The sequence below is a fragment of the Peromyscus leucopus genome, chromosome 10, assembly GCF_004664715.2.
Source record: "Peromyscus leucopus breed LL Stock chromosome 10, UCI_PerLeu_2.1, whole genome shotgun sequence".
Lineage (NCBI taxonomy): Eukaryota > Metazoa > Chordata > Mammalia > Rodentia > Cricetidae > Peromyscus > Peromyscus leucopus.
This window is the reverse complement of record NC_051071.1, coordinates 89,382,751-89,454,839: the sequence shown is the minus strand read 5'-3', so window position 1 is coordinate 89,454,839 and position 72,089 is coordinate 89,382,751. Positions and strand designations below refer to the sequence as shown.

At 40.4% G+C, this 72,089-nt stretch overlaps 1 protein-coding gene across 1 annotated transcript; it reads left to right on the top strand.

Moving 5' to 3' along the window:
• The first annotated feature begins 12,759 nt into the window (after positions 1-12,759).
• On the top strand, positions 12,760-63,208 carry LOC114691798 (ATP-binding cassette sub-family G member 3-like). Its single transcript, XM_028867325.2, has 15 exons — positions 12,760-12,977; positions 14,980-15,039; positions 15,758-15,872; positions 16,400-16,552; positions 20,135-20,271; positions 24,781-24,932; positions 25,930-26,031; positions 28,993-29,243; positions 31,943-32,025; positions 43,096-43,185; positions 44,602-44,726; positions 47,227-47,381; positions 52,636-52,725; positions 59,895-59,980; positions 63,000-63,208. Exons 1-15 carry the CDS (start codon positions 12,775-12,777, stop codon positions 63,151-63,153), a joined length of 1,956 nt encoding a protein of 651 aa, XP_028723158.1. The 5' UTR covers positions 12,760-12,774; the 3' UTR covers positions 63,154-63,208.
• Positions 63,209-72,089: the final 8,881 nt, after the last annotated feature.

Sequence of the window (72,089 nt, the reverse complement as noted above, 5' to 3'; positions counted from 1 at the left end):
TCCGAGTAAAGGGCTGGGAAAAGGCTTTCCAAGCAAATGGACCTAAGAAACAAGCTGGTGTAGCTATCCTAATATCTAATAAAATAGACTTCAAACTAAAATCAATCAAAAGAGACCAGGATGGACATTACATATTTATCACGGGAAAAATCCACCAAGATGAAGTCTCGATTCTAAACATTTATGCTCCAAATACAAAAGCAACCACATTCATAAAAGAAACACTACTAAAGTTTAAAACGCACATCAAACCCCACACATTAGTAGTGGGAGATTTTAACACACCACTCTCACCAAAAGACAGATCTACCAGACTGAAACTTACCAAAGAAATAAAGGACCTAACAGATGTTATGACTCAAATGGACCTAATAGATATCTACAGAATATTCCATCCTAACACAAAAGAATATACCTTCTTCTCAGCACCCCATGGAACCTTCTCAAAAATTGACCACATGCTTGGACACAAAACAAATCTCAACAGATACAAAAAAATTGGAATAACCTCCTGTATCTTATCAGACCACCATGACTTAAAGTTAGACCTCAATAACAACAAAAATTATAGAAAACCCACAAACTCATGGAAATTGAATAATGCCCACCTGAAACATCAATGAGTCAAGGAAGAAATAAAGAAAGAAATTAAAGAGTTCCTAGAATTCAATGAAAATGAAAGTACAATATACCCAAACTTATGGGATACTATGAAAGCAGTGCTAAGAGGAAAATTCATAGCTCTAAAGGCATACATAAAGAAGATGGAGCAATCCCATACCAATGAATTGACAGCACAACTGAAAGTTCTAGAACAAAAAGAAACAAACTCACCCAGGAGAAATAGACACCAGGAAATAATCAAATTGAGGGCTGAAATCAATGAAATAGAAAACAAGAGAACAATACAAAAAATCAATGAAACAAAGAGTTGGTTCTTTGAAAAAATCAACAAGATAGACAAACCCCTAGCCAAAATAACCAAAAGGCAAAGAGAGAACACCCAAATTCACAAAATCAGAAATGAAAAGGGAGACATAACAACAGACAACGAGGAAATCCAGAGAATCATCAGATCATACTTCAAAAACCTGTACTCCACAAAAATGGAAAACCAGGAAGAAATGGACAATTTTCTGGATAAATACCACATACCAAAATTAAATCAAGACCAGATAAACCATTTAAATAGACCAATAACCCCTAAAGAAATAGAAACAGTCATCAAATGTCTCCAAACCAAAAAAAGCCCAGGACCAGATCGTTTCAGTGCAGAATTCTACCAGACTTTCAAAGAAGAACTAATACCAATCCTCTTCAAAGTGTTCCACACAATAGAAACAGAAGGAACACTACCAAACTCTTTTTATGAGGCTACAATTACCCTGATACCCAAACCACACAAAGATGCAACAAAGAAAGAGAACTACAGACCAATCTCCCTCATGAACATTGATGCAAAAATACTCAACAAAATATTGGCAAACTGAATCCAAGAATACATCAAAACAATCATCCATCACGACCAAGTAGGATTCATCCCAGGGATGCAAGGATGGTTCAACATACGAAAACCAGTCAATGTAATACACCATATAAACAAACTGAAAGATTACAAATAGATCCATATCTGTCACCATGCACAAAACTCAAGTCCAAGTGGATCAAAGACCTAAACATAAATCCAGTTACACTAAACTTAATAGAAAAGAAAATAGGAAGCACTCTTGAACGCATTGGCACCGGAGACCATTTCCTAAATAAAACACCAACAGCACAGACCCTGAGCACAACAATTAAAAAATGGAACCTCTCGAAACTGAGAAGCTTTTGCAGGGCAAAAGACACAGTCAATAAGACAAACAGACAGCCAACAGATTGGGAAAAGATCTTCACCAACCCCACATCTGACAGAGGATTGATCTCCACAATATATAAAGAACTCAAGAAACTAGACATCAAAGTACTGAACAGTCCAATTAAAAAATGGGCTAAAGAGCTAAACAGAGAATTCACAAAACAAGAACTACAAATGGCTGAAAGACATTTAAAGAAATTCTCAACATCCTTAATCATCAGAGAAATGCAAATCAAAACGACTCTGAGATACCACCTTATACCTGCTAGAATGGCTATGATCAAAAACACCAATGACAACCAATGTTGGAGAGGATGTGGAGCAAAGGGAACACTCCTTCACTGTTTGTGGGAATGTAAATTTGTACAACCACTATGGAAATCAGTATGGCGGTTTCTCAGAAAATTAGGAATCGAACTAACTCAAGATCCAGCCATCCCACTATTGGGCATATACCCAAGGAATGCTGATTCATACCATAAAGATACATGCTCAGCTATGTTCATAGCAGCACTATTTGTAATAACTAGAACCTGGAAACAACCCAGATCCCCATCAACGGAAGAATGGATGAAAAAAATGTGGTACATATACACAATGGAGTACTACTCAGCAGAGAAAAACAATGAAAGCATGAAATTTGCAGGCAAATGGATGGAACTAGAAAAAACTCATCCTGAGTGAGGTAACCCAAACCCAGAAAGACAGTTATGGTATGTACTCACTCATAGGTGGATTCTAGATATAAAATAAAGAACAATCAGACCACAACCCATAGAACAATAGAGGCTATATATATAACATGGAGGTCCCTAGGACGACTGTGGCTTATAATAAATTTCAGTTTTACTCAATTATTGAAAAAAAATAGCCAAATGAATGGAAACACATGAACTATGAATCAAAGGCTGAAGGGCCCCCAGCTGGATCAGGCCTTTTGAATAGGTGAGACAGTTGATTGGCTTGATCAGTTTGGGAGTCAACTAGGCAGTGGGACCAAGTCCTGTGCTCATTGCATGAGTTGGCTGTTTGAAACCTGGAGCTTATGCAGGGACACTTGGCTCAGTCTGGGAGGAAGGGACTGGACCTCCCTGAACTGCGTCTACCAGGTTGATCGCAGTCCTTGGGGGAGGACTTGTCCTGGAGGAGGTGAGAATGGAGGGTAGGCTGGGGGTAAGGGGAGGGGGTGGGAGGGGGGAGAATAGGGGAACCCATGGCTGATTTGTAGAACTGAATGGTATTGTAAAATAAAATATATATAAAATTAAAAAAAAAAAAAACATTTAGCAAGAAGCCTGCCATGGCCATATAGTTTGTAAGTAATATAAGCATCTGAGTGATTATTTTATACGTGGGTTGTGGGACTGTGGGGCTTGGTGGGACCTGGAGAGAAGCCCCTCAGCAACATCCCTATATCCAATGACAAATGGACTAAGAAAGAAATCAAGGAGATAATATTAACCACTGCAGCCTCAAAAGCAATGAAATACCTTGCAAGAAACCAAACCAAAGAAATAAATGATACCCACAATATAAACTTCAAAACACTGCCAAAGGAATCAAGGAAGATCCCAGAAGAAAGGCCTCTCTTGCACACAGCATGGAAAAATGCCTGTTGTGAAAATGGCTGTTCTACAAAGAAACAAACAAAAACAAAAAAGTTAACAATGTAATCTCCATTAGAATTTCATCATTATTCACACAAATTGAAGAAACATGCTAAAATTATTATATCAAAGCATAAAGACCCAGGGACTCCAAAGCAGCTGTGAGCAAGAAGAACTAATTCTGGAGACAGCATCATGCTATACTTCAAGATATACAACAGAGCCATAGTATTAAAAACAGTACAGTACTGGCACAGATATAGATATACAAATCAATGGAAAAGAATTGGGGACCAGGATATACTCACTTATAAGTTAGTTCTATTTTCAGTCCCTGAGAAATTTCCTCCCTGATTCCAACAGCACCTGTATTGGTTTACACTGCCACCAACAGAGAGGAAGGGCTTCCCCTCCCCCACATCCCCACCATCATTTGTTGCCATTTGTCTTCTCAATGATATCCATTTTGATTGGAGTGAGATAGACATCAAATCATTTAATTTACAAATCCCCAATGGGTAAGGATTTGAGCACTTTAAAAAATTACTATTCATTGGGTTTTGTTTCTTTTTTTCTTTTCTTACTTTTGTGTGTGTGTGTTTCTTCCATTGAGAAGTCTCTTATTTCCATAGCCTATTTATCATTTGGTTTCTTGTTGTTTTCAGGTTTTTCTGTATTCTGGCTATTATTTCTCTGTCAAGGGTGTAGCTGGTGAGGATTTTCTCCCCCCACATAATTCAAAGGACTCTGTTTCCCCTTACAGAGATACTTGCCCCCCTATGTTCATTGCTGCTCTAGACACTAGAGGAAATGGAAATTGTCTAGATGTCCAGTGATAAGATGGCAGGGGTGATGAACTTAATGGAAATGTAGCACTGAAATAATCCATGTGAGGAAGATACAGACCACCAGACTAATGTAGACAATTAGGTCTATAAAGTCCTTTAGTTTTGGCCATTGACCAAGAATGTGTTCATGACTCAAAGTCTCCTGGTGCAGGAGGTCAGAGGTACAGCATTTTAAAGGCAGCACCTACAATTTCATTGATGTTGAATGAGAGGGAAAATACACTTGCATCATTTGTTTTGACAGAACATGGATATTTCAGATACAACATGACAATTAATTTTGACTTATACCTTCTTTGGCTATTTTAGTTTAAGTTCATATATCACTAATTATTTTGGTTAATAAACAAGGACCATTGTGATCATGGGAATCCCAAATGTGTTTCCAAGGTAGTCATCACTGTTGGTGGTAGAGGGCTGAGAAGAGTCTGAGGAGACCAAAATGGACTCAGGACAAGATGGCTTTGCCTTTTGACAATTTAGTACAAGTGTGCGAGAGATAGAATTGTATTCATTGTAAAGAAAATGAAATTTGCTGGAAAATTGATGGAACTAGAAAATATTATGTAGAGTGAGGTAATCCAGGCCTGGAAAAAAAATTTCATTCACAAAAGTTGGTCTTACTTTGAAATTTTTAGATTTCTATGTTTAACTTGGATGCCTGTAGAAGCCAGGATGTGTGAAGAGGGTCATTACTAGGGAGGATACTAAAATGTGTGTTATATGAAAATAGAGAGGGAACTCTGGCATAGGAAAGTTTATTTGGGGGTAAGGGAGGAGGAAGGAGGTGGCAGGGGAGGAGGGAAGTTTATCTGAAACTGGATCTGTGTGAAAAAGTCATGTGGAAATCTACAATTTTGCAAGCCAATTAAACAAAACTAATTTTAAAACTGAGTTTGAAGGGTGGTGACCTGTATGAGTGGATAATGATGCTTCCACAGTAATGTGTTTTTAAACAAAATTCTCACAACTCCTTATGAGTTGGTGCAGGTTACTCCAGGTGCCACAGAAGTGTAGAGCAGGTGTCCCAGATCCACTTGGGTTTAGAGTAAGGCCAGGTTAGGATTAAGGGGTGAAGAGAACCAACTATAAAGCTGATTACACAGTTATCAAATCCTCGGAGTTGGGGATGTGACTCTGGCACACCTGGGGCAGGCCTGGAGCCCTGGGTTAGGTACCAGCACTACTACACAATAGAAGTAAAAACTAACTAGAAGTAGACAACAACCACACAGAAGGAAGAACACGGTGACCTTTGGAAAGGGTGGCCATGATGGAGCTTGAGGGAAGCCCTGTGGTCCTCTGTCTTTCCTGTGTGTCTCACTGCTGCTCTCTCCCCTCCTCTCCCCCTCCTCTGTCCTTCTCCATTCCTCCTTCTTCTCTTTTATTTCTGCTCTTTTGTGCTGTGGGATGGTCTGTATGTCAAATCTGTTGTTCTGATTGGTCAATAAATAAGACACTGATTGTCCTGTGGATAGGCATGAAGTATAGGCGGGACTAACAGAGAGGAGAAAAGAAAGAACAGGAAGGCAAAAGAGAGTCACTGCCAGCCACCACCATGACAAGCAGCATGTGAAGATGCTGGTAAGCCACAAGCTATGTGGCAAGGTATAGATTTATAGAAATGGATTAATTTAAGCTATAAGAACAGTTAGCAAGAAGCCTGCCACGGCCATACAGTTTGTAAGCAATATAAGTCTCTGTGTTTACTTGGTTGGGTCTGAGCGGCTGTGGGACTGGTGGGTGAGAGAGATTTGTCCTGACTGTGGGCAAGACAGGAAAACTCTAGCTACACTTTTGTTTTCAAGGTAGAGGGCAGAAGCAGTTTCACTCTGTAGCCCAGGCTGGCCAGCACCCTCTATGTAGCACAGGCTGTCCTTCAACTTGCAAACCTTGGGCCTCAGTCTGAGTCCTGAGGTTATAGGTGTGTGCTCCTATTCCTCCTTCTGAAGTACTCAGGATGTTCTATAAAAAAATCTGAGTTTCACAAATACAAATATGTCACATTGTAAATATACATCAAGCTGTCTAGTCAGATTTTCTATAATTGTGTATGTATGTGCATGTGTGGGGGTATGTGGGTGTGCATTCCTGTGGAGGTCAACAATAGTGTTATCCTCACTCTCACACTGAACCTGAGGAATGAACCAGGGATTTCTGATTTAGCCAGGATGACTGGTCAGCAAGCCCCAGGGATCCCCCTGGCTCCTCCTCCCACTACCAGGCTTTTCACCTGAGGCTGGGGATTTGAACTCAGGTCCTCATGCTTGGAGAGTCAGACTACTGCCCAGCCTGCACTTTCTCTGTGTATCTTGCACTCTGATAAAAGTTAACTTTATTAACAACTTTATTCTTTAACAATTGAGAACTTCATAAATCTGATGTATTTTAATCATACTCAGCCTCACTTACCTTCTACTGCTACCTTACAACAGAATTCCCTCCAAACTCCCCCTCCCAACAACTTCTTTCCCATCCTCTCTTTCTCTTCCTCTTTCTCTCTCTCCCTCCCCACCCCTCCCTCCCTCCCCCGCTCCTTCCCTCCCTCCCCATTCCTCTCCCTCCCTCCCTTCTTTAATGACCCACCGAGTCCAGTCAGTGCTGCCCATGTACACATGGAGTAGAATCATCCCCTGGATAGTCAACACACCAAGGACCACACTCCTGAAGAAAACCGACATTCCCTCTCCTGGCAGTCATCAACTGTCCATAGCTCCTCAGCTGGAGGGGGAGGCTCATGTGACCCTCCCCCCTTCATGCTGGAATGTTACAGAGACTATTAGAGTATGAACCTGTCTTGTTTTCAACATTGAACTTTGTGAATTTGGAAGTGTCCTGTACTGCACACACTGCACCATCTGACTGCAGGGTCACAGTCTACACTTAGTCCCCCCCCCTCCCCTCTTCCTGTTCTTTAGGGATGGAGTGTGATATTTAGCTCAGGCACCCAAACCCCAAATCCTCCTGCCTCAACCTCTCGGTTATAGGGATTACAATCGTGAACAGTGAACTATTTCTCAATTGGTCTCTTCAGATATAGAATGAAACTATAAATCAATTTATATTGACAACCTGGGCGCTTAACAAGCCATATCCTCCACTGTCTTGAATTCCGCGTTTGTCCCTTTCTGTGTTAAGCATATATTCGCCTCCTGTTTATTATCCCCACTGCCAATCTTTTAAAAAGGAAAAGAAGAAAGAAAGAGAGAGAGAAAGAGAGATCGAGAGAAGGGGAAGGAGGGGAGGAGGGAGGGAAAGGAAGGGAGAGAGAGAGAGAGAGAGAGAGAGAGAGAGAGAGAGAGAGAGAGAGAGAGATTGATTCAGACAGACAGTCAGACAGACACCTTTGCTTTCCTTTTTTTTCTCTTTCCGGGGGCTAGCTCCCCAGCATCCAGCACTGATGTGGACTTGACCCAGGGATCAGTGCAGACTGCCCAGCTCTCCTGTTCTTGCCAGATCCAGGCTTCCCAACAACATGGAACACAAGAATCCTGATAAATCACCAGGTGGCACTTCCTCTACTTCTCTCTTCAGGCGCCGCCCAGGCTCACCTTCCAGCCCTGAAGTGCAGGAAGAGGCTGAGGACAAGCTGAGCAGCAGCCTGAGTGGCTCTTCTTCCCCTGCATCTGACAGCAGTGAGTGTGGGCGAGCTGGAAGGGCTTTATTGTAGTACAGTTGGCATCATACACCTCATCGACTTACAGTGAGGAATTCTCTGGCTATAGTCAGAGGTGTGCAAGCTTATTTTCACAATCTGCCCTGCTTATTTAATGCAGAGATGCTTTACCATAGCTTCTCTCGGTCTTTTCAGTGTGTGTGTGTGTGTGTGTGTGTGTGTGTGTGTGTGTGTGTGTGTGTGTGTATTACACTGTGTGTGGAGATCACAGGATAACTTTTGAGTCAGTTCTTTTCTTCCAACTTATGAGGTGATCTCTCCTGTACTTTCTTCCATGCTGCGTCCTCCGGGTTAGCTGGCCCTTCAGCTTCCAGGTGATTCCCCTGTGTTGGGATTCCAAAGGCATGCCACTGTGTTCCCCTTTTCATGGTGTTCTTGGATTGAACCCAGATCTCCAGTCTGTGCAGCCAGCACATTTACCTGCAGAGACATCTTGCTGGACTCGGGGTGGTTTTGGAGTCATTTTCTTAGATGTGGGTCAGAGGACCAAATTCAGAGCCTTCCATATGCGAGACAAGTGCTCTGTCAGCCCTCGGGATTTTCATTATAAACACATTTCATCCACTAATAGGGTAATTTGACTTCTTCCTTTCCTGATTATATCTCTCTTTTTCTTCTCTTGTCTTATTTATCCAAGGATCCAAGCTCTGTATTAAATAATAGTTGAGGGAATGGTCACCCTTGGCTCTATCCTATATTTAAAGGAAGTAATTTGAGTTATTCCCTGTACAGTATAATGCTGTTGGTAGGAGTATCACAGTACACTGTATTGTGTGCAGATGTGAGCTTTCTCTTCCTGGTTTGTTCAGGGCTGTAAACGAGATTGAATTTATTTTATTGTAGACTTCTTCCATGTCATTCTTATCATTGATCATGTTATGTGCTGAATTTCTTTATTAATTTGCATATGTTGAATCATGTTTGCATAAAACACATACTGTTCAATCACCATGTATTCTGTTGTTTCTCTTGCAGTTGAATTTTATTCTAATTTCACTATGATCTGATTAAATACAAAAATTACCCCTTGATTTTTTAAATTTGTGAATGAGTGTTCCAATTATTAATATGCAGTCATCTTTATTTTTCCTGACTTTGGCTTGATATCTGCTTTGTCAGGTAGGAGCATAGTTTTTGGAGTCTGTTTGCTTAAATGCCATTTTCCATCCTTGCACTTTCAGTCTCCATATGCATTGCCAGCTGGTTGAGTTTCCTGCTGCAATAAACAGTTGGTTTTTGTTTCCTGCTTTTCAATTCAGCCTGCCAGGTGCATCTTTTACTCCAGAATTGAGACCATTTTTAGTTAGGTTAGTGTTAAAATGTTTGTACTGAATGAAATCCTATAATTTGTTGGGCTTCTCTTCATCTGGTTTTCTGTTTTGTCTTCAATTGCTGTGTGTTCTTTTCTTCCTCTCTCATCTTAGAAGTTTGCTGACTCACTGGCAGTTTGCTTTCTACTGATGTGATAAAACATCATAACCAAAGGCTACTCGGGGAGGAAAAGGTTTATTTGGCTTAAACTTCCACATCACAGTCACCACTGCAAGAAGCCAGGTGGCAACTTAGACAGGAACTGAATCAGAGACCATGGAGGAACACGGCTTACTAGTTACTCCGCACAGATTGCTCAGCCTGCTTTTTTAAACATCCCAGGACCCCAAAGTAGTCTAGACTCTCCCACATCAATCATCAATCAAGAAAATGCCCCACAGACTTGCCAATCTGATGGAGGCAATTCCTCAGCTGAGTATTCTTCTTCCCAGATGTCTCTACCATGTGTCAAGTTGACAAAGCTAACCAGCACATTTACTGAGTCAGCACTGCTGATTCCTGAGAACTACAGGAGTTATTTTCTCCTGAGCTCTTGTGACTGTAGCTTTCTGTCTTCTTCCTTTGTGTTTTTATTTTCCTGTGAGTGTCTTCCTCACTGCAGCCTCAGTGGTCAGCATTGCTTTAGTTATGTTCGTCCTGAAGGTCTTTACAAAGGACAAATTTGCTGTAGTCACATTGGTTGTCAGGTCTTTTCTTTAAATGCTCAAAATACGTAAGTCCACGTTCTGAACTCCTTACACCTGGAGTCAACTCTGTGATATGGAGCAATCTGAACCTTGAACCATCATATCTTTAACTGACACTGTACCTTGAACCAACTGAATATTTATTGGCCACCCTGTTCCAAAATAGCTCTCTCTGCTACACATGTATCAACTATGCTTTTCCTTCCACAACTCTGCTTTAAACCTTGCACCTTTCTTGGTGATACCATTTGTTGTTGTGTTCAATGCATTCTGTGATCTGAGAGGCAATATTGGTCATTAGGATTGGAAGGAACCAGTTTACACTTGCCAAAAGCCACACACCTCAGGAAAAGCAAAAGTGCCTGAGAAATGAAAGGCAGAAAAGTTGATGCAGCTTGTGAATGCATTGTTCTTCAATAATTCTGACATGTGGATAACATGAGTGTATCCATGCATGTGTTTCACCTGGCATCTCCATGACAATTATAGTAGGGAAATTGGCTCAAACCAGTTGCCAAGGCATACACGTAATGTACTCACTCCTTAAGGAGCCAACATGGAGTCTGCCAGAGGGCCTAGCAACAGTTGCTGTCAGAGTTCCTGATCATGCCCAGCCAATAAGGGATGACCAGACAGAATGGGTGCTGGGAGGAGGGTATATAAGGCCTTCCCTTTAATGAATAAAGGAGTTCATTATTTGCCTTCAACTGACCTGATGTCTGTGCCATTGACAACACACCTTCTCACCCCCTCCCCCGAGGAAGGTTTATAATCCATCAACAGAAGGTGATTGATTCAATGATTTATCCCAGTACTGCTCTGCCATGCAGGGGGAGACAGGGTCAGGTGGAATACCCGAGCTGGATTTCGGCTCATGAGAGTGATCGGTTCCTCCTGACAGCCTGTTGTCACCAGGGCAGCCTGTTTGACCTTGGAGTTGCTGCCCTGGCCTCACACAGGCTGCACATGCACTGACCTGTCCTCTCAGGCCCAGGCCAGTGATTCTCTATGTTCTGGTTGTCTTCTGCATGTTCCTCCTCACAGGAGATCTTGTTCAGGTCCTTCAGACCCTGTTGTCAAGTCCTACAGACTTCTTATGCTCTCATGTAGCTCTCTGTCTTTCCAGCATGGAGCTTATTTTTTCCTATGATAATTCTCATTCAGAATGGATTTCATTTCAATAACAGTCATGTATTTCTCCTGTTCTCCTTCTTAATCTATCAGTGTTTAAGTGGTTGCTAAATGTATTTATTCAAATCCTAATTATGATGGTTTTAAAAATAGATTTTGTGTCTTGTGATAAGAAATCTGTAATTCCTTTTTTTCTATCTTTGAATGTAGCAATCAATTGTCATATTATTAATGATTGCTAATTGAAGTCTTGATTACTTGTGAACCTCTTTCTATGTTCTCACTTTAGGGATATATAATCATGTTTATTGACATGTCTAGAAATTTGCATTTGAAATTTGGGATAATATTTTTTTTGAACAGGGGAAACTTAACATTCTTCCAGTAATGTCTGAGTAGAGCACACTGATGTGACAGAGGCTTGGACCCATAGTTTGGTTTGTCTGAATTCCCAAAGCCTCAGCCCTCTGTACCTCAAGGCACAGGGTTTAGAGCATGCCATTGTTCTGAGGATCCAGGTTTGCCTGGTGACAGATTGCTAATAGTTTCCCCAGGAATAACAGGGCATCTGGCAGATGTGTTCAGCAGGTTTTGTTTTCCTGCCTTTCCTGGAGTCGCCCTGTACTTTTGAGGGTTTAGGTGCTCATGGCAGGAGGGAAGGCAGGAGGGGGCTGGGTTGGCTCCAGTGCTGCTGTCCCTCAGCCCTGGCTGCTCTGGTTGGTGTCATCAGAGCTCTTCACACAGCTGCTCCCACCTTGTCTGCTTTAAGGTGGCTCCTGGAGGAGCCTTGCCTGAGCGGCTGGTCCTTCACAGGCAGGAGCTCACCACCAAGATGTCAGCTCTTAGAAAGGAAAGCCAGCTGTGTTGAAGATGGTATTTTAAACTGTTTCACAAGCTCAGTTCACTAAAGGTCTTACTTTAAAGTAGACATTAATAACTTGTGAAAAGAGACATTTTTATTTAATTTGTATTGTTTTTCCTTGAAAGTCTTAAGCTGCTTAGCTACTGATTTGGTGTCCCTGGTCATTATTTTTTTAAAGTCTAAGTCTTGCTGGAATTTTGACATTCCCATTCCATCAATGATGATGTCATTGTCACCAGTTCATCTTCTCGGCGTCTGAAGATGCCTAATGACCAGAGGTACAGTCTGAGTCAGGAAAAAGTCAAAAATTTCTCCTGATCGTGTGCAAGGCCAATTTATTATTTTGTTATACTCCATAATCAGACACACACACACACACACACACACACACACACACACGACATGTGGTAATGATGGTCATGGATCTGCCTCTGAATTTATATTGTATCACAATATGCTTTTGAAGTAAGACAAATCTGTCCCCTCGTCTGTCTCCTTCTTCCATTATGAATTATGAATAAAATTTATACTCTACTTGTTAGGTCTCATTTGTTTCTTAGAAATTGGGTGTCTAAGGGAGCCTATATATTCAGTTCTGTGTGCTTCTCATTGGGTCCTAGGTAGTCACAGTGATATGTTCATCAGGAAGGAATCAGCCTATGACTGCGCAGTTTAAACAATCCTGAAGTGTGCTGTGCTGTGTAATAATGTTGTTTGTGTGGACCATCAATTCACTATTGCTGTTCCTTCCACAGGAAGGAAGAACCTCTTGAGATGTCTTCTAATAATGACCCTGTTACAATCCCGATGATAGAAAGAAATCCCAGTGACCTTCCTGGAATGGACACCAGTGACCAAAGCACATTGACTGGAGAGGCTGTGTTGAGTTTTCATAACATCAGCTATCGAGAGACAGTGCAGAGTGGTTTTTCATTTCATAAAAAAACAGAGGAGAAAGAAAGACTATCTAATGTCAAGTATGTGCATGAACTAAAGAGACCACAACATTGAACTACTTTTTCAACATATTATCTATTATCATAAGCTGTGTGTGTATGTGTGTGTGTTTGTGTGTGTTCAGTGTATATATCTGTTTATGTGTGTGTATGTGTTCACATGTGCAGATGTGAGGACACTATGACACACCCGTGGCACAAGGCCATCACAGGACAACCTTGAGCACTGGTCTTTACCTTCTACCATGTTGCAGACAGAGTCTCTCACTGTTCATTGATGGATGTGCCAGGCTAGCAGCCTGCAAGAGTCCTGGGATTCTCCTATCTCTGTCTCCATCTCTCCATAGAGCATGGAGTTATAGGTCCCCACAACTGCACCCAAGGTCATGTGAATTCTGGATGTTTAACTTAGGTCCTCCCTCTCACACAGCAAATGATTCACCCATTGAACCATCCCCCAGCCTCACCTTGTCATATATACAGATACATTCATGATCACAGTGAAATAAATGAGATGGAGACTAAAAGAACAGCTTAATGAATTAATGGCACCAAAAGTTGGTTCTTTGTAAACACAAACAAGCTTGACAATCCCTTAGACATATTACACACCAAAAACATCCTAAGAAATTATTTTAATTCAATAAAATTAGGGATGAAAACATATCATCAAAGACACACTATTAAAATCAAAGTATGAGGAGGAAATGTTGAAAATATAATACATATATTTTTTTGAATTTTGAATGTATAAAAGAATTATATATGTGTCTATATCCACATTCCCTCCCTAACTGAACTGAGAGTTTCTGACAGGCTGTCTGGGTCAGTTACAAGTGATGAGATGGAAGCAATGAGGAAGTCTCAACAGCAGAAAGTCCAGGTCCTCGTGTATTTGCTCAAAATTCATTACAAGCTAAAAGAGCTAAAACCAACATTCCACACATTGTTCCATAACATATAGAAGGCATGCTTCTGACCAAATTCTGAGGACAGAGCACACACACCAAGATTTCCCCGCTCAGTCTGTATAGACTCTTCCTCCCAACCCCAACCATGGCCTCTGTTCTTGGGCACCGGTCATTTCTGCTCCTCCACCAGAACTTCCATCATTTTCTTACTAAGAGGTGAATGGGCAGGGCAAAGGATTGACACGTTGTCTGGATATGAAATAAGAAATAGGAACATACCTGAGTTTTTCTATAAGAATATGCCTTTTTAATTTGAATATTCACTACTGTGAATCGATCAGTTTTCTGACATACCTTGTGTTTGTGCTGCACCTATACATCAATGAAGAATGTCCTCTACTTGAGGGATGTCTCCCAATTCTAAACTGAGCATATGCTAATCTCTTTATCAGGGAAGAAAATCTTCATTTTGTGGGTATGTATTTAGCTTTTCTATTTTGCTTAAAATGGTGTTTTGTTTTGCTTTAATTTATTCTGAGTGTTAAACTTGGCAAAATTCTCCTGTCCTCTTGAGTGCTTCTTTCTAATCTTTGGATTTCCTCTTAAGAAGCATTGGTTTTAGTTTGATTCTATTTTAATAATAATGACACTGCTGCTGTTATCCCATGAATAACATGGTTTCTTGTGGTTTCTTGTGACAAGCTTTAGGAGGCAGCAAGCAGGGCTATGTGAAGACGCTGATCATCAAACATTACCCAGAAGCTGTTGTATACTTGACACATAAATCCCATATGTGTAACAGAGTCTTCATGAGAACCAGCTGCTTGCTTCAAGGAGCACTGAACTTAGTGCACTGTGTTTCAAAAACAAAACAAGTCCTTAAATAGTAAACAAAGGGGTTTTGTGATGTCTGAGACAATTTTCTGATGAGTCCCCACTAGCTACTGACATCTTTTGAAATTAGGTTTCTATTAATATTTCAATCTTATGGGTTTGTACTTATATTCTGTATAAAATTTCATCAAACTTCAACAGCATGTTCACTGTAGACACTAAATGAATATAACTTCTTTTAACTAGACAAATTAACCAGTATGATTTCGCATTTACAGTGGAATCATGAGACCTGGCCTCAATGCTATCATGGGACCTGATGATGGGAGTAGATCTTGGTGAGTATAACAGAAAGCACATGCGAGCCCTTTGTATCCAGTTTCTGTGCTAGAAAAATCACATTTATAGGAATTATTTAAATATAGTGCAAATATATTTGTGAGTATATATGTGTATTGTGTATATATGTGTGAGTCTGTAAGTATTGTGTGAGTATATATGTGTGAGTCTGGTCCCATGCACTGTGGATAACGTGCAGGAGGGTACATTCAATTTTCTATCAAGAACAGAAAGTCTTACTAGGTCCACTTTACTGACAGGAAATGATACAGTGGTTGTATATGGTATTGGGTCATATTATTATCTAATAATAATGTGTGGGAGATAGTATTAAAATTAGAAAGATGGAGCAAAGTTTTCTGGGAACAAGAAATCATCACTAGGCCTAATTCTCAAAATCCAGCAGCACATTATGAGTTTGAGTCCCCAAGGTCAGATTGCAGGGAGGGACGGTCATGTGGATCACATCTTGCATTCATAATTCTGGGCTGTGTTAGAGCACACAATGAGCAGAAAGCAGTGTGTGTGTGTGTGTGTGTGTGTGTGAGAGAGAGAGAGAGAGAGAGAGAGAGAGAGAGAGAGAGAGAGAGAGAGAGAGAGAGAGAGAGATTTCAGTTAAACTTGTGATATGAAGAATTTTTATTCTGAGTTGCTAAAAGGCAATAGTTTTTACTGAAGAGACAAAGTAAACTACACAATATATATTACTGATTGTAGGTTATTGGATGTCTTAGCTGCAAGGAAAGATCCACGTGGATTATCAGGAGATATTTTGATAAACGGAAAACCTCAACCTGCTAATTTCAAATGTACTTCTGGTTATGTACTACGAGTAAGTGTTGGTGGGTTTGTAATTTTAGATTTCCCCTGCCTCTGTATGGGTAAATGCTCAATTTGAAGATTTGTGTGTTTCCAGTTAATTATATGATAGAATAGAGGCCCAACTTTCTCTACACCAGATTTTCCTAATGACTCATTAGCCTGAGACTGGTGTTATTAATTAGGAAGAAGGGGAGAGATTGGAGTCTGGCAGTTGTGGCTCAGTATTAGTAACTGCAGCTGTGATTTAATTCTACAAAGACTGCAGTGGTCGGATTTGCCGTTCCTTCATCTTTTACCACTGCATAGAAAATGCCTTCTGCAAATAATTGCAGGTAGCAGTCACCTAAATCCCTGTGCTCTACTTAGAAGGCATGAGGGGGTGAAAATGATTGCATCAGGTGCTGTACTTTGTACTGGAAGCTTATTTTTCAGTAGAGTATTGAAATATGTATCATTTATATGAGGATTACGTCACATTTGTTGGAATGATTGTCTTAGTGATAACTGTATTTAATTTAAATACTATTTAACCTTAAGAAAGATGTGGTGATGCGCACATTGACTGTGAGAGAAAATATAGAGTTCTCAGCAGCTCTTCGACTCCCAATGACTGTAACGAGAGATGAAAGAAGGCAGCGAATTGATGAGGTCCTTGAACTTCTGCATCTGGATAAGGATTCAAATGTCCAGGTAATGTGAAGAAACAACTTGAAAGACTTAGAGCCAAGAAGAGAGCAAGACAGAGACATAGACAGAGACAGAAGGACAGAGAGACAGCCCTGTGTGGACAACGTGACCCTCTGTCATCAGTTTCCTGTAATGTGTGTGGTCCAGGTGGCTGCTCTCTGTATTAATGAGTAAGTGACTGGTTACATGATGTAAAGTGGAGATTGAGCTGGGAAGCTTTCTCAGCAATGGTTAAACCTCTGATGGAGTGTGATCCAGAAGGGAAAAGTGTTCCTCACATGGCCATTTCCAAGTTTCCTCACATGAGCCTCCTCCTCCTCAGCCTTAAACTTTTGACTCATGGAGAATCTGACAAGTGCTTTCTTCTGTTTATTGTCTCTTCCCCGAGGACTTGTCCCTTTGTTGTTTCAGAATGTTTTCTGGACTGACATATGTCATGGGATTGAGGACTCTGGCTCTGTGTTTCACTCTGCATTTATTTCCTCCAGGGTTGTACTTGGTGTCTCTAGCATTTTCTTCTACTTGTTCAGTGCTTGTTATTTTCTGTAGCCTTTCTGTGTTTTTATCCCATCCTGTTTGTGGTGGCTAGTGTTAACTGTCATCTTGACACAGTCTGGAGCCACCTGGAATCATCTAGAAGAGAGTCTCAATGAGGAATTGTAGTCAGTTGGCTTGTGGGCATTTCTATAGGTGACTGTAGATTAAGTTTTTAGATGTGGAAAGACTCAGCCCACTCAGACAGCACCATTCTTTGGGTTTGGGTCCTGGGTGTCATGAGAATGGGGAAAGTGAGTTGAACACTGACAGGCCTGAATGCATTCATCCTCTCTGTGCTCTTGACTGGATGTAACCAGCTGCATCGGCTTCCTGCCTGGACTTCCCTGCAATGGTTGACTGTACTTTCAGATTTTATGCTGAAATAAAACCTTTCATTCATTGTTTACTTTTTGCAAGATCATTTTATCTTAGTATCTAGATGGAAACCTAGGATAGCCTTTTGCCCCTGCTCCCTCCTTCCTTATCTTCTGTTAATATTTATTACCAGCACATGTATTAGGTTTTAATGATATAAACTTGAGCAAGAGAAACAGAGAATGGACCTGGTGACTCCTATGAGGATTTGTGCAGGATCGGGAGGGGTAACAGATAAGTGGTGAACTTCGCAGCTAACCATGTCGTAGCTAACTAGTTTCTATTAACATATTTTAAGAGACTATTATGTAATACTTCATTCCTGAATACTTCATTATTCTTAATCTTTAACAATTAAGGATACATGCTTATCTTAACAATTCCATCAAATCAAATGAAATCCATCAAATCAAAATGAATAAAATCTTTATATCCTCAGCCTGTCAGGTCTCTAACCATTTTCAATCCCCAAATGTTTTTTATTATTACATTGTTTATAGAGTCTGATTAGGTATTTTATTTATTATATGCTTAGAGATTATACTATCAAGATTACTTTCCTCTTCTTGTGTCCTCCAAACCATCCTGTCTCTCACAATGACATCAACTCATTGAGAAGATTATACATAGATGTCTGCTGAGCAGACATTGGTGGTATGGATGGAAATGGGCTCCCCAGAATATGATTCTCATGGATTAACTTCTGTGGTGACTCCTCCTTAGAGGCAGTGAGAAACAGAGAGGTACAGACTGTTGATTCCCACAATGCTTCTCTACAGTCGTTTATGAGATATTTGTCTTGTTGGGAAGAATAATAGGAAAGCTCCATTTACTATGCTTTCATTTTTCCTGAGTGATGGAATTTTTGTTTGCTTTGGGTCTGTTCATTACATGGTTTTATATTTACAATAAAGTTCTTTCTTTTGTTCTATTTTTAACATTAATCACTCATCGCCCTAGGTTGTTTACATTTTTGGGGACAACATACAAAGATGTTTATTAACTTCTTGAAGTCATGAAATGTACTGGATTGCAAGAACTTTAACATAATTTTTTAATGATAGATTCCAAAAAAAGGTGTATGTGTGCATGCGCGTGCGTGCATGCGTGTGTGTGTGTGTGTGTGTGTCTGCCTGAATGCGATAGCACGCACATGGAGGTCATAGGATACTTTTGTCTCTCCTCCACCTGTTGATAGTTAGGGTCTGTCTTGTTCTACTCATGCCCTACACATGTGCCTGATGCTCCTGATCCACCTCCCATCTCACTGTAATTACATCTTGATGGAGTTACAGAGGCATTCCACCAATTATAGCTTTTTATGTGAGTTCCAGGGATTGAACCCAGGCTTCAGGCTTGTGTGGCAAGTGCTTTTCCCTCCAACCTTTCATAAGATTTTGATCTAAGAAATGTAGAAGCAAGAGGTGGTTTCTGTAAAAGTTTGACTGTCGTATAGCCCGCACTATAGTACACTGCTGATACCAGCCATCTGGGCCCATGAGTGTTTACAACAGCATGCTCACTAAAGCTGTTCCTCACTGCGGCATTTTAAAAGAACGTTAGGGAGTATCTTACTCCTGAGTACTTAATTACTTTTTATCCATAAATGTAAGAACATATGCTGGGCGGTGGTGGCGCACACCTTTAATCCCAGCACTTGGGAGGCAGAGGCAGGCGGATCTCTGTGAGTTCGAGGCCAGCCTGGGCTACCAAGTAAGTTCCAGGAAAGGCGCAAAACTACACAGAGAAACCCTGTCTCAAAAAAAAGAACAACAACAACAAAAAAAACATTTGCTTACCTAGAAACTCTGTTCTTAACTATCAAAATGAATAATTCCTTTATATCCTCAGTCTTGTCATGATCACACTCATCCACATTATCCAAACATCCTTTGTTGTATGTTGTCAGTAGGGTTTGATCATGGTTTTGGTTATCATATTTGGGGAGAATTGTTCCCTATTTCTGTGTCCCCATGAATATTACTATTCCCTCTCACCTTACACAATGACATGGACTGATACAAAGACTGCCAGCTTGACCTGTAGACTATACTACCCTTTGGATTTACCTACAAGGATGAGTCATGAATTCTGTGGTGCTGTACAGTGTAAATAATGTCAATTTGCAGTCTTAAGGAAGTTAAAAAGGTCATAAAATGGCAATGTGGAATTTATGATAAAAAGCAGTGTGTGCACGTGTGTGCCTGTGTGTTGTGTTGTGTAATTTGTGTATTCATGTGTGTGTGTGTGTGTGTGTGTGTGTGTGTGTTGTGTAGAAAGCTTGAGTTGTGTGTGAATGTGTGTGTTTTAGGAGGGTGTTAAATGACTACTAAATTACTAGAGATTCTTCATCTTCTTCTGTCCTGTCTTCATTGTTCCTTAGACAGAGATCTCACTGTGCCAGGCTTGGAGTGTGATAACTCATTATCCTAGAACATGTGACTTGATAAAGAACAAACAGTAACTGTCATTAGCATGGGCTTCATTTCAAGTCTGACCTGAGCCTCTTTCTACTCACTTGGAAAAGAGAAATGTCCTTCTTCTCCCAGGTGCCAATACTCTGCTCCTGGGGATAATGATATAACAAAATCTTTTATTGCTAGAAAAGGCAAGTTCAACAATGACAATGACTGTGGTTGTTCTTGTTGATAATGATGATTGTTGGTGCTCTAGCCTAGATCTAAGGAGCTCAGGAAAAGGACCAGTATAGCAATGGAGCTGGTCACCAAGCATCCCATTCTGTTCTTGAATGACCCCACCACTGGCTTAGACTTGGTAACTACAGTAGATATCATCTTGGTTATGAAAAGGTAAGTGTCAAAGGAACATTAAGTTATATTCACTTAATACCTGGTCACTTGTGTGTATTTTTGGTGCAGAATATTCAGAAGTAAGCAAAAGAATTTATTCCTTGTTTATTGGAGGGAAACTTCAGTTAACAAGGAATACACATCAAGAACAATGAGACAAGAGCATAGGGAAAGATGGCTGTGGTGAAGGTGGAGCACTGCTTTACATAAATGTCCCCATGACCCTCAAGCAAGTGTCAAGTGAGCTGAGGATGAGTGAGTGAGATCTGAACAGAGGGCTGTACAGAGGGAAAATGCATTTGTTCTGAAGCAAAGCATGTTTTCTGTGTCTGGAACATTAAATAGACCAATTTGACTAGACCCAGTGGCCTGAGGAGATGAAAAGTTGCTAGTGCACTGCTAAAATCACAACAGACTGGGTGACTTAATAGAAGTTAAATTTATTACAGTTCTAATTTCTGGAAGCCAGATATTAAAGTATCCACAGGCTGTGTCTCCTGATGCCTCGGTCACTGAATAGTGGATGGTATCTCCTCTCTCTTCATGTATTTATGCCTTGATCTCTTAAATGGATACCAGTTATATTAGGACACACTAGTAAGTTCATTTAAACTTAAATTATGTTTTTAAAGACTCTGTTTTTAATTATAGCCACATTCTAAGTTCTTAGATGTGAGTCTTCAACAAATGAGTCTTTGGAAGAACACAATTCAGTCTTCCACATCCACAATTGAGATGAGGCAGAATGGTTGGGTTGGATGTAGATTACCTGGACCACCTGGGTTTCTATGGCAGGGGATGTGAGAAGGCTTCTGAGTTTAGAGCAGAGCAAGCACCATAGAGAAGGTTGTGCAGTTGCATTATGGGGATGCAAAGATGTCAGCAGGAGGTTCAGCTGTGGGGGTTCCTTAGTTAGGAAATGGTATGTTATGGAGTGCTTTGAAGATAGAATAAATAGCATTATCTCTGGGATTAGCCCTGGATGTGGTGGCTGAGGGAATGATTCCTAAGGTCTGGGTCCTGAACCTGGGGAAGAATGAACTAAAAGAAGTGATGTTTCCTTCTCTCAAGAAAGATGTCTGTGGCTGAAACATTTATAGAAAAAAATATAAGAGTTAGGTTTTTTCATTTTAAAAATTAGTAAGCGTTTCACACTGACTGAATAACCCCAAGAACCGTACAAGGACTGTCCCATTCCCACGACCTGGGCTCCTGGCTATTGAACTCTACTGCACTCTATGTCTGTCCTTCCTTCCCCTTGTTCTTTGTTTTGTTCTGACATCATGGTCCATCACCCTAAACACTCCTGCCCGTCCCTCCAAGAACCACATCATCCACCATTGCACCTCCCCAGTGAGGAAGTCAACACCTGGGTCCTTGTCACCTTCTAGTCTGTAGACTCCTCAGGTGTCACACCCTCCCTGTCTGTCCCTCTCCTGTCTGCTTCAGGACACTCTAAGATCAAGTTCTTGTCATTTTCATGATGGAACGCTTCTCTCTGTCCCTGTGTCTCACGCTATGGCTAGTCTTAGTGCATTGCATGGGGCCATCCTAAGTGTGGTTTTCCTCCCAGTGTTCTGCAGCAGACCAGGCCCTGATATGCTGTGTTCTCCTTGGTCTCCAACACTCCTGGATGTGCATCCTCCATCGTAGGAATATTTCAATTATTTTGCATTTATTTATTTATTTGTTTGTATATTTTTGTGTGTGTATAGCATGCATGTAGAGGTCAGAGGAAACCTCAGGAGACTTGACTTTCTCCTTCCACCAAGTGGATTCTGGGAATTAAACTCTTTAGACTTGGCATCAAGTGTCTTTACCCATTGATCCATCTCCCTTTTCTGTCTTGAATCTTGATCATCTAATCATGCTGGTGGTTGCTGGGTTATATCATATGCAATTACAATTTTTTCCTTTTATGATTATGAATAGTCTGACATGGAACAGTTGGCTGTTTGTCATTATTCTGCTCCTTATCTCATCTCTACCAACCAGCTGTCCTGTGAATTAGTAACTTCTCTTGTTTTAACCACTTCACCAGCTGACATGACACTGTGTGGAAAGGTTTCTCTCCCCAGTTCCTATGTTGTACAATGGGGTATAATATGTTATTTTTCATTATTGTAAGTATTAAATCAATCCCTCTTTGGCTAGAGGAAGCCCTTTCATTGGGAGGTTATTTATGTTTTAATTTATTTTTTTAGAAATTTATACAATATATATTAGTCTTATTCCTTCTTTTGACAAAGATTCATATATTTAAAATAAAAAATTTTAATTAAATTATTTGACAAGAGCTGTAGAGATGAATTAACAGTTCAGAGCACTTGCTGCTCTTCCAGAGGACTCAGGTTAAATTCCCAGCATCCACATGGCAGCTTACAACTATCTGTAACTACAATTTTGGGGGATCTAATGCAGGCTTCTCACCTCCACATGCATCAAGGACACATGGTACACACACTTAAGGCAAGACACCCTGAACAATAAGCAAATGTCTTTTAGAAAATTGCCGACAAGGATATATATATTTTTAAAATAAAATTATACTTTCATGTAACAAGAAAACCCACCTTCTGTTTCTGTAGGTGTGAATCTGTATGTGTGGTTCTGTAGGTGTGACTCCGTAGGTGTGATCCTGTAGGTGTGACTCTCTAGATGTGATTCTGTAGGTGTGATTGAGGTGCTGCCCAGGATTCCCAACTAAATGCTGTGGGAGGAGATGCTGAGGCCACAGATCCTAGACCTTACTCTGAGGAAGGCTCTTGTCATGTCTACTCTGAGTCCTTGCAAGCTCTCTACTACCCTCCACCTGATGTTCCAGCTTATGACAGAGGGGATTTCCTGAGTCTAAGCTGCTCTTCTTACAATCTCTTTTAAAGTTTTAATTCCACACCAGTTATTTATCTTTCTGGGTGTCCTTTCTTTTTTTATCTACCTCTCTCTCTTCCTCCCAGTCTCTTCTTCTCCCTACTTCCTTCCTTTCTCAAACACATTCAGGCACACACAATCCTTGCTGTGTAGCCATGAGCTCTCATAGTTTCCTGGACAGATATTTTAGTTCACACTGTGTACAGCTGGTTCTTTCTCTTCTTAGCTGGTGGTACTCTGTTTTACCAGCAGATGGGTTGCAAGTCTATTTAGCTTACAAGAAACCTTGTCCACTTCTGTCCAACCTGTATTGATATTACTATCTGGCCTGGCTATCTTTGAGGCAGTCTATCTTTGGATAGAGTTACACCTCATAGTATATGCTTATGAGATGTTTTTCTTGAATTTTCATAGTTTTTCATTTTCTCTGTAGTCCAGGCTGATACCCTCCTTCCCCTTCTCTCCTTTCCCTCCTTTCTCCCTCCCTTCCTCCATCCCTTCCTTCCTTCCCTTCTTCCTTCCTTCCTTCTTTCCTTCTTTCCAACCCCTGTCTTTCATTCTTTCTGTTTGTCTTTTTGAAACAGGGTCTCATGTACCCTAGGTGGGCCTTGAACTCCTGATCCTCCCAAATGCTGGGATATTACAGATATACCACCATACCCAGCTTTTAGGAAAATATTTTCATAGCAGGTTTAAACACCTTTTTTTTGGTCATTGTTTCCCCTAACAGAAGATATAACTCCCTGAAATGGTCATTCAGCTTATTTTTTCCTATCATGGAATTAAACCAATGATCAAATCCCAGGTTTGCCCTTCTCTGTGATCCCTTGGCTTGGTGCTTGGCCTTTTTTTCCATCTTTTTTTAATTAATTAATTAATGTTTTATTTTATTTTACAATACCATTCAGTTCTACATATCAGCCACGGGTTCCCCTATTCTCCCCCCTCCCACCCCCTCCCCTTACCCCCAGCCAACCCCCTATTCCCACCTCCTCCAGGGAAAATCCTTCCCCGAGGACTGTGATCAACCTGATAGACTCAGTCCAGGCAGGTGGTGCTTGGCTTTTTAAGTCTTATGAACAGGAAGGGGGAATTGTATTAGACATGCCTTATGCCGATATTGTGAAAATTGAGATGAGGTTCTTGCTGAAGGGTTTAGCAGGGAGAACAAGTGGTTATAATGTGAATCACATTATCAGAACAATGAAAACTAATTCCTGAAGAGGCAGAAAGTGTAAATAATGGAAGAGAATTGTGCATACAATCATAGTTGTAATATGTGCTTTGTCATGGATTCTCAAGCTTGAGTGAACATGCCCATCACCTGGGCTGCCTGTTCATGATATGGATTCCTTGCAATGACTCCCAGATATTCTGATTCAGTTGAGAAGACTGTGCACGGATCTACATACTGACACTATAGTGAACCCTGAACTACTAATGTCCCACACTTTACAAGTCCTAGTCTTTTAAGTAAAAGCTTAGAGCAGATGCATAATACAAGTTAGAAGAGGTGTTTTTAAGAAACATTCAAGCTGAAATTGGAAAGAAGAATATAACTTCAGAAATAAAATATTTGTTGAGAATTTCAAGGTTCTGCTGTCCAGTGACTTATGATTTTTCCCTCTTTAAACTTAGGATGTCTATGAGGGGACGGACAATCATCTTCTCCATTAATCAGCCCCAGTACACCATCTTCAGATTTTTTGATAGCCTCACCTTAGTGGCCTCAGGAAAAGTCCTGTATCACGGCCCTGCACAAGAGGCGCTGGAGTACTTCACATCCGCAGGTATGGCTGGCTTTTGCTGTGAGATCTCCTTCATTCAGGGGATCTGAGAACAAGGGTTCTCAGGAATGCTCCTTGACCCTCATGCAGACTTATTGTGTGTGGGTTTCTCCATTTTAAATACCTTTGGTTAGTTTGGTGACAGGATCTGTTAGCTGTGCAGCACAGGTTGTTGTTCAGGTCTCTTTTCTTTCTGCTGTCCTGTGTCACGCCTGGGTTACAGTATTTTTCCTGAGCTTCTTGTCCTGTTTCCCAGTTGTGGTGACTCTCTTAATTAACATGCCGGCCTCAGGCCCAGTTATCTGTCACTGGAACAGCTTTGGGAAGGCCAGCATCATCCTGTTCTTGCTCAGGTAGCAGATGGTGGTTTTTAGTTTTTCCCTAGTGTCATTTCTTGTGGGGAGCTGTGGAGATGTTGCTTAACTTAGCAATAACTTTACTTTTCAGGTTTAGGTAGTGCTTTTTGGCTAGAGTGGCTCAAGTCTGGCTTCTATGGACTCATGTTTGCCTGCCTTTTTTTCATAGTCAGGTTGGATGATGACATATTTTGTAATGGTTCATGCTGTCAGTTTCATCTTATAGAAATATGAATATAGTTGTGGATGATTCTCCAAATATATGTTTAAATATTTGCTGTCCATCACTCTTTGGTTTTGATTAATCTTTGTCATTTAAAAATGTGTAAACATTTGTGAGTCTTTAGGGTCCAATAAAAATGTAGGCCAAATTCAAATGATTGTTTCACAGGAAGAGTTTATATAAGTATGTATAACATACACATAAACATACACATATATTCATAAAATTGTATATATGTATATAATATATATTAGACTGGGAAACAGATATAATTGAAATATTATGAGTTTATATATAAGGGAAAAGGATAAGTTAATGGGGGAGGGGCAAGAAGAAGAAGTTTTAGATTCTGTCTCCCCTCCCCATCCCACTCTCTGAAAGAGGGTCCTCAGGTTTGTGTTCTTGGCCAACTTCTTTGTAGGTTACGAATATGATTCCCACAACAACCCTGAGTTCTTCTTCCTGGACATCATTAATGGAGGTTTCCTTGCTATACTAGACACAGAGGAATACAGCCATGATGGTATGTGAGTCTTCTAGAGTCAGATTTTTGCTTAACTGATTTCATTAAAACACAATAGTGTGATTCATTAGAATCTATCTTTTTAGCTTTTTATGTTTACTTAGTGTCCTAAATTTAATAAATAGAGTCTTTTGTCTGTTAGTGCTTGGTGTTTTTTTTTTAATTTAATTTATAAAAGACAATTTATACGCTATTGTCAGTTGTAAAGGAAATTTCTGTTGTACTTACTGTTTGTCATATTATTCTTGTTATTATTTTAGATGTGGTTTGCTTATGTAGCCAGACTGGCCTTATATGTGTGCTCTTTCTACCTCACCTCCCAAGTGTAGGTATTACAGGTACATTGGCTAGTTTTATGTTAATTTGACAGAAGCTAAAGTCCTAAGAGGAAGTAACCTCTGTTAAGGAAATGCTTCCATGAGATTGGGCTGCAGACAAGCCTGTAGGCCATTTTCTTAATTAGTGATTGATGGAGGAGGGTCCAGTCCATTGTGTAGGGCCATCCCTGGCCTGGTGGTCCTGGGTTCTATAAGAAAACTGTCAGAACAAGCCAGTAGGCAGCACACCTCCATTGTCTCTGCCTCAGCTCCTGCCTCCAGGTTCTTGTCCTGTTTGAGTTCCTGTCCTGACTTTCTTTGTTGATGGACAACAATGTGGAAGTGTAAGCCTAATACCCTTCCCCCAACTTGGTTTTTGGTCATGGTATTTCATCACAGCAATAGAAACCCTCACTAAGATGAAGAGATATGTTACCATGCCTGGCTTTGTTTACAACATTTTTAAAACATGATACTTGGCAGTTTACACATTTGCATATACATTCACGTGTGGCTCCACTATCAGCTCAGAGTATTAAAAGGAATGCCTCAGAGTAGCAAGGAATAGGAAACTTTTTTATCTGAGGGTATTTAGGAATAAGTTTTAATCTTCCTATGACTGGTGAAATAAGGAAACACACATGCTTACTGGTGGTAACTTTCTCTTTTACTTCTTAAAAAATGGTCTCTGACTCTTTCTGTCTCCACACAAATACATTCCAAATTGTTACATTCTCCATAAAGGAAAGTTCCATTCCACACTGTTACATCCCTCACTCAGTGCGCGCACGCGCGCGTACGGGCGCGCACACACACACACACACACACACACACACACACACTCATTCTTCCTGCTGCACAACTCTTTTCACAGCAATTCTCTCCATAGCTTTTTACTTTTCTCTGGCCATTCAGCTGCATCCCTCATTCAGCACATACCCACACTTTCTCACTCTCACTCACTCACTCACTCACTCACTCACTCCTCTTCATCTTTATTCTTCTACGTCTTTAGTCTATATCTTTATTCTACTACATCTCTGTTCTACTATATCTCTATTCTACTACATCTCTATTCTATTACTCATTACAAATTCCCAAGTGCATATGCATATATCACATCCATTCATTAGCAACTTGTTAGTAAAAACTACAAACTCTCAGGGACAAGCATTCTGTTAAGAGTCATACTTGGCAAAGACTTGGCCAACTTAATTGGTGTCTGACAACAGCTGTAGGTTGTAAAAAGTTCTGGCTATCTTTTAAAGGGATAGCTACAAGGAATACAAGAGAAGAAATTAAACCAATGAGAGATTTAAGGAAAAGGCAAAGAATACATGTACTATTTTATGTCATTAATAATATCAAGACATAATTAATCAGTTAACAGCCTTTTTCTGTTAATCACCTGAATCCCAGGACCTATACATAATTAGTCTACTGAACCTAGAATCTTGCATTAAAAACTGATGTAGAAATAAATACAAAGTGTTAATTGTTCTTTGAATCAGAGTGGGGAGGAGCTGGTGGAGGAAGCTTAGGGCAACATAGGTGCTGTTGATCTCTTGAAGGACTAAGATATACCAAGGCCAGACACCTGCACTATCACTTCTGGATCACTGTAATTCTTCTGAAGGGTTTTGATCCAAAAAGGCCAGGCACCTGAAATTCCGGTCTGTGAAAGACACACAAGGACACTTCCTTTGGCCAATTGCCTTGTCAGTGGCTAAGGTTGGAGAACAAGACCTCTAAGTGTCTACAGTCCACATGGAACAATAGATCTAATTATGAAGCATATTTTAGTATGTTTCTATTCATCAAAATTATACACTTAAATAAGAAGTCATCTTCCTGACCACCCACAAATATGTGTGCCCATAAGACTGAGATGTAATCATGTGATTAAATGTACACATTACATGGAAATGATGGTAATGGGGAGATACCATAGCTGTTATTGCACAAGTGAAATTACAGACGAAAGCAACAGTATTCAGAGTCAGTGACCTGCAAGCCTTGCTGGACAGGGTACCCCATAGAGAATCACCCCTGTGGTGGGTTGACATCTGAATTATCAATTGCCATGAACTACAATTGGTCATGGCCTGCAATAGTTGCTGACAGTGGCTCCTAACAAGAAAGCAGAGACCAGACTTTTATGTTAAGAAGTATAGATCTATAAGGGAAGGAAGACTTTGTTAAGACTTGGGGTCCAGATGGGAAGAGGTCATTCAGTTTGCTGTATCCATGGGATAATGATAGTAGTCAGGTCAGTTAGGGACGCTCTTCTAATCTGTAAAGGAATTATACAGTAGTAATTTTATTATTCTCAAAATGTGGTGGGCTGAAGATGTACGTCACCTGGTACAGTCCTTGCCTCAGATGCACCAAGCCTTGAGTTTGGTTCCCAGCACCACATACCTGTGTGTTAAGTGCATGCCTGTCATTGTAGCACCTGAGAGAGACACAGGAGGAACTAGAGAAGCTTGGTTCTTGACTTTATAGCAACTTTGAGGCCAGTCTAGGGTACATGAAACTGTCTCAAAGAAAAACTGATACATAATTTGTTATTCATGCAAAATGACTCAGAAAAATCAGTTACATTATTGTCTGTTTCTTGTCTTTATCCATTTTTATCCCAAAGCCAACAAATATACAGAGCTTTCTGAGAGACATCACCAAGTCACAGAAAAATTAGCCAACATGTATGTCCAGTCCTCCTTATACAGAGAAATGAGAACTGAACTTGATCCACTCTTGAGGGAACAGAGGACAGGGAGGAACTCAACCTTGGAGCAGATCACATGTGTTACCCCTTTCTGGAATCAGCTCGGGTGGATTATCTATCGTTCATTCAAAAATTTCCAGGATTTTACATGGATCACTATAATTCGGGTAATCTGATGAATTATTTTAATTGTGTTGTGAAAAACTCAAATAGAAACAATTTGTTTCTGAGTCAGTCTAATTCTGGTCACATTTATCTTCTACTCCCATGTATTTTTCATCTCCACTTGGCATATATAAATATTTAATAAAGCAAGTGGAACACAGTTAACTTTTTACTTACAGAAAAATTTTAGTGGTTGTTTTATTTAGAGGAACTATAATGACTAATCCCAGTAGGAAATTTAATTCAGGGAAGACAACAAGAAATTCAGCACACCTGGGAGTTCCTCACACCTGTCTACTTTAATTCACCAGTGCATCCTACAAGTTCAAAGTCCAGGAATGAGTAAGGGAGTCAAAGGCTTCTGTCCTGCTGTAACTTTTCATGTGGATGGATGGATGGTACCTGAATAAACAGATAAAATTGTAGCATGTCAGATGAAAGAATGGACTTTGGAGAAAGTTTAAGTAGGAAGGGTGGAGGTGACTGGGGAGGGAAAGGGGGTTGATCTGTAGTTGAATTCATCGGATGGGGAAACAGGGCCATTGATCCCCTCTGAGGGAGCCTGTGCATGCACTGCCTGAGAGATGAGCCCATTGCAGAGTGCTGTTCCTTATTGGAGTCCAGTGTGAAAGCAGAAGCCACTCAGAGCGCAGTTCACACACAGATAGTGACTGGACTGAACAGTGCTCTTCCCTGTCAGCTGACTGGGAACTGGGAGGAAGTGAGGTTCCACTTTTCTTTAAACTGGCTCTGTAACAAGGATCATCATGCCTTAAGATTTTCTGTTATTTTAACATAAATGTCACACAGAAATGTGGTTCTTCCAGCTCACTGGGCCATCATTTATTTATCTTTTATTTCATGATGTTGAGGATTCTGCTGTGTTAGTGTTTGATCCTGGAGTCTCAGCCATGAGAGGACAATCACTCTACCATGGACCTACATCTCTGTCCCTGCCCAACCAGAACTGCTGGTAGTGTGTTGTTATTTTGTTCTCAGGAATTTAGTTTCTGTTGAACACTGAAAGTTCCTGTTGTTGGCTGCAATAAATGCCACTTGCTTCTTAACATATGTGCTACCAGTTTCATATTTCAATGTTGCTTCCTTCCTTGTGTTTATGTGAATATTCTTACCACTTGAGTTGTACTGTCTGTTGCTCCAGACACTTTGGTCTTTTACTTGGGCATTTTTGACACAAAAGAGGCATTTTTGTGTCCATTCTCGTTTGAAAAAAAGATTCAATATGACTGGAAAAAAGTGAGTTACATTCCATCAAATTGCTTTACTCACTGTTCAACAGTGAGGCAACAACATGAGGTAAGAAGCGTGTGTGTGTGTGTGTGTGTGTGTGTGTGTGTGTGTGTGTGTGCGCACGCTAGCCATGCTAGGAACTGAGGACTAATTTTTAAAACTATTTATTTGTTTGTTTGTTTGTTTTTTTATGTATGGGTGTTTTGCCTGCATGTGCATCATGTGTATGACCATGGAGGCAGAAGAAGGCATCAGATCCTCTGGAACTGGAGTTACAGAAGGCTGTTAGGGGTCATTTGGGTGCTGGAAACTGAATCCCAGGCCCCCTCTACAAGAGCAGCAAATACTCAACTCCTGAGCCTCATCTCTATGCCCTGGGATTGGTTTTTAACTTATCAAATTACGTGGGAGGATATTTTCCCTTAGATAATAATATTCTACTTCTCAAACATTATCAGAGGAATAACAGAATCTTTCAAATAAGTTGCAGAATCATGTAGCCTCGCACCTTTGCTAAGTGAAGCATCCTCTAAAGCCATTTTAACCCCAAACCAAAGCAGTGCAGGTCCTTGTGACTGTCTGCACAGACTGAGTGGATGGAGGTAGATGAGGGTCTGGAGGAGTTGGCAGCTTAGATGAGACTTGAGCACAGACCACCCTGGCTGAGGTTGATGGAGCAGCAGTGACAGAGATGAGGGGCAATGGGGCATCAGGTGACCCAGAGGACGCTGTATGAACACTGAGGTGACAGCAATAGTGCTCGTTCCCACACAGGCACAGACGTCCAGAGGAGACACAGGTGAGGACCAGCTCACCCCTTCTTAGCACACAAGATCCCACTGCCAGGAACTGGGTTGTAAGTCATTTTTAGTTTTGTTATTTGGTTTGCAGTTGAGGGAATCAGGGCTAGGTCTAGTGTCTGTTGTGCAGGACTCTGCCACTGAGCTGTCCCCTGGCCTGGGGTGAACTTGTTTCTAACTAGAGTAAAGAAAGACAGAGTTCTTTAAACACTTGAAGTAGAAACTGCACATGTTTGCTGCACCAGAGTTGAGATCTCAGTTTAGGTCTCTTTTGTCTCTTACTTTGGTTTGTCCCATAACCTCCCCAGGTGCCTGCATTCTCTCCACCCTGTGTCATCCATGTTTCAGAACCTGAACTGAGCCCTTCACTGGCTGTTCCTGGTGGAGCACTGGGAGAAGTCATAGCTTTTCCAGGGTCTGTGCTGTCAGAGCCTCAGATTGCAGAGACCTTAAACTTCAGTTTAACACACAAGCAGTGTATTAACATGTGTGTTTCATATTCTTCCAGGGACTCTGCCCAAAATATAGTGTTTCTCTCACTGGAGAGATTTGATTAGGAAACTGTATATCCTACAACAATGAGCAATGTATAGAATACTTTCTATTCCTAATGGAAATTTTTTTCTTTTTTCCCATTTTCTTTTTGAAAGCTAATTATCACAGTCATACTGGCTGTGATTTTGGGTACTGCGTTCCGTGTCCTAAGAAATGATTGTACAGAAGTCCAGTCCAGGTAAGCAAATTGTTCCTGATTTTGAGAAAAATGTTGTTACTTTGTTCAAGCTTATATAAATCCATTAAGAATTAAAATTCCTGACAAGAACAGAGTAAACATTTTGTCCTGTGATAGAGTTTTGGTACATTGAAGGCTGAGTGGAAGAACTCACTTTTTCACATATATTTGTGTATAGATATTATGAAACTATACATATCACACCTTTGACATTTTAGCAGTTTCAGTGTATGGAGTAGCTTCATGTTATGTGATGATCACCATACTCTAAATGTTAGGCATTTTTTTCATCTTCCCAAATGGAATCCGATAGCTCTTAAAAAAGACTCTTCTTACTACCCACTCCCAATTCCTGATATCAACCATTCTACTTTCTGTCACTGAATATGATTAATATGGGAAACCTGAATTGGAGTCTCACAAGTATCTGTGTTTTGGTGTTCTTTTGGGTTTTATTTTTGTTTGTTTTGGCTGGCTTGTTTCCATTGGTGTGATGTCCTCAGGCTCATCCAAGTGTAACATGTGTGAGGATTTCTTGGGCTCTATAAGGCAGAATAGTAGTCCATTGTGTGTGTATGCTGTGTTGCTTCCCATTCATCTGTGGCTGGAAATGTGGTTTGTTCTCACCTTCGCTGCTCTTAACCATACTGTTGAGTGTGCAAGTACATCTGTTTGAGCTCTGGACTTTTGCTCTTCAAGGTAGATAGCTTGAGTTGCCAAATCATATGACCATTGGGTTAATTGTTTGAAGAACTGCTATTCTGTCTCCAACTGCACTGTACTATTTTATATCCTCACCAGCACAACCCAAGGGCTCCAACTGTCCACATCCTCAACTAAACTTATGTTACTTCTTGTTTTGAATAAAATATCAAAGAAAAATAAATCACAATTCATTGGATTTTCATGAATTGTCTGCAATTTCTCATTTTAAATAGGAATGTTTTCTTTTCTTTCCAAAATTATTTATTTATTTAGTGTGTGTATGTGCATGGGCATGTGTGTACTACAGCATGTACATGGAGGTCAGAGGACAATATACAAGAGCTGATCCCTCCAGCACATGGGTTTCAGGATTGTACTCAAAGTCATCAAGTAATCTTAACTGCTGAGCCATCTCACTGGCCCTTTATTTTTTCCTTGCTATTGAGTTACAGTGATTTTGTTTCTGAGATATGAGTCCCTCAGCAGATACATGACCCACATTCACTTCTTCCCTTCTGTGTATTTTCTTTTTATTCTGTTTATAATGCCTTGGTGCATAAATGTTTTAGTTTACCTATTTATTCTTCTTTTGTTGCTCCAGTGCCATTTGTTAAAATGTATTTGGTTTGTTTGAATGTGAGTGTGAGGTAATAGGATGGGACTCAGTTTTTCCTGACTTGTCTTATAGATGTCACCTTTGTGGTCCTTGTCTAATTCGAGCTATAATGTGGCTTTTAAGATATCCTTTTGTGTTAAATCTTTTTAATGACTATAGCATTTTCAAAACAGTTTTTAATCAGGATCATAATTTTCACTGTAATGTATGTGTGGTATACCACTCTTAGACCAACAAACCTCACTGATTGACACCCACAGCCTTAAAGTACCTCCCAATGGCCACAGAGGCTTGAACATGGAGGTTCCTTGAAGGAAACTAAAGGAAGCTTCTATTGTCATGGTGCATGTGTGTGTGTGTGTGTGTGTGTGTGTGTGAGAGAGAGAGAGAGAGAGAGAGAGAGAGAGAGAGAGAGAGAGAGAGAGAGAGGAGAGAGAGATGTTATATATCTAGTCATATGTGGGGTGCACTCATGTTTATGTGTGTATGTGCTCATGTGCATGTTGGTGAGCATACCTGTGTCTGTATGTGGAGGTCAGACGTTGAAGCCAGGTTTTTCTTGATGACCCTCCACTTTCTTTTTCAAGGCAGGTCCCTCACTGGATGGAGAGCTCATTGACTTGGCTAGGCTGACTGGACAATGAGCTCCAAGTGCCCACATCTGTACCCTTTATCACTGTAGTTACAGATCGGAAGTACTGTGCCTGGTTACTTTTACATGTGTTTGGGCATTTAAATTCAGGTCCTCATGGCTGCATGGCAGACACAGTACTGAATGGGCCAGTTCCATAGCCGCACAAATCTGTTTTGATGTGTGGAAAACACTGATTAATTTTGAAGAAAAGAATAAACATAAGAATTACTTCTATGAATTGCCTTCTGTGTGGATCAGAAGTTAGTCTGTAGTGAGGTGACTGGTCCATCTGTTCCCATCTGTCCTCTTTTCACCTTCCTGACGGCCAAGATCTGAATGCTTTCCAGATCTGCTTGTTTGTGCCCTGTGTAGACTGCACATCTTAACCTAGCAGAGCACAGACAACAAGACAGACAGTGTAGACACTGTCACAGGAAGCTTTCAGATATAAACTCTGAAAAACCTGATGTGCAAATGTTATTGGAAAATGTAGACACAAAGAAGAGCTTTCTTAACTGTTTTTTCCTATTATTTTAGAAACTGTGAAGTGCTCTTAATTTGTATTTTTCAGTTACTCTGCTACCAGTATTTTATAAGAAGTTGGAGTATGTGGCAATGGCCTTTGCATGTGGTTTGTTTCTGTTGTCCTGATTAGTGGTTGATTCTTTGGGTTAGTGTTCCGGTTAGTTTTTTGTCAACTTGGCACCAGCCAGAGTCATGTGGGAGAAGGAACCTCAATTAAGAAGATTCATCTATTAGGTTGGCTTGTAGGCAAGTCTGTGGGACATTTTCTTGATTAATATTAAATGTGGGAGGGGCCACCCCACTGGGAACAGTGCTAGTTGTTCTCTGGGCAGGTGGTTCTGAGTTCTTTAAGAAAGCAGGCTGAGCAAGTCATAAGGAGCAAGCCAGTAAGGAACACTCCTCTGTGGCCTCAGCTTCCATCCCGGCCTCCAGGATCCTGCCTTTAATTCCTGTCTGACTTTCCTCAGGGATGGACTGTGACCTGGGATATGTAGGCCAAATAAATCCCAGTGTCCCTAAGTTGCTTTTGGTCAGGGTGTTTACCACAGTAAAAGAAACCTAAGTAGGACAGTTCATAACACTTCCTCAAAATCCTCTATAGAATAAAGCTATTAAATTATTTTCAGGGTCAAAATCAATATTGTCTTCATCAGTTATATTCAGGAGGCCAGAGACACTTCTTATGTTTGGATCCAGCAAAGTCTTTTTATTTTGTCCAACTGTATAACTAGGAGCTGGGTTTGAATTTTGTGGCATGTGAGCTCCTTTTGCTCAACAGCATTATAGGGTTGAGGTGGCAGCCAAACAATAAGGAGAAGGCATTGAAAGAAATAATTGGACAGAGACATTTATCCTGTGCATAGTTATATGCCTATTTAAAATCATTTACCCAAAATGTCTGTGAGTTATAATGTTCATTGGAATGCTATGCACAGTAATCAAGTTAAGGAACTTAAGTGTCTACCATCACATAAATGATAAAGAAAATGTGACTCGCCAGGCTAACAGAATGGATATGAAAACAGGATACCATCCTTCTGCCGTATACAAGAAATGCACCTAAACTTCAAAGATAGATACTACCTCAGAGTAGAGGGTTGGGAAAAGACTTTCCAATCAAAGAGACTTAAGAAGCAAGCTAGTGTATCTATCCTAATATTTAACAAAATAGATTTCAAACTAAAATTAATCAAAAGAATTGGAGAAGGACATTGCATATTCATCACAGGAAAAATCCACCAAGATGAAGTCTCAATTCTGAACATTTATTCCTCAAATACAGGGTCACCCACATATGTAAAAGAAATATTACTAAAACAAATAGCATGTCTAACCCCACACGCCAATAGTGGGAGACTTCAACACCCCACTCTCATCAATGGACATGTATGCCAGACGGAAACTTAATGGAGAAATAAGGGATCTAACAGATTTTATGACTCAAATGGACTTAATATATATCTACAGAACATTCCCCCCAACACAAAAGAATATACCTTCTCTCAGCACCCTATGAAACATTCTCTAAAATCAACCACATACTCGGTCACAAAACAAATCTCAACAGATACAAAAAATTGAAATAACCTCCTGTATTTTATCAGACCACCATGGCTTAAAGTTAGATTTCAACAACAACAACAATTACACAAAGCCTACAGTCTCATAGAAACTGAATACTGCTCAACTGAATCACCAATGGGTCAAGGGAGAAATAAAGAAAGAAATTAAAGATGTCCTAGAATTCAATAAAAATGAAAGTACAACATACCCAAACTTATGGGACACCATGAAAGCAGTGCTAAGAGGAAAATTCATAGCACTAAATGCTGACGTAAAGAAGTTGGAGAAATCTCACACTAGCAACTTAACAGCATACCTGAAAGCTCTAGAACAAAAAGAAGCAAACTCATCCAGGAGGAGTAGATGCCAGGAAACAATCAAATTGAGAGTGGAAATCAATAAAATAGAAACAAAGAGAACAGTACAAAGAATCAATGAAACAAAGAGTTGGTTCTTTGAGAAAATCAACAAGATAGACAAGGCCTTATCCAAACTAACCAAAAGGCAGAGAGAGAACATCCAAATTATGAAAAAGGCAGACATAACAACAGACAACAAGGAAATCCAGAGAATCATTAGTTCACACTTCAAAAACCTGTGTTCCATAAAATTAGAAAATCTAAAAGAAAGGAACAATTTTCTGGGTAGGGACAACATACCAAAATTAAATCAAGACCTGATAAACAATTTAAGTAGACCTATAACCCCTAAAGAAACACAAACAGTCATTAAAAGTCCCCAACCAAAAGAAAAAAAGAAGAAGAAAAAAAAAGAAAGCCCAAGACCTGAGGATTTCAGTTCACAAATCTACCAGAATTTCATAGAAGAGTGAATACTCCTCAAATTGTTCCACACAATAGAAACAGAAGGAACATTACCAAACTCATTTTATGAGGCTACAGTTACTCTGAAACCCAAACCACATAAAGATGCAACAAAGAAGTGAATTATAGACCAATCTCCCTCATAAAAATTGATGCAAAAATATTCAATAAAATACTGGCAAACCGAATCCAAGAACACTTAGAAAACAAATCCACCATGACCAAGTAGGCTTCATCCCAGAGATCCAAGGGTATTTCAACATAAGAAAAATCTGTCATCGTAATAACCATATGAACAAACTAAAAGAAAAAGAAGCACATCATCATCTGATTAGGTGCTGAAAAAGCCTTTGACAAAATCCAACACCCCTTCATGATAAAGATCCTAGAGAGATCAGGAATACAAGGGACTTACCTAAACATAATAAAGGCAATTTACAGCAAACAAACAGCCAACATCAAATTAAATGGAGAGAAACTCAACGCAATCCCACTAAAATCAGGAACAAGACAAGGCTGTCCACTCTCCCCATATCTATTCAATATAGTGTACTCAAAGTTCTAGCTAGAGCAATAAGATGACAAAAAAAATCAAGGGGATACAAACTAGAAAAGAAGAAGTCAAACTTTTACTATTTGCAGACAATATGATAGTATGCATAAGTGACCCCAGGAATTCTACCAGGAAACTCCTACAGCTGATAAACACCTTCAGTAATGTAGGGGCATACAAGTTTAACTTTAAAAAAATCAGTAGCTCTCCTACATACAAATGATAAACAGGCCGAGAAAGAAATCAGAGAAACATTACACTTTACAATAGCCACAAATAATATAAAATACCATGGGTAACTCTAAGGAAGTAAAAGACCTGTATGACAAGAACTTTAAGTCTCTGAAGAAAGGAATTGAAGAAGATATTAGAAAATGGAAAGATCTTTCATGCTATTGGATAGATATGATTAACATATTAAAAATGGCAATCTTATCAAAAGCAATCTACAAATTCAGTGCAACCCCCATCAAAATCCCAGCACAATTCTTCACAGACCTGGAAAGAACAATGCTCAACTTCCTATGGAAAAACAAGAAACCCAGTATAGCTAAAACAATCCTGTACAATAAAGCAACCTTTGGAGGCATTACCATCCCTGACCTCAAACTCTACTATGGAGCTATACTAATAAAAACAGCTTAGTACTGGCATAAAAACCAACATATGGACCAATAGAATCGAACTGAAGACCCTGACATTAATCCACACACTTGTGAACACCTGATTTTTTGCCAAAGAAGCCAAAAACGTACAATGGAAAAAAGAAAGCATCTTCAACAAATGGTCCTGGCATAACTGGATGTCAACATGTAGAAGATTGCAAATAGATCCATATCTATCTCCAAGCACAAAACTCAAGTCCAAGCTGATCAAAGACCTCAACATAAATCCAGCTACACTGAACTTGATAGAAGAGAAAGTGGAAGAAAGCCTTGAACACATTGGCATAGGAAACCACTTCCTAAATATAACACCAGTAGCACAGACACTGAGAGTACACAATTAATAAATGGGACCTCCTGAAACTGAGAAGTTTCCTTAAGGCAAAGGACATGGTCAATAAGACAAAACAACAGCCTACAGAATGGGAAAAGATGTTCACCAACCCCACGTCTGACAGAGGGCTGATCTCCAAAATATATAAAGAATTCAAGAAACTAGACATCAAAATACCGAACAAATCAACTAAGAAATGGACTACAGATCTAAACAGAGAATTCTTGAGAAGAATCTCAAATGGCTGAAAGACATTTAAGGAATTGGTCAACATCCTTAGTCATCATGGAAATGCAAATCAAAATGACTCTAAGATACCATCTTACACCTGTCAGAATGGCTAAGATCAAAAACATTGATGACAGCTTATATTGGAGAGGATGTAGAGCAAGGGGAACACTCCTTTACTATTTATTGGTGGGAGTGCAAACTTGTACAGCCACTTTGGAAATTAGTATGGCAGTTTCTCAGAAAACTGAGAATCAATCTACCTCAAGACTTAGTCATACCACTCTTGGGCATATACCCAAGGGATGCTCAATCATACCACAAGGACACTTGCTCAACTCTGTTCACAGCAGCATTATTCATAATAGCCAGAACCTTGAAACAACCTAAATGCCATTCCAACTAGAGAGTGAGGAAAGAGAAAGACAGAAAGTAGAGGAGACACTGCTAGCCGCTGACAGGAGAAGTAGATGTGAAGGTACTGGTAAGCCACAAGCCACGAGGCAAAATATAGATTTATAGAAATGGATTAATTTAAGATGTGAGAGTTAGCTAGTGAGAAGTCTGAGCCATTAGGCCATACAGATCTTAATTATATAAGCCTCTGTGTGTTTATTTGGGTTTGAACAGCTGCAGACTGGGCGGGACACAGGAAAACTTTCAGCTACAAGGGGAGTTCTCAGAATCCACAAGGATGACCCCAGCTTAGACAACTAGCAGTAGTGGAGAGGGTGCCTGAACTGGCCTACCCCAGTCATCAGATCGGTGAATACCCTCTATCTAGTAAATGATGGAAGCAGATGCAGAAATCCACAACCAAGGATAAGCTCCAGGAGTCCAGTCAAAGAGAGAGAAGAGCGATCCTATGAGTAAGGAGCATCAGGACCATGATGGAGAAATCTACAGAGACAACCAAACAAAGCTAGTGGGAACTCATGAACTCTAGATCAATAGCTGTGGAGCCTCCTTGGGACTGGACTAGGTCCTCTGCACAAGTGAGACAGTTGTGTAGCCTGATCTGCTTAAGGATTCCCCTGGCAGTAGGATCAGGATCCATTCCTGGTACATGAGCTGGCTTTTTGCAGCCCATTACCTATGGTGGGGCACCTTGCATAGCCTTGATGCAAGGGAAGGGGCTTGGACCTGCCTCAACTAAATGTATCATGCTCTGATGACTCCCCTTGGGAGGCCTTACCTTGTTGGAGGAAGGAACAAGGGATAGGTTGGGGGAGGGGAGCTGGGGATGGGAGGATGGAAGAGAGAAGAATCTGGTTGGTATGTAAAGTGAAGAAAAATTTCTTAATAAAAATAATTACAAAGAAAATGTGACTCAAAATGTTGCTTACTTCTAAAATGGGAATATGTAACAATATGAATAGAATTGAAGATTTGAAGAACATCATGCAAAGTAAAATAGTTCAAACGCAGAACAACAAACATGTTTCACTTAGATGTGAATTATGAAGCAATTGACCTCCAGGTAGCATAGTATACACTTTGCCAGGGCAGTGGAGAAAGAGTATAAAATCTGATAAACAGGAGAAGTAAGATTTTTTCCTTTGAAATAAATTGTACAGCACATTCAATCCAACAAATTTTAATACACATTTTGAAGTTTCTGAGAATATATTTCTAGTATAGAAATAATAACTAGAAATATATTCTATATAGAAATATATTCTATATAATATATAGAATGGTGTATATTTGTAGTGATGGGCAACATCTAATTTAGTTTGATATAATTATTTCACAAAATTGTTAATGAATAATATTAGTTTTATACCTTCAATATGTAGCTATAGGTTGTCAATCTACAATTATAATATCTAAAAAATCAGATAAGAAAGTAGATGTTGTATACATGGTTAACTATAGCCAGGGCCATAATATTCCCTTTCTAAGTTCTTGGTTTTGTTGATAAAATATATGAAAATAAGCTCAAATGGAACTTGAGGACAACTTATTGGATACAGAGAGAGGGAGAAGGCCCTGAGCATCAGGGAACAGGTATGTGTGAGAATGGAAGAGTGGAGAAAGAGAAAGTTGTACATTTAGTAGAATAAAGCCTTGAAAACAAGACTGGCTCATTAGGACAGTGGAGAAACCCGCGTCTTCTGCTCTATGTTTGGTCATGTGGTGCCCAACTCTTCCATTCTATGTTTGGTCATGGAGTGCTCAAGTCCCCTGCTCTATGGTTGGTCACTGGATGCTCATGTTAGGTCCTCTGCTCTTGTTTGGTGCTTTGAGGCAGGGCCACAGTTATGACCTGACAGTTCCAGAACTTGTCGTGTAGCCCAGGCTGGCTTTAGTTTAGGTCCTCTTCTCTGTTTGGTGAGTGTGTGTCCAAGTTCTCCACTCTATTATTGGACATGGAGTGCTAAGGTTCTCTGCTGTATGTTTGGACATTTGAAGGAGGGCCACAGTTGTCATGTAGCCTAAGCTGGCCTCAGTCTGCAGCAGTCTTCATGCCTCTCTCTCCCAAGTTCCAGGAGTTTGGAGGTCTTGCTTCCTGCTCTTCTCAGAGTCTTACCCATTCTTAGGTTGTCTTTCTTTTCCATTCTTTTTCTTTAATTTGGCCTTTGGTAGATTATAAAATGGAGTTTTTCTTTAATGTACAAGGAAACCTAGTCTCCAACAAGGTCCCCCATCATCTTATCTGGATATCTAACCACCACTGTGTACCTAGATAAAGAGAGTCACTGACCTGTGGTGGTATTGTGTTCCCCAAAATATTGTGTATCCTAATAAATTTATCTGGGGTCAGAGAACAGAAAAGCCACTAGATACTTAGGATAGGCAGTGGTAGCACACGCCTTTAAACCTAGCATTCCAGAGGCAGAAATCCATGTGTTCAAGGATACAGCCAAGCATGGTGACTCACACCTTTAGTCCCAGTGAGTGGTGGTAGAAAGCAGAGGGTATATAAGGCATGAAGACCAGAAACTAGAAGCATTTGGCTGGTTAAGCTTTTAGGTATTGAGCAGCACAGTTCAGCTGAGATTCATTAGGATAAGGACATAGAAGCTTCCAGTCTGAGGAAATAAGACCAGCTGAGAAGTTGGCCAGGTGAGGTTAGCTGTGGCTTGTTCTGTCTCTCTGATCTTCCAGTGTTCACCCCAATACCTGGCTCAGGTTTGATTTTTATTAATAAGAACTGTTAAGATTCCTGCTAAACTGACCTCTGACTGTCACTTGAGAAGCCGGCAGTTAGGACCCAATCATTCATCTGTCTAGAGGAACCTGACATGTGTGTCCAGGAAACAGATAACTGCAGAGGGCTTTTTATTCCCTCCCTTCCTGCTTACCATCCTCTATTACACCAACAAAAAATTATTTCTTCATAAATAGGCATGACTGAATTTATTTTTCGAGCTCTCTGGAAACCATGCAGGAAGTTGTTGGCCTATTTTAAGGATAATCAAATCAAGGCTTTACAGATATTTCTGCAGTCCATGTCTGTAGTAAGCTGTTGAGTTGAGATTCCATCCACTGTTTCATGTTTTCATTCTTACTCTTCTGTGAATCAACACAGTCAACTGGATATGAAAACTCCTTGGAGTTTTATTAATCTTTATGTTTCTCTCTTTATACATTAGGAATGATGCTTACCAACTTTGTTAGTTAAATTGGAGTGATAGGCTGGGCTGCCATGACTAAGTGCCGTAAGCTCAGTGTATTTAATGGAAATGTGTCTCCACACTGCAGTGTGAGTGTCTGAGATGAGAATTCTCTCCCAGGCTCTTCCTGTCTGGCCACCTTCTGTTAGACCTCTTGTGGCAGACACTGCATTGCTGTTTCTTCCCCTAAGTTTAACACAGATCACATATGATGCTTCAATCTCATGATTTCAATTAAGACTAATGTACTCCTAAAAGACATACTTTACATTATGTAATGTATGTATGTATGTATGATGTATACTATACATCATTACATTAATGGTCATTATCTAATTGTTGGATTTTAGAGGACACACTTTGATTAATAGATACCTCTATGGAGACAGAGAAGATAAATAATTCATGGGACTCATATGGTCTGACATTTTTAACAAGAACAATTCCACATTTTCCTTCTATGTTTTTTAAATATTTATTTTATTTTTATGTGTATGAGTGTTTGCCTGCATGGATATATTTGTACCATGTATGTGGCCTGAGACCGTGGAGATCAGAAGAAGGCATTATATCTACTGGAACTGGAATGACAGATGGTTGGAATCCACCATGTGGGTGCTGGAAGCTAAACCTGGCTCCTTTGCAAGAGCAACAACCACTCTTCACTGCTGAGGCATCTCTTCAGTCCTGCTTTAAAAAAAAATCTTTGTGAGGTTTCTTATATAGAGAACAAGCTCAACTGGGATAAAACCATTCTAATGTTGAATTTGCTGTTTTCTTTTGCCTCTATTCTCTCTGGCCAGAGCCAACCTGCTCTTCTTGCTCACAGGCCTTGAATGTGTCAGGAGCTTGTCTACCAGGGAGCTCTTCAAGATCGACTGTGATCGCTTTCTGTGAGTAACCCCTGCTCCAGGAGCAGGCATTGGGGACCGGTGATCAAGTTGCTTAAATTCATAGTGAACCTAGAATGTTATCTCACAAAATCCCAGTATTCCCCCCACCCCCGCCTTTTAATTTGTTTAGTTGAAAATTTAAGAAATTATAAAAGTTTGTGTTTACCATTGCTGTGGCACCAGGTGTTTGGAAGTATGTAAAGAGATTACTAATATTAATAAAAAATGAATGGGAAATCAAGAGCAGAGATGTCTGCTGCTCAGTGAAAGTTTCAAATTTGGGGTGTGGTCACCAGATCTCAGTGCTGAGAACAGTACAATAGTAGGGCCTAAAGATCACTGGAAATTTATAACCTCCCAAAGAAAGATGTCAGGGGTGTCGCAGAGCTTAAGTGTGGTGGGTTCAGCAGCACATTGGGGTTGGAGAGGCACAGCTGCACAAGAATGAGAGTCTCCTCTTGATGGGGGCTGGAAAGAGCCAGACAGCAACTGAATATAAAAGGGCTGTTTATCTTCTGTGTTTTTCAAACATGGAAGAACCTTTTTCCAGTGGCATATGCTTAGGATTCACTGCTCTCAAAGATGGCCAAGATTTTTCTCCAAGTACATGCCCAGGAGAGGAGTCATCAGAGAAGAGCTGAGGGCCTCGCTCAGTAGTTAGAGTGCTTGCTTTGTGTGCCTGAAATCCTGTGTTAGATTCACAGTATCAGAAACCCCTGAGTATGGCTGGTATTCCTGTAATCTCAGCACTTGGGACCAGGGTGGAGGCAGGAGGATGGTCATTCTTGGCTGCATATGGAATTTAAGGCCAGCCCACACTGATAATCCTGTAACAACAACAGCAACAATGAAGACTCTGGGAGGGGAGGAACTTGGGATTTGGAAGGGCCAGGAAGGGAAAGGATTGGGTTTCATATCTGGTAAAGATTCATGGTTTTAAAGAGAGATTATTGAAGGAGTACATCTGTCCTAAAGTGAGAGTAGCTGGAGAGAAGGATGTAGTGTCCTGAAGGGGCACTGTGACCTCAGAGTGACAGTGTCACCTTCTTCATGAGAACTGGAAGGAGAGAAGTCTCCATGACCACTGTCTGAGGTGAGGTAGGAATGAGATGCTCCTCAGGGACTCTGAGTAGAGTGGGCACATCAGGCTGTTTCCCTCGAGGGGCTGTTGTGTGGCTAGAGTGGACAAAACAAAGTAGAGTTCTCTGATGGGGAGAATCCTAGTGAGAATGTCATCAGGATGCTGGCCTGGGGATGCTGGTCCCTAAGATGGGGACGTGTATGGGAGTCAGCCTGGAGCACAGGGGACACTGTCCTGTGAGGCTCCCTGTCAAGGCAGAAGTCAGTGTAGCCAGCATTTCGCCTGTGTCTTCTGGACTAATCTAAGGATGTATAATGTGATCTTTGTCTCTGTAGACATGAGCATACCAGTGGATACTACAGAGTGTTACCATATTTCCTTGGGAAATTGCTCGGTGAGCTGGTACCCAGTTTGTTATTACCAAGTATTGCATTTACTGTTATAGTATTCAGCATAGCAGGTAAGTGACAAAGCAAGAGAATGTGTCTTTACTCTTAGGGGAGCTTGTTTTTGCTTGTACAACTGTGGCAAGTCTAAAGTAGAAAAGCACGTCTCCACTGTGTGCCATCTAAAACAGGTGTTCAGTGAGAGGAAAGTCTCCAAGACTTGTTCACAAAATACTACAAAACCTTTTTATGAAACTGTTTTTACTAGAAATTCTGTGTATTATAATGAATGTAGACATAATGTACACATTTGAGACAGTGCCAGTGGAGCAAGATCAATTATTAGATATCTATCTATAGGTGTTGTGAAAGATTTATTTTTACTTTATTTATGCATTTGAATCTCTCTCTCTCTCTCTCTCTCTCTCTCTCTCTCTCTCTCTCTCTCTGTGTGTGTGTGTGTGTGTGTGTGTGTGTGTGTGTGTGTGTGTGTGCACTAAGTGAATGCAGTTCTTGGGAAAGCCAGAACAGTTTGTGAGATCTCTTGGAATTGGAGTTACAGGAGAATGTGAGCCACCACGTGGGTGCTGGGAACATAATCTAGGGCTTTTGTAAGAATAGCACATGCTCTTAGTCAGTGAGTCATCTCTCGACTCCAGCTGTATATTTTCCTATGTTTCTGTGTAAATGTCTATATATGCAAATAAAATATTGAGACATGGATGATGTCTCATAAATATGTACATGTGTGTAAAATATTTAAACGTATATATTATCTTCCTCTACCAGCTTATGAAGAGAGAGGACAGTAAATTTGGAGTTTTTTGAAATTATATAATATATATATTATTTAAAATATGTGCACAGACTGATCTGTGAATATGGTTAAGCTTCATTCTAGACTGTTTCGAATTTCCATAATTTTTACACATGCACACACACACACACTCACACAGACACACACATACTCATGCATACACAGAGATACACGTAGACACACACACTCACACAAACACAGAGAAATATAAGCACTGATAAAGCTTAGACTTTGTTTTATAAGAGATTTATCATTCATAACCAGTCATTCAGGCCATGGGATGGCTATGGGAAATTTGCTTGTCCTGCTGGCCTAACAACCTGAATCTGGTCCTCAGAATCCACAGTGGAAGAGAGAATCACTCCAGAAAATTGTCCTTCAGCTCCATAGCAAATGCACACTATGGCAATTACACACCTTAGCACATGCACACCCATACCCACACATGTACTGTACACAACACGATAATAAAATAATAACAATAACTTTTAAAACAATTAGACATGGAACTCATCTCCCCCATGATTTAACTTGTGTCCCTGTAACTATTTTAAAAACACAGAACTGTGTAGGACTCAAAGCATTAGGTCCATAAAGATTACAAATCAGTTTATGGAACACATTGTCTTCCTGCATAGCAGTTATATGGTGATTTCCTAGGGAACACTAAAGTTGGAGGCACCCTCCTGGCCTCTAGATGTCAAAAATACTACAAGGTTGTTTAATTCTTGCCTTAGTTAGGTTTCTATTGATGTAATAAACACCATGACCATAACTAACTTGGGGAGGAAAGGGTTTATTTCATCTTACAGTTCAATGTACTTCTAGAAGGGAAGTCAGGTCAGGAACCTGGAGGCAGGAAGTGAAGCAGGGGCCGTGGAGAAATGCTGTTTACTGGCTTGCTCTTAATGGCTTCTTCAGCCTGATTGTTTTTATAGAACCCAGGACCACCGGCCTAGGGATGGCATCATCCACAGTTGTCTAAGACCCCCTACATAAATAATTCATCAAGAAAATGCCCCACAGGCTTGCCTATAGGCCAATCTAATGCAAGAATTTTCTTAATTAGGGTTATCTCTTTCCATATGACCTAAGCTTGTGTTAAACTGACAAAAGCTAACCAGCACAGTACTGGCCCCAATTACATTATCAATGCAGTTATAATAAACACAAGACAATGTGGACATGAACACTTTCTATTGGTAATTCTCCTGTGAGAGAAGGCAGCAGAATTTTGGCCATTGTATTGCCTGTAGCTCTACATGTCAGGATCTCATAAATTGCTCATAATTATGTATAAAAGAGAATAGGCATTACATGTAAAGGTGTTTGTGGCAAGAATAAAATTAAAGCCATATGATGATGATGGAGAGGCTCATTGGTTAAGAGCACATGCTGCTCCTCTAAAGTCCCCAAATTTGGCTCCCAGCACCCACATCATCAGGCACACCAGGCAGCTTTCGCTACAGCTCTAGGAGATCTGATGCCCTCTGCTGGCCTCCAACACTTATGGCATACATTCCCACAGATACACATTAACATAAACATGAATAAAAATAGAATAAATATTTTTTAAAAGGAAACTGTATAACAATTTTGGGAACTCACATGGAAGAAAGCAATTAAATTGAAGACCCAGAGTAGTAGGGTGGCTATAAAATTGTTAGTAGTCTTTTTGGTGATTGAAGTATTATTTGAAAACTGTACAGTTGTCTGGTGTTAGGTAGCTGGACTGACCCCACTTTTTTCTTTCTAAGGAGTAAACACAGATGCGAAGGGTTTCTTCACTATGATACTTACTGTCATGATTTTGGCTTGTTCTGCCAGTTCCCTACCGCTGTCTTTAAAAACAGGGGTGAATGCAGCAGCTATACCAACACAACTCATGGCTGTCTATTTTATATTCATGCTGGTGAGTGTGAATTGTGTTTTTATCAGAGGAAAATTTTCCTTGTATTCCTTATTGTACGTGTACATGCTTGACACATCAGTACTTGGGGCATGAGGTCTTATGCTAAAGCTTATTGTCATCTGTAGGAGAGAAGGAGCCACCGTTCCTCCTAGGCTTTGTGGATCCTGCTCTGATGTCAGTTCTATGATGTGGTTAACATGCCCTTTCTAGTGAGCTCTTACCAGACATTTCTTGGGATCATATTATATGACAATAATAAATTAGATCTTCAAGAAAGTGGTATGGTTGGCTGATTCCCCAGAACAAGGAAGATTGCAGCCTTCCTTTCATGCTACAGTGAGAGACCTGTCTGCTGTTTTAACCACAGCAAGGTGATTTGGATTATTCAGTAGTCTCTAATGGGAAGCAAAGGTCATGGATAATGTAAGTATTCATCACAAGGAGTCTATCTCAGGACTCACTTGTATTCTGTAAAGGGTTAGAAATAATTGAAGATTCCAGACTCCTAAGTATTAATCAATCTCCTGAATTAGCATACTACTGCTCATCTTTCTGTAATTGGATACCCTGTCTTAATCTTTCAGGACTTGGGTGTTTATAGTCTTGTCCCTCGTCCATTCCCTCTCTGCTTTGCACTGTCACATGAGGATGTGAGCATTCAGCTTCCTCTCCCACTTCCTAGCCCGCTGCCTGCTGCCATGCCTCCCTGCTAGGATGGCCTCTTGTCACTCTGGAAACCTGAGGCTGAAGGAACTCTCTCTTCTACAAGTTCCCTGATCATGGTGTTGTGTCACAGCAGCAGGAAAGTAACAGCTGCGTTTCCTGTCACTCTCTCCACTCTCCCCTCCCTGACTCAGGCTTTGTTTCGCTTTTTATAAACCTCTGGGTCTACTTAGCACTGCTCATACGTACCTGTGTGTAGGGCCATCTACTGCAGCATGTGTAGGCCCTCAGGGGCCACATCCTTAAAGAAAACTCGCTCCCCCTGCCAGCAGCCATCAACTTCCTATAGCTCCTCAGGTAGGTGTAGGACTGTAGATGAATTTCTAAATGGTCTTAAAAAAAAAACCACACACATCAGGTGCCAGGTATTGGAGTGAAATCTAAAAGATCAGAGAGACAGAACAAGCCACAGCAAACCTCACCTCGACAACTCCTCATCTGATCCTGTTTCCATGAATCTTCTTCAGACTGAAAGCCTCTGAGTTCTCATCTGAATGGATCTCAGCTGAACTGCTGCTAAAAGCCTAAAAGCTTAAAAGCCTAAAAAGCCTCTAGTTCCTGGTTCTCATGTCTTATATACTTTTCTGCTTCCTGCCATTACTTCCTGGGATTAAAGGTGTGTGTCACCATGCCTGGCTGTTTCCAGTGTGGCCTTGAACTCATAGAGTTCCACATGACCTCTGCCTGCCAAGTGATAAGGTTAAAGGTGTGTGTGCCACTATTTTCTGGCCTCTATGTCTGTTTAGTGGATGTTCTGTTCTCTGACCCTAGATAAGTTTATTGGGGCGCACAATATATTGGGGGACACAATACCACCACATAGGACTTCATGTCCACCTCTCCCGTCCATGCAGGGATCTTCTCTGACTTGATCTTGTACAGGTGTTCCCATGTTGTCACACTGCACTGCATTCCCATGTGTCACTGCCCAATAGTGACAGGAGAACCCTGTTTTGTTGTAGTTGTCCACAGCCTCTGGCTCTTACAATTCCTCTAGCCTCTTACATCCTGATCCTTGATCCTTGGGAGGAGGGGTATGATATACAGATATCCCACTCAGGGCTGGATCCCCTGCAGTCTCTATTCTCTGTATGTTGACCTGTGGTGGGTATGTGTTAATCACCATATCCTGCAAAAGGAAGCTCCTCTGATGAAGGCCTGAGATGTACTAATCTATGGGTGTCACAACTCATTAGAAGTCAGTGTAATACCACATCCATTTAGAAAAGTAACAGTAGATTCTCGTCTGGGACCTATGACTCAACTAGACACAGCATCATAGATGATTTCCATCTTGTAGAGCAGGTCATAAATAGAATCAGAAAATGAATGGTCTGTCATTGCCATTATAGTAGTATATCCAGTGTCCCCTATGTATTTCTTTCACCACAAGAAAAACAAAAAGCAGAAAACATCCAGGTGGGATGGTCATTATATTTTAGCATACTTGCAACTTCACCCCACACCTCCTGGATTCCCCTCTCCCATATTTCAGCATTTCTAGTTAACTGCACATAGTAACAACACCCAATCAAGATGTAAGTCACGACATACAGGAGATAAGGATAAACAGATGGAAAGTTCTGCTCCATCATATTCAGGATTGGACTCAGAGTCCTCTGCAAAGCCTACTAGTCTGGACTGTAGACTAGTTTCTATAAGGGAAGCCATGGCATTCTGGTTCTTAGAACTGAAAGCCTGAAACATCCTTGGGCACTCCTGTTGGGGTATGGTGAAATGGTTTTCACCTCCCTCCTTGCTGGGGTGCTGGACTCTCAGGGCATGGGGCAGTAGACAAACATGGTGCTTGTGGACCGGTCCATCTGAGGAGATGGTCTCTGCTGCCATCCCAGAGCAAGGACCCCACAACACAGAGGAAAGAACAAGGGCAAGGAACCATGTCAAGGAGTTCTGCCCATTGTTGGTTCTGGTCCTTCTACCCCAGAGTGTAGAAGGGAAGCCTAGACACCTTCCAGAGCCCAGAACTGCCTGAGCATCGTTGTAGAAGATTTTAAAAAGTGAAATGTGCTTCTATATTGATTCCAGTGCTTTGGGTGGAGGGTTAAAGAGGATTGAATGTGTACATATAAATAAGATGGAAAGAGCCTGTGTGGCCCCTCCCCTTTTCCCTTCTCATGTTTGATTATATATTTAAGAGTGAGAATATGGGTCCATAACAGAATAAATTTGCCCCAGAGAATATATGGCTGGAAATTTCAGAAGGAGTACACAGGATATTATGATGTTAAACTGTCGCCTGGGAGTCTCCCTACATTCTGGGAAGTAGATTGGCCTTTGTTGGTTAGGAATCCAGATGAAATTTCACAAATACCAGAGAAACAAGTAAACAAATAACAGAAAACTTTAATATACACTGGTAGGAATGCACACCTCCTCAGATATATATAGAGGCCTCCGTCCTTCCCCATACTGCTGCTAATATGATGAAGACTATCTTAGAGTAATTCAGAACTAAATAGATTTGTTTTGGATTAAAATAGCTTTCAGAAAGGCCTGGGGGTCTCTCTCCACATGAATGTTACATGTCACCTATCTTAGGGAGTCCACAGGCATTCCCACCAGGGAAACTAAAGTCAGTTTCTCATCAATTGTGTTGAGGATCTCTCCTCTACTTTGCTTTCACTTAGCTTACCAAGTTTTCACCCCTCTGCCAAATTTTCCAGCCCAAGGTTTCCTGCTTGGGAACCACATGCTGCTAAAAATCTGAGAAACAAAACAAAAAAGAAAACAAATTGAAAGAGACCTGGGAGGCCCCTTCCTGTGGCATTAACTGAGAGCACAGTCCAGAAGGTTGAAGAAGTGGGACACTTTACACCCAAGAGAAAGGCTGCTGACATCCTTGCTCAGGGGAAAAGGGCAAGCTCAGCACAAGGAAAATGTTAAGATTGAAAAAAAATCCTGCTTATTGTTTTTAAACAATAATAGAACTTGTTAATGTAACTAAAACAGTTTTTCTAATAACAGTCCAATTTTGAGAATCTAGTCTTACCCTTACTTAAAAAAAAACATAAACAGAAAGCTTTCTTGGATTGACAAATACATGTGTCCCAAATTGTCTTCTTTGGATTATCCAGGCAGTCTTTAAAATTAATTCTCAAAAGGAACCTAACAATACCTCATTACCTAAAGGACATGTTGGTAGAGTTCACTTTGCTTTTACATTTTGATAAATGTGCATATAAAACTGATGTAGAGAATTGAATACTTAGGTGAACTGTATTAACTGTACAGAGCATGTGCCCAAGGAGTGATTGCTACTCTTGTGTGGCAGGACATCCCCAGGCTCAAGTGTATTTTCCTTTGAGGGGGACCCTGGTCCTACCAGAGCAAATGGCATGTTGTCCTCTTTATGAGAGAGGGACACATGGGGTGGTGAAGTTTGCCAGAGTCTGTTGCTCTTGTTCCCAGATGTGCAGACAGGTCCACTGAAAGCCTCTTATCAATAGAGAAGATGAATTATTCCTCACACAACACTGGCATGGATTCTTTCACCAATGGGTGGTGATACCAACATCAGTTTTGTTGTTCAGGATTGTTTTGCTAATCTTAGTCTTTTGTATTTCCACGTGAATTTTAGTATTTTTTCAATTTATGTGAATTGTATTATAATTTTTATGGAGTTTGCATTGAATCTGTTGATTGCTTTTGGTAGAATGGATATTTTTGTATTTATCCTACCAATCTATAAGCATGTGAGATCTGTCCATCATCCAGTGTCTTCAGTTTTCTTTTCAGTGTCTTAATTTTTTTATTGTACAAGTATTTCATTTGGTTAGATTTATTGCAATATCCTCCCTTCCTCCTCCCTTTTTGATATTTTTGTGAATGAGATTGTTTCCCTCATTTCTTTCCTATTATGTTTGTAATTTGTACTTAGAAAAGCTCCCAACTTTTCTAAGTACATGTGATAAAACATTTTGTTTTATCACAGGCACAGAAAAGCAACTAAGACAACTGGTTATTGTATAAAGTTTCTAAATGGGACCTGAAAACTAGTTATGGAGCCAAATGTTGTATTTTCTTTAGAAGCATTTGGTCAGGTGCAGTCTGAATGCACACACACAGTCATTGTTTTACATATTCTAGTGTACATTAGACTAGATAGGGCAAGTTTATATGAACTTTTGCGCTGCCCCTTGTTCATCATGCATAATACATACATACATTAGATATTATAAGGAATCTGAAGAGGATTTAAATATGTAGGGTGGGTGTATTTAAAGTTTAAAATGTGTGCATAGATTACATGGTGTTTTAAAGACAAACAACACAAGCACCTGAGGTTTTGGGTCCTGCAGAGTAGAGTGGCAGGCCCTTCTTTTAAAAACCATGGAGACCCTTGGCTTTGCGAAGAGTGAGGAATTCTGTTTGGATTTTACTGAAAGAATGCTTTAAAGAGGTGGTCTGGGCAGAAGTAGTCAGAAGGATGAAGGGATCTTGAAGAGGGAGCATCTTGTCTAAAATTCTTAGTCACTTGACTTGTTCTAATTGGTGTTTCTGTTCTTTGTAGTTTATCTCAGGTCTGTCACTATATTCAGGAAGCCTAGCACCTGGGCTCTCATGGATTCAATACTTCAACATTCCTCATTATGGATTTACAGTAAGTTGTCCTGTCTGTCACTATACTTGGGGTCTCTAGCAGTAGCAACTGAAATGATTCCCAACCCAGTCCTTTCCCCAGCTGTAATCTCTAATCAGCAGCTGCCCAGGATTTTTCTTCCAGGAGCAAAGAGGAGAACTTTCCTGTTAATGCTAGCCAAAGGTCAGTGAGTCATCTGGGGTTTACCCCAGGCACAAGTTATTTGAGGAAAATAAAGGGTGAGAAAAATCCCAGAGTAAAGAGGAAAGACAGATAATATAATGAAAAGCATATAGTTGTGATTATGCCCAATAAGGAAATAGTGAAAAGATCAGGGACTAAGATATAAAATCTATATCAGGAAATTAAAAGAAATAGAAACCATGTGATACTCATAGCCATAATGGCTTTGCCAAGCTTTCTCTGCAGTAAGGTGTGTCTTAATAGACTTTCTTATTCCCATAATCACAACTGGTTTTGATAAAAACAAGCAAGAAAATATTGTTACTATGAATCAATAGTATTGTTTTAATTACAGTGTTTACATGATTATGGACTGGGCAGAGGAGGAGGTGCCTGAGGTAATCTAGTTAGAGAGCCCACCTCTTAGTAGTTGGGAAGCCCCATCATTTCAATCCTAACCCTCCTGAGTGTGGGGGAGGGGCACTGCTTTGCTGGGCAGACTGAACTCGGTGGAGGTTGTTTAAAAATGTATTTGGAGAGCCTGCCCCCGACTTCCCTTCTGGTCCAGAGGTGAGTACGCGGGTCCAACCCGGATCCCATCCCTGGGCACCAGCCACTCCGGGAAGACCTGCCCAACTTGGCACCAGGTTCTGGCCACCGGACAGCTCCCCTCCTAGCCCCACCGGGAGGGATCCCCTTTTCCAAGCCCCCCGGCAGCCCCTGCAATCACCGCGCCCTGCCCCCACGCCCATCTGCCCGAGACTCCAGCCACTTCCTGAGACTTAGAGACCGGCCCCTAGCTCCCAGCCTGCCCCCGATTGCCATTCTGGACCAGAGCCTGCCCCTGACTTCCCTTCTGGACCAGAGAGTTGGACAAGAGAACTCCCTTTTGGACAAGAGAGAGAGTCTTCCTGAATCTGTCAGCTCTTTCTGAAACAAGTACACTGATAAGACGAAGAAGGAACCACAAGGAGATGGGCAGACGTCAAGGCAGAAGTACATACAGCAAAATGAAGAGCAATACAGCATCACCAGAACCTAGCCCGCCTCCAACATCTAGACCTGAACACCAAAAATTGGAAGAAGCAGAAGAAAGTAGCCTTATGAGTAACTTCATGAAGAAGGTAGAGGCTTATGTAGAGGAAAAGACAAGAAAATTGGAAGAACGCTGTAAACAACTAGAGGAAAGGGCAAACAAATTAGAAGAAAACAATAAAGCCCTCCAAGAAAACAATAAAGTCCTGGAAGAAAACATTAAAGTCCTGGAAGAAAACAATAAAGCACTGAAAGAAAATCATGAAAAAGCAATGAAACAAAGAAAGGATACAGTCCAAGAACTGAAAAGGGAAATTGAAAAAATAAAGAAGACACAAACAGAGGGAATGCTGGAAATAGAAAACCTGAGTAAAAGATCAGGAACTTCGGATGCAAGTATAACCAACAGAATGCAAGAGGTAGAAGAGAGGATTTCTGGCATTGAAGATACAGTAGAAGAAATAGTTTCATCAGTCGAAGGAAACACTAAAGCCAACAAAGTCATGAACCAAAATGTCCAAGAAATCTGGGACACCATGAAAAGATCAAACCTACGAATTATAGGGATAGAAGAAGGTGAAGAATACCAACTCAAAGGCACAGAAAATATATTCAACAAAATTATAGAAGAAAACCTTCCCAACTTAAAGAAGGAAATGCCTATGAAGATACAAGAAGCCTATAGAACACCAAACAGACTAGACCCCCCAAAAAAGCCCCTCGACACATAATAATTAAACAACTAAATGTACAGAATAAAGAAAGAATATTAAGAGCAGCCAAGGAAAAAGGCCAAGTGACCTATAAAGGTAAACCCATCAGAATAACACCCGATTTCTCAATGGAGACTTTGAAAGCCAGAAGGACCTGGACAGATGTAATGCAGACACTAAGAAACCATGGATGTCAGCCCAGACTAATATACCCAGCAAAACTTTCAATCATCATAGACGGAATGAACAAGACATTCCAAGACAAAGCCAGATTTAAACAATACCTATCCACAAACCCAGCCCTACAGAAAGCACTAGAAGGAAAATTCCAACCGAAAGAAGTCAGATACACACTCGAAAACACAGGCAATAGATAAAGCCACAATAGTAAACCCCAAAGAAGGGAAGTACACACACACTACCACCAAAAATAACAGGGATGAACAATCACTGGTCGTTAATATCCCTTAATATCAACGGACTTAATTCACCTATAAAAAGACATAGACTTACAGAATGGATACGAAAGCAGGACCCATCTTTCTGCTGCATACAAGAAACACATCTCAAATTCAAAGACAGACACTACCTAAGAATAAAAGGCTGGGAAAAGACTTTCCAATCAAATGGTCTTAAGAAACAAGCAGGGGTAGCCATCCTGATATCCAACAAAATAGACTTCAAATTAAAATCAATCAAAAGAGATCAAGAAGGACATTACATACTCATCACAGGAAAGATCCACCAAGATGAAGTTTCAATTCTGAACATTTATGCCCCAAACACAAGGGCACCCACATATGTAAAAGAAACATTACTAAAGCTTAAACCACATATAAAATCCCACACATTAATAGTGGGAGATCTCAACACCCCACTTTCACCACTGGACAGATCTCCCAAATCGAAACTTAACAGAGAAATAAAGGACTTAACTGATGTCATGACCCAATTGGACCTAATAGATATCTACAGAACATTCCATCCTAACAAGAAAGAATATACATTCTTCTCAGCACCCCATGGATCTTTCTCTAAAATCGACCACATACTTGGCCACAAAGCAAATCTCAACAGATACAAAACAATTAGAATAACCTCCTGTGTTCTATCAGACCACCATGGGTTAAAGTTAGATCTCAACAACAACAAAAACTACAGAAAACCTACAATCTCATGGAAACTGAATAATGCTCAACTGAATCACCAATGGGTTAAGGAAGAAATAAAGAAAGAAATTAAAGACTTCCTAGAGATCAATGAAATGAGGACACCACATACCCAAACTTATGGGACACTATGAAAGCAGTGTTAAGAGGGAAATTCATAGCACTAAATGCCCACATAAAGAAGTTGGAGAAATCTCACACTAGTGACTTAACAGCACACCTGAAAGCTCTAGAACAAGAAGAAGCAAAGTCTCCCAGGAAGAATAGACGCCAGGAAATTATCAAAGTGAGAGGTGAAATTAATAAATCAGAAACTAAGAGAATAATACAAAAAATTAATGAAGCAAAGAGTTGGTTCTTTGAGAAAATCAACAAGATAGACAAGCCCTTATCCAAACTAACCAAAAGACAGAGAGAGAGTATCCAAATCAACAAAATCAGAAATGAAAAGGGGGACATAACAACAGACATTGAGGAAATACAGAGAATTATAAGGTCATATTTCAAAAACCTCTACTCCACAAAACTGGAAAACCTAAAAGAAATGGACATTTTTCTGGATAAGTACCACATACCTAAGCTAAATCAAGACCAGATAAACTATTTAAATAGCCCAATAACCCCTAAGGAAATAGAAACAGTCATTAAAAGTCTCCCAACCAAAAAAAGCCCAGGACCAGATGGTTTCAGCACAGAATTCTACCAGATCTTCAAAGAAGAGTTAATACCAATACTCTCTAAATTGTTCCACATAATAGAAACAGAAGGAACATTACCAAACTCCTTTTATGAGGCTACAATTACCCTGATTCCTAAACCAAACAAGGATACAACAAAGAAAGAGAACTACAGACCGATCTCCCTCATGAACATTGATGCAAAAATACTCAATAAAATATTGGCAAACAGACTCCAAGAACACATCAGAACAATTATCCACCATGATCAAGTAGGCTTCATCCCAGGGATGCAAGGGTGGTTCAACATACGAAAGTCCATCAACGTAATACACCATATAAACAAACTCAAAGAAAAAAACCACATGATCATCTCACTAGATGCAGAAAAGGCATTTGACAAAATCCAGCACCCCTTCATGATAAAAGTCTTGGAGCGATCAGGAATACGGGGAACATACCTAAACATAATAAAGGCAATATATAGCAAACCAACAGCCAACATCAAATTAAATGGAGAGAAACTCAAAGCAATTCCACTAAAGTCAGGAACGAGGCAAGGCTGTCCACTCTCCCCATACTTATTCAATATAGTACTTGAAGTTCTAGCCAGAGCAATAAGACAACATAAGGAGATTAAGGGGATACAAATTGGAAAGGAAGAAGTCAAGCTTTCCCTATTTGCAGATGACATGATAGTATACTTGAGTGACCCCAAAGATTCCACCCAGGAATTGATAAAGCTTATAAACACCTTCAGCAACATAGCAGGATACAAGATCAACTCAAAAAAATCAGTAGCCTTCCTATATACAATGGACAAAGAAGATGAGAAGACAATTAGAGATACATCACCCTTTACAATAGCCAAAAATGACATAAAATACCTTGGGGTAACACTAACCAAGCAAGTGAAGGACCTATATGACAAGAACTTTAAGTCCCTGAAAAAAGAAATTGAAGAAGATGTCAGAAAAAGGAAAGATCTCCCATCATCATGGATAGGCAGGGTTAACATAGTAAAAATGTCAATCTTACCAAAAGCAATCTACAGATTCAATGCAATCCCCATCAAAATACCAACACAATTCTTCACAGACCTGGAAAGAATAATACTCAACTTCATATGGAAAAACAAAAAACCCAGAATAGCTAAAAGAAACCTGTACAATAAAACAACTTCTGGAGGCATCACAATCCCTAACTTCAAGCTCTACTATAGAGCTACAGTAATAAAAACAGCTTGGTATTGGCATAAAAACCGACATGTGGACCAATGGAATCGAATTGAAGACCCTGACATTAACCCACACACCTATGGACATATAATTTTTGACAAAGAAGCCAAAAGTGTACAATGGAAAAAAGAAAGCATCTTCAACAAATGGTGCTGGCATAACTGGATATCAACGTGTAGAAGGCTGCAAATAGATCCATATCTGTCACCGTGCACAAAACTTAAGTCCAAGTGGATCAAAGACCTCAACATAAATCCAGCTACTCTAAACCTGCTAGAAGAGAAAGTAGGAAGTAATCTTGAACGCATTGGCATAGGAGATCACTTCCTAAATATAACACCAGTAGCGCAGACACTGAGACAAACAATCAATCAATGGGACCTCTTGAAACTGAGAAGCTTTTGTAAAGCAAAGGATATGGTCAACAAGGCAAAGCGACAGCCTACAGAATGGGAAAAGATCTTCACCAACCCCACAGGTGACAGAGGACTGATATCCAGAATATATAAGGAACTCAAGAAATTAGACATCAAAACAACCAACAGTCCAATTGAGAAATGGGCTTTAGAATTAAACAGAGAATTCTCAACAGAGGAAACCCAAATGACTGAAAGACATTTAAGGAATTGCTCAACATCCCTAATCATCAGGGAAATGCAAATCAAAACAACTCTGAGATACCACCTTACGCCTGTCAGAATGGCTAAGATCAAAAACACTGAAGACACTTTATGCTGGTGGGAATGCAAGCTTGTACAACCACTTTGGAAATCAATATGGCGCTTTCTTAGAAAATTGGGAATCAATCTCCCCCAAGATCCAGCTATACCACTTTTGGGCATATACCCAAGAAATGCTCAATCATACCATAAGAGCACTTGCTCCGCTATGTTCATATCAGCATTGTTTGTAATAGCCAAATCCTGGAAACAACCTAGATGCCCTTCAACTGAAGAATGGATAAATAAATTGTGGCACATATACACAATGGAATACTACTCAGCAGAGAAAAACAATGACATCATACGGTTTGCAGACAAATGGATTGATCTAGAAAAAATCATCCTGAGTGAGGTGACCCAGACTCAGAAAGACAAATATGGTATGTACTCACTCATAGGAAGATGCTAGATGTGGAACAAGGATGACTGGACTGCTACTCACATCACCAGTGAGGCTACCTGGAAAACGGGACCCCAAAAAAGACACGGAGAAATGGATGAGATCTACATGAACAGCCTGGTCATGAGTGGGAACAATGAAGAGCGACGGTCGAGGGAAAGAGAGTGGGAGATCCTAGCTGGATCAAGAAAAGAGAGGGAGAACAACGAATAGGAGACCATAGTAAATGAAGACCACATGAGAAGGGGAGGAAGCAGAGAGCTAGGGAGGCCCACGGAGATCCACAAAGATGCCCCCACAAAAGACTGCTGGCAATGGTCGAGAGACGGCAGGAACTGACCTACTCCGGTGATGGGATGGCCAGACACCCTGTTAGTTGTGCCATAAATCCCATCCAAGGAAGGTCTGAGGAATCTGGATGCAGACATCCACGGCTGGGCCCCTGGTGGAGCACTGGGAGTCTAATTAGTGAGAAAGAAGAGGGTTTATATGAGCGAGAATTGTTGAAGCCAGGGTTGGATAAAGCACAGGGACAAATAACCAAATGAATGGAAGTACAGGATCTATGAACCAAAGGTTGAGAGGCCCCCAACTGGATCAGGCCCCCTGAATGGGTGAGACAGTCATTTGGCTTGATCTGTCTGGGAGGCAGCCGTGTGTTGGTGCCGGGTCCTGGGCTTGTTGCATGAGTTGGCTGTTTGAATCCTGGGACCTATGCAGGGACACTTGGCTCGGTCTGGGAGGGGGGGACTGGACCTGGCTGGACTGAGACTACCAGGTCGATCCCGGTCCTCGGGGGAGACCTTGATCTGGAGGAGGTGGGAATGGGGGGTAGGGTGGGGGAGGGGGAGGGGGGGCGAGAGTGGGAGAACAGGGGAATCTGTGGCTATTATGTTGAACTAAATGATGTTGTAAAATAAATTTACTTTAAAAAAAAATGTATTTGGAAATTACAGCCCAGATGGATCTTGATTTTTATAGCTGTATTTATTCTTTAGAAACTTACATAAATATTAAAGTATTTACCTTTCTCTGTTTTTGTTTGTGTTACAGGCTTTGCTGTACAATGAATTCCTGGAACAAAACTTCTGTCCAGAACATAACGCAGCAGAAATCAGTAGATGTCAGAACTTTATAACGTAAGCTTGAGTTCGGTGTCACAATGGGAACACACACAGAATGCTCCTAGACTTGGAGGGGAAACCCATCCTTTCAGGATTATCACTGTCTTCAGCCAGTTCCCCAGAGTGAATCATTGTAACCGATACACATGTGGATGTGTTTTGATCCTACTGCTCCATGGTGTAATGTGCAGAAAGGTTTTTTTTTTTTTTTTGCCTTTAAAAATATGGTTTTCGTGTCTTGATTGTGGATTTAGTTCCTTGTTTCAGAACATTTGTGTTTGACCTAGGTTGTTCTGATTGTTTACAAGGGCATACAGTTTCCACATGTATAGACTATGGTACCTGTGAGCAGAACCCAAGAATGTCAGGGCAGCAAGGACTAAAGTGAGTAAGCTTTGCCTGTCAGCATTCAGAGTCTTCCCTCTGCCTCATGCTCTGGAAGATTTTAAGAAATAAAAGGCTAATGTGTGTGTGTGTGTGTGTGTGTGTGTGTGTGTGTGTGTGTGTGTAAAATGTCCTACCAGAGGACATGTCCTACAATGAAAGAAACACATATTTCACTATTTTGAGAAGGCAATATCACTTTTGTCTAATATCATGAAAATAGAAATAAAGATTTTTTAAATAAAATTTTAAATAAAATTAAATCATATTGTTTTAAAGTTTTAATACTTTCCCTTTCTATGATTGCTCTCATTGATTTGATTTTCATATATAAATGAGAGAGGAACATGTGTTTGAATTACTGATAAGAAAACAAGTGTGGGGAGATATCTTATTTACCATATCTCCTCTCTCCTGGTGTGGTCTGGCATCCTTCTAATCAAAGTTCCTTACCAGTTTGTTGTCAGAAAGATGCTGATGGTGTTGTTGGTTGTTTTTGCTCTTTTGGCCCCCCCTCCCATCTCCCAAATAAATCACACACAGAGGCTTATACTTAATTATAAATGTTCATCCTAAACTTGGCTTGTTTCTTGTCAGCTTTTCTTAACTTTAAATTATTCCACCTTTCTTTTGCCTCTGGGCTTTTTCCTTTTCTTACTTCTGTATATCTTATTCTCACTCTACTCCGGGGCTAGCCGTGTAGCTGGGGGGCTGGCCCCTAGCATCCTCCTCTCCTTATTCTCTTGTTCCTTCTTTTTTTTCCCCTTACTTATCCTTCTATTTATTCTTTCTGCCTGCCAGCCTTACCTATCCTTTCTCCTGCCTTGCTATTGGCATGGCAGCTCTTTAGACCATCAGATGTTTCAGACAGGCAAAGTAACACAGTTACACAGAGTTAAACAAATGCAGCATAAAAGAATGCATCACATCTTTGCATCATTAAACAGATGTTCCACATTGTAGCTAGAGTTTTCATGCCTTGTCCACAATCAGGACAAATCTTTGTCCCCCGCCAGTCCCATAGCCGCTCAGACCCAACCAAGTAAACACAGAGACTTATATTGCTTACAAACTGTATGGCCGTGGCAGGCTTCTTGTTAACTGTTCTTATAGTTTAAATTAATCCATTTCCATAAATCTATACCCTGTCACATGGCTCATGGCTTACTGGCGTCTTCACATGCTGCTTGTCAGAGTGGCGGCTGGCAGTGACTCCTTTTGCCTTCCTGTTCTTTTATTTCTCCTCTCTGTTAGTCCCGCCTATACTTCCTGCTTAGTCATGGGCCAATCAGTGTTTTATTTATTGACCAATCAGAGCAACTTGACATACAGACCATCCCACAGCATAGCCAAGTGCAGAACATCTCAGACACTTGCACTCAGGCCTGTGGTCCTAATCATCCTCTATGCGGACCTGCTGGGTAAAGCCACAAGGAACCCGAGAACGGGCTCCCACAGGACATACAGAACATCCCACAGCACCACATCACAAACAAAGGTAACACATGTTAAAATAATATTCCACAAACAGATGGGTGAAGTGAAACCAGAGGAGGGTTATCCACAGACCTTATACTCACAAGAGGATTGTCCTCACAAAAGGAGGAAGAAATATGCCCTTTCAGGAGATTTGGGAACTGTTAGATCCTATGAGACACACAGGGATGGAGACTCAAAGGAATGGAGATACATAGAGATGGAGACACACAGGGATGGAGACACACAGGGATGGACACACACAGGGATGGACACACACAGGGATGGACACACACAGGGATGGACACACACAGGGATGGACACACAGGGATGGAAACACACAGGGATGGACACTCACAGGGATGGACACACACAGGGATGGACACACACAGGGATGGACACACACAGGGATGGACACATACAGGGATGGAGACACACAGGTGGTAATTCTAGTGTATCCAGAACTTTTAGCAGCAGCAGCTTTTCTAACCTGTGTCAGGGCCCCTGCATCCTGCTGTGCTCCAACTGCTTCCCAGGCTCTATCTGTAGCCATGGGCTGCTGGGGATGTTCCATAGCTGAGCATCCCTGGTTGTCATTGCTATATTAGTTCAGGAGCTGACAGGAACTCACTGACTCCTGTCAGAAATCCTTAGTCTCCACCATTCCTGGTTCTAGAATTTAATGTTGTGTTCTTTTGCACAGCTGTCTACTGTGAACTGCAAAAGTTTTGACCTCTTAGATTGTCTGTGTGTCATTATGAAACTGAAGTTTTTCACTTTGGGAGAAACAAGTCCTTCATCCATACCTTTGCCCTATGAGGAGAGGGTAGCATTGTAGATTTAGAAATGAGTGACACAGTGAACACTACAAAGTTGGGTCTTAGTGTGACTCTGTAAACTGGGTGTAGTTTAATGAGCTTACTTCCTTTAATGCCTTTAAATAGATGTGATAGCTAAGCCTCTTTGGATGGTTTTTGAAATTAACAAAGGAACCTGAATCAAGTAGGTAAGATTGACATAATATATAACAAAATGGGAAATACATCATTACTAATATCAATTAAATATAAAGAAGAAATTTTTAATGATGTGTAAAAACTGAGTTTTTGAAAAGAAGCAACAGTGAATATACTGAAAAAACTTTGACTTTATTTTTGTGTATGTTTGATTACAGGTGCAGTGGTAAAGAATTCTTGACAATCCAGGGTATTGATCTCTCATCATGGAGCTTCTGGGAGAATTACGTGGCCTTAACTTGCATAATGATCATCCTGTTTTCAATTACCTATGTACAATTATTAGTTCTTAAGAAAAAGAGACATTTTTAAAATCACTCTTCCACTTTTTTTGAATTAATCTGACATTAAAAAGAAATTAAAACTTTACCTGTGTGTGGCCATGTCGTAAGAGCAGAAGGTGGCACTTAAGCTTCAGGCGTTCAGTCACCAGAGTGCAAGGCACTGATGGGTGAATCTCTGATAGGCAAGGCCAAGGGGGCTTCAGCTCCAGAATGTCTCTTGCTACTGCTGTGCCTTCACATGTTTGCTGCTGCCATTTTTCTCTAGAATGAATTGTGTGAATGGGGGTGGGGGAATGCCCACTGTCTTTAATGTTGTATGTTTATGTCATGGAAATATCCTGTTCTTCTGACCATTTTTACCTGTGGATTATTATGAAGATGATTTCCTCTTAAGCTGCACTATTTAACTGAAGTAATCATTTTATACAATAATAGTGGTAGTTTGAATAGAATTTTGATGACTAAGGTTTTTTAACACATGTAGTAGAGGTTAGTTTAGTGGGAAAATAAATATAGGTAAACATAAGATATAGTGTTTTCCCACCCCTGATGAAGCAGGGGCTGCATAGAATAGAAAATTGGACCAAGGAAATGTCATCAGCTGGGACTTATGAGTTTCTCTTGAGGAGCCTATAGACTGTGGTTCAGGTTAATGATTAAGGAAAACAACTGAGTCCCCAAAATTAGCTCAAATTGTTTTTGATATTGGGAAATGTGTTCACAGATTTTGGTGTGCAGCATAGATTAAAATAAAGCTTTAAATAATACTTCATGTAACTAGAAAAAAAGAATTAGATAGTTAAGATAATTGAGCAGAAATCTAAAATATGAAAAGTGAAAATAGTAACCCAATTTTCTGGCAATTATAATAACTACTGCCTTTGTAACAGTTATGGCTGAAGGCTCCTGATCTATGAGAATTCTAAAACATAAATGTTTAACTGTAGGTGGGTGCTTTGGGAATATTTGTTTTTCTCCTGTAATATGTAAAATGTTTACTCATGTAGAGGGAAATGGGGAACATGTTTTGTTTTTTTACTTGTATTCATTGTAATCATTTACTTAAAAATAGAATGTAACTACATTGTGATTTTTATACTGTTGGAAAGATTCTGCTCGGGTTTATAAGCTGTAAGGGAAAAAAGTAAAGAAGTTAGAAGGAGGACTACAGGAAGTAGTGAGAAGGAAGTCATCAGGAAATAATGAGAAGGAAGTCACTAGGAAAGAGAAAGAAGGGAAATGGTGTGTAGAAGAACAGAACAGAAAAAGGGTAGATTAGAACAAGCAATGGAAACAATAATAAAATGAAGAACTAAGCTTTGACCCTCAGAAATGTCCTAGAGTGTCTGTTTGTCTGTCCAGTAGTTCACCTGCTCTGCATCTCCTCTTCAGTTTCTCTGACCTGCTGAAGGCTTGCCATTTATCAACACCCTAGGTGAGAACCTGACATGTTGGAGATGTGGGGTTTTTTTTTGTTTGTTTGTTTGTTGTGTGTGTGTGTGTGTGTGTGTGTGTGTGTGTGTATGTGTGTGTGTGTATGTGTGTGTGATTCCCCTTTTTGCTGGCCCCAGAGAATTAAGTTTTACTCTCTCAGATAGAAAAGTCAATGGAGTGATCAGTCCATGAACTCCATGGCTCCCTTCAATTCCTAGGATACTGAAAGCTGGTTTCTACAGCAGCATAACTTAATTTGCTGCTGTTGTTGTGTAAATCTAGCCTAAAAACAAGCAACTGGGGTCTTGGGCTCTATGGTGAAAAATTTCTACAGTTGTTTAAAGAGATGTGATTGCAAAATGTCTTTAAATATTTATATTTGTTCTCATGGACCAATGCTACAGCCAACATTACCCAGAAAACATTCCCACTTTAATGAATGTACTGTGGTGAATGCAGACCAGGTACCAGAATAAGTGACACTTCAGTGCTTAACCATAAACAGGACACCTTTCTACCCCTCTCGAAGCTCTAACTTATGTGCAAGATGAATGGAAAGCGTACACAGGAGACAGAAGATGAGAATGAGGGCAGGAATACTATATTGTGGGCATGACACACACAGTCATTGCATCCATGGTTTGTCTCACAACATCTACAGCTGTCTGCACAAGCCTGGGTCCCTCGTCAGCACAGCAAGGGTGAGAGAGGGACTCAACAGGACCGTACTCCACTCTGCTGAACTATTGCTACTGGTAGATTATGGGTAGAGGCAGTCATTGATTTCACATACATACTCGCAGGTCAGCCATCTAGGCTCCAGTGGATATTCTAAAACACAGGGTCACACAGATAGCTCTGGTTAAACTCTGTGGGTTGCAAGACAAAACCCAAAGATATGAACGTGAGAAAGGGACTTGTAAAGAGGGGCATTTGAAGGGGTTGAAAGGAAAATGATAAAGTTTAGTGAGGGAGTGAGAATGGCTGAAATATACTGTATACATATAAGGAATTGTCAAAATTTTTAAATAAAGATTATAAGTATAAAGAAGGATCTTGTATATAGTAAACAAAAACTTTTTAAAATTTGGTTTCTGTTATACTGTAAATCAGCAATGGTTATTTTTTTAAGATCACAAAGCAGTAACAAACTAAATTATAAGTAAAAGAATCTAAGCTTCAAGATAGTGTTATTAACTATTGCATATTAGTTCATCTCATTGATAACAATCATGAGAAGCAAGCAATCAATTTTTTTAACCTGGAAAAGGGAAATTTGTCCTAAAAATTCTTATATTCTTCACATTTTTACATCTTCATCTTTACAGTGAGAACATAACCTATCATCCCCCAAATGTAATAGCAATGCATCCATCATTGACCATTATCTGGTCCATAAAAATATATTGATTCCATTTTAAAAGCATGGTTCTAAAATACATTATAAAAACCTATATTACTTCTAAGGTTAAAAAAATCATTAATGAAAGAAAAAAAGATGTGCCATTTCTCTGTTGTGTGTTGAATTATGTAGGAAATGTTTGTGAATGATTCAAAACAAATGGAAAAAGTTCTGTGGATGTTTTGTGTAGTAACTTGGCATCTGTATTGATAGTTCAAAATCCACATCTAAATAAAACTTCCATAATGTTAAAAAAAAAATCGATGAACTTGGAGTAGTGGTGCTTGCTTACAGTGTCAGCACTTGGGAAGTGGAAAGATCAGGAGTTCAAAGTCATCCACAGGTAGATTGGTATGTTTGAGGCTACCCTGGGATAGAAAAGACACAACCTCAAAACAAACTAACAAACAAAAATCCACACATAATGAGTGACCATCAGAACGTCTTTGATGAGCTCATTAAGTAAGATTTATGGATGGTGTCTTATAGTTTCTATTGCTTTAATGAAATACAATGACCAAAAAGTAAACTGGGGAGGAAAGTGTTTATTTGGATTGTACTTCTACATCACTCTTCATCACTACAGGAAGCCAGGGCAGGAACTCAAACAGGGCAGGAACCTAAAGGAAGGAACTGATGCAGAAGCCAAGGAGGGGTGCTGCTTACTGGTTTACTTCACATGCTTCCTTCAGTCTTTTTCTTATAGAATCCAGGACTAGTAGCCTAGAGGTAGCCCCATTCTCAGTTCCTGGATCCTCCCCACTGATCACTTATTAAGAAAATGCCTTACAACTGGATCTTATGTAGGCATTTCCTCAACTGAGGCTCCTTCTTCTCTGATGACTCTAGCTTGTGTCAACTAGTCATAAAACCAGCCAGAAAAGGTGGATACCACTCTATGGTGATGTAATGGTTCAGGAGTCTTGACTGGTGGCTTCGGCTATAGTTACAGTAAAAAGACAGGGTTCTTGTGATATGAAATGGCTCTTGTGACATTTCAGGAGGACTCTGATCTGAAAAGTCACTTAAGCTCCAAGTTAACTCAGTGGTATAGAATTTGGAAAGAGGCTCTCCTTAGGCACACTGCTGAGACACAGATATTGGGGCCCTGCCTTGCACAACAGTATCTGTAGAAACTGCCTCTTGGAATAATTGCCCACTCCTACATCTGCTGGTTCCCAAGATCCTTTGCAGCCCTGGGAATTACAGACTATGGTTTTGTAGCTGTTGTATCTGCACCTTCATGAGTGTTTATTTCCCTTATGTTTCTATAATTTACATTTGTAACTTCTTCGTTCAGTCTTTTTTCCATAAGAGGAAAGTACTTATAGTAATATGGGTGTTTTTAAACATCTTTGCCAAATTCTCTAGGCTTCTCAGCCCTGCAGACCTTGGTTCCATTGTATTTGGTATTCTAGAAACTTGTCTCTTTGGCTTCTATTTCCTCCACCCACACCTTGGTGTGTTTCCTGACCCTCCCTTTCTCAGTTTTCTTTGTGAAACAGGGAGGAAGTGTGTTTATTCACTGAGACTGGAGCCTTGGTTTTCTCTTCAGATATCTCAGTCACAGCAAAGCTTCCCATAGAAGCTCCTTGAGTCCTTGTCCAGCCTCTTTCATGAACTAGACACCTGTGCCAACTTCTCCCAGACATCCTCGAGTGCACAGCAAGGGGCTGGTTTGCTGTTCTAATGGTCATGTGAGATGTAAACAACAGGAGACGGAGGCCATGCTCAGTCTGCTGCTGTGGTCTCTGCCCTGAGAGCAGCTCTTGTCACGACATGGGCATGCTTCCTGCACAATAAAACAGAAATTGCTGTGCTGGGGGTGGGGCTCAGTGAGAAAGGGAAGATACAATCCCCTTCTTTTTTTATTAGGTAAATACATAGCATAAAATTTACCACTTTCCCAATTTTATTCTCTCTCTCTCTCTCTCTCTCTCTCTCTCTCTCTCTGTTATATACTGAGTGAGGTGCATGTGTGTCTGTGTGTGTGCAGGTGTGTGCTCTATGGTGGCCAGATGTCAAATGTCAACATTATATTATTTTTCTCCATTGAGAAACCAAAGCGGTTTGTGGCACACTGAGATATGGTTGTGAACAGCTAGTCCATGGCCCTATTAAGTTGAGTAAATTGAAGAGCTATAATAAAGGGAAGACTAGTATATGAATGGACAATACAGTGTGGTGAGAGCATACTATGAAATATTATTTCACCCTAAAAAGATATAGAATATCTTACATATGTGGTATGGCAACATTCTTAGGTGTTGCCATACCACATATGTAAAAACATCATGCCAAGGGAGGTGGGTATAGCATGAAAGGACAAATAGTGTGATTTTACTTACATGATGCCTTTAGAGTCATCATTCATGGACAAAGTGGAGTTAAGAGTACCACAGACTTGGACAGAGGAGGAAAGAGAATTGTGATAATTAAGAGCATGATACTTTAAGATTCTGGAAAACTTTAGTTAGTAATGTATCATGGTGGTATTGTGCAGCCTCATGAGTACATCACTGACTCATACACTTTAAAATGGAGTAAATGGGTGCTTGGGAGACAGCTCCATTGGCAATGTGCCCACTGCACATAAGGAGGCCTTGAGTTCAGATCCCCACATAAAAGACAGAATGATGGTGCATATCTGTAATGGGGCAGGGATGCTGGAGGATCCATGGAGTTCACTGGGCAGCTAGTCTAGCTGAATCAATAAGTTTCAGGATTAACAAGGGGTCCTGACTCAAAGAATAAGGTGCAGTGCAACTGAGGAAAACTACCCTGTGGTGGTATTGTGTTCCCCAAAATATTGGACACCCTAATAAATTTATCTAGGGTCAGAGACAGAACATCCACTAAATACAAAGGCTAGAAAATGGTGACACTCACACCTTTAATCCTAGATTCCAGAGGCAGAAATCCATCTGTTCAAGGATACAGCCAAGCATGGTGGCTCACGCCTTTAATCCAAGAAAATGAGCCTTTAATCCCAGGGAGTGATGGCAAACACAGAAAGATATATAAGGCATGAAGACCAGAAACTAGAAGCATTTGGCTGGCTAAGCTTTCAGACTTTCGAGCAGCAGTTCAGCTGAGGTTCGTTCTGGATGAGGACTCAGAGGTTTCCAGTCTGAGGAAACAGGATCAGCTGAGGAATTGGCGAGGTGAGGAAGCTGTGGCTTGTTCTGTCTCTCTGATCTTCCAGAGTTCACCCCAATAGCTGACCTCAGGTTTGATTTTATTAATAAGAACTTTTAAGACTCCTGCTACACCACCCAGTTATAATAATATATACAACATAAAACACAATTATATATTATAATATATATGTATATATATATCATTTTTAGTGTATATTCATCTGGCATTTAATGTGTTTTGATATCCAGGTTGACAACTTCAGTACTTTCCAAGAGTATATGCAATTATATAAAAAAAAAAAATCAGTAGAAAAACGTAACCAGTAATATCACTTGCCTCCTCAAGGCTTAAATAAATATACCATCTAGTTGACCTTGAAGTGTCAAAAGAGCTATTTAAAATACAATGAGGACTAGAGGCTTAACTGCATTCAAAGAATACCTGTTACCTCCTGAGTGTTGGGATTACAGGCCTGTTCACCACACTACCTTCAGGCAGTGAAGGAGACAGAATCCAGGATTTGTGACACGCCCAGATTCTTAGGAGTTGCTGACTGTCTTTGCTCTTTTGGAGGGTCTGCCACCCAGCTCCCAAATAAGTCAAAATGGAAGCTTGTTCTTATTTATAAATGCTCGACCTTAGCTTGGCTTATTTCTAGCCAGATTTTCTTAACCTTAAATTATCCCATCTATCTTTTGCCTTTGGGCTTTTTCCTTTTCTATTCCTGTACACCTTTCTTTGTTTCTTACTCCATGGCTTGCTATGTAGCTGGGTGGCTGGCGCCTGGGTCCTCCTCCTTATCTGGCTACTTCTTTTTTCTCCTCCATCTCTCTTCTTCCTCCTCCCAGATTTCTCCTTCCATATATTCTCTCTGCCTACCAGCCCTGCCTATTCTTTCTCCTGCCTTGCTATTGGTAGTTCAGTTCTTTATTAGATCATTAAGTGCTTTAGACAGGCAAAGAATCACAGCTTCACAGTGTTAAACAAATGCAGCATAAACAAAAGTAACATACCTTAAAATAACATTCTACAACACTTAGGTGAATGCTGGGATCCAAGCTCAGATCCTCATGCATGTACACCAGGCCATTACCAAATGAGCCTTCTCCCCAGCCCAGTGTTAGGTGAAGAGCAAAATGCTACCAGAGATGCAGGATTGCTCAAAATGAAGCTCCAATTCCAGCGACAAAGCTTCCTTTTTCTTATTTTTTGGCTTGTTTTATTTTGAGACATGCTCTCAGTAGTTGAACATGTTCTACCATGCCAACTTCATGCAGGTGCTCAGAACTGAACCTACAAATGCCCGCAAGGTAGACAAGCAGTGTCACCCCTGGTCTGGTGGCCCTGGGTGCTGTCAGAGGGCAGGCTGAGCAAGTCATGGAGAGCAAGCCATGGAAAGCAAGCCAGTAACAGCACTCTTCCATGGCTTCTGCATTAGTCACTGCCTCCAGGTTCCTGCCTTGAGTTCCTGCCCTGACTTCCATAGATGGTAGACTACCAGCTTTAAGATGAAATGAACCCTTTCTTCCTCAACTTGTTTTTGGTCAGGTGTTTTATCAAAATAGAAACCCTAACACACCTTGATAGTCACAAAGTATTCAGGACATACAGTATATTATAATGATACCAATGTCATGAGGGAAAAACACTCTCCCATAAAGTTCAAAGGTTAAAGTGTATAGTAATGTCTTCCAGACTGATGTTGAAACAATGCTGCAGAGCATTCACTGTGTCACAGGGAGCTGAATTCAGTGATCTCCTAGGCCCCTTTTGTGGAGATACTTTATTTGTGCTGAAATGTGATGATATTTTATTTGTATGTTAACAAATAAAGCATGCCTGAAGATCAAGGGGAGAAAGACCAGCCATTTTTGAGTAAACATAGAAGTCAGGCAGTGGTAGCACATACCCTTAATCAAATCACTTAGCAGTCAGGGTCTCTATGTGTTTAAGGCCATGTTAGGGAACAGAGCTAAGCATGGTGACACACGCCTTTAATCCCAGTACCAACCATAGAGACCTGGAGGTCTGTACAGACAGGCAGTGACAAGGAAGTGAGGTAGCTGGGTGAAGAGCCAATGAGAGAGCAGAACAGCAAGACAATAAAGGCATAGGTTAGACAGGAAGTAGCTCCTTTCTGGTAGCTGCAGAACTGGAGAGGTAAGGTTGGTGGCTATCACTATTTCCCTGATCTCTAAAGCTTTCACCCCTATATTTGGCTCCATGTTCCTTATTTAATAAGACTGTTTAGAAATTCGTCTACACCCTTTATTTCTAAAGTTTACTTTTTAATGAGGGAGCTTGATGCAATGTAGATCCCAAATTAGGTCCCTAAACAAGACAGGAGTATTAATAGGAAAATAGTAGAATTTGAAAATAATGTTCAGTTTAATGAACAGCAACGTTAATATGAGCTTTAACTGAAGTATCTTGGCAAAGGAAATTTTTACATTAACAAAATATGGGCAAACAGCACATGAGAACTTTCTATACTGTCTAGCTACATTTTCTGTATACATAAAATTATTTGTAAATTAAGTCTATTAAGCCAAATGTAGTAGGATACTCACATAACTCCAACAAGTCAGGACACAGAGTCAGGAGGACATGGATTTCAAGCAAGTTTCTCCTAAAGGCATAAAGAATCTGTCTCAATAAATTAGCTTAAGAAGTAAATGGGAAACTTGAATACATGCCTATAAATACTAGAAGACAAACCTGAGCTGTAACAGTGCTCTGATGGCAAACAGAGATGTGTATATAATGTCATTTCAGAAGCAACACATGGAGATGTTGGGGGAATTCTGCCATTTGATCCAATGGCCAATTGGAGTGGTTTGGCCCAATGGGTGTGGTCTTCTCTGAAGATACAGGGCCCTTTAAGAATTGGAGGGGAAGGGTCCTGCTCTCTCTTGGGCTGGTCAGAGCAGGCAGCAAGCAGTGGAGAAGCATGGCTTGCAGTTTGCTTCCCACGCCCTTGGGCAGAA

Excerpts from the sequence above, each read along its gene's own strand:
- LOC114691798 (XM_028867325.2), top strand. The coding sequence starts at position 12,775 with ATGTCTTCTAATAATGACCCTGTTACAATCCCGATGATAGAAAGAAAT. Across the intron at positions 20,272-24,780 it reads ATCATCTTGGTTATGAAAAG|GATGTCTATGAGGGGACGGA; the intron begins GTAAGTGTCAAA and ends CTTTAAACTTAG. Across the intron at positions 47,382-52,635 it reads TCTATTTTATATTCATGCTG|TTTATCTCAGGTCTGTCACT; the intron begins GTGAGTGTGAAT and ends TGTTCTTTGTAG.